At 36.6% G+C, this 64,429-nt stretch overlaps 4 protein-coding genes and 2 long non-coding RNA genes across 12 annotated transcripts; 3 read left to right on the top strand and 3 right to left on the bottom strand.

Moving 5' to 3' along the window:
• Positions 1–4,881: 4,881 nt before the first annotated feature.
• Positions 4,882–8,651, top strand: LOC113337907. The gene is made up of 6 exons (XR_003354500.1): positions 4,882–5,015; positions 5,454–5,669; positions 6,089–6,239; positions 6,607–6,727; positions 7,192–7,274; positions 8,510–8,651. It is a non-coding gene; the product is annotated as an uncharacterized LOC113337907 (long non-coding RNA).
• An 11,103-nt stretch (positions 8,652–19,754) lies between these two features.
• On the top strand, positions 19,755–22,468 carry LOC113337751. 5 transcript variants are annotated; one of them, XR_003354416.1, is made up of 7 exons: positions 19,755–20,177; positions 20,422–20,510; positions 20,626–20,713; positions 20,833–20,916; positions 21,029–21,198; positions 21,291–21,337; positions 22,053–22,468. It is a non-coding gene; the product is annotated as an uncharacterized LOC113337751 (long non-coding RNA). The 5 variants fall into 5 exon arrangements; XR_003354415.1 differs by having other exon boundaries at positions 20,827–20,916; XR_003354412.1 differs by having other exon boundaries at positions 20,626–20,916.
• Positions 22,469–34,815: 12,347 nt separating this feature from the next.
• LOC113337792 lies at positions 34,816–36,281 on the top strand. Its single transcript, XM_026583378.1, has 4 exons — positions 34,816–35,073; positions 35,280–35,319; positions 35,424–35,584; positions 35,673–36,281. Exons 1-4 carry the CDS (start codon positions 34,816–34,818, stop codon positions 36,030–36,032), a joined length of 819 nt encoding a protein of 272 aa, XP_026439163.1. The 3' UTR covers positions 36,033–36,281.
• A 13,984-nt stretch (positions 36,282–50,265) lies between these two features.
• LOC113337791 (F-box/kelch-repeat protein At3g06240-like) lies at positions 50,266–51,024 on the bottom strand. Its single transcript, XM_026583377.1, has one exon. It carries the CDS (start codon positions 51,022–51,024, stop codon positions 50,266–50,268), a length of 759 nt encoding a protein of 252 aa, XP_026439162.1.
• Positions 51,025–56,794: 5,770 nt separating this feature from the next.
• Positions 56,795–57,778, bottom strand: LOC113337789 (F-box/kelch-repeat protein At3g06240-like). The gene has a single exon (XM_026583375.1). It carries the CDS (start codon positions 57,776–57,778, stop codon positions 56,795–56,797), a length of 984 nt encoding a protein of 327 aa, XP_026439160.1.
• Positions 57,779–57,958: 180 nt separating this feature from the next.
• On the bottom strand, positions 57,959–63,114 carry LOC113337753 (F-box/kelch-repeat protein At3g06240-like). 3 transcript variants are annotated; one of them, XM_026583348.1, is made up of 4 exons: positions 62,490–63,114; positions 61,463–62,258; positions 59,754–59,855; positions 58,559–58,772 (listed from the first exon to the last, which is right to left on the bottom strand). In XM_026583348.1, the coding sequence occupies exons 1-2, from the start codon at positions 62,713–62,715 to the stop codon at positions 61,477–61,479; spliced, it is 1,008 nt and encodes a 335-aa protein (XP_026439133.1). In that variant the 5' UTR covers positions 62,716–63,114; the 3' UTR covers positions 58,559–58,772; positions 59,754–59,855; positions 61,463–61,476. The 3 variants fall into 3 exon arrangements, with proteins under 3 accessions (XP_026439132.1, XP_026439133.1, XP_026439131.1); XM_026583347.1 differs by lacking the exon at positions 58,559–58,772 and adding an exon at positions 57,959–58,543 and having other exon boundaries at positions 61,463–63,114; XM_026583346.1 differs by having other exon boundaries at positions 61,463–63,114.
• Positions 63,115–64,429: the final 1,315 nt, after the last annotated feature.

The raw sequence follows: 64,429 nt of genomic DNA, 5'->3' as shown, positions 1-64,429 counted from the left end.
AATTATGACAAGCTGTGTAGCGGGTCTAAAAAAAATGATCAGCTGTGTAGCGGGTCTTAAAAAAATAATATTATTATCGTTATGGTTTTCAGGGTCATGACCAGCTGTGTAGCGGGTCTTTTGTATGTTATTTTCTATGACCAGCTGTGTAGCGGGTCTCTCTCTCTCTCTTTATCTTATTATTTGACCAGCTGTGTAGCGGGTCTAAAAAAAAAAGAAAAAAAATGATATGACCAGCTGTGTAGCGGGTCTCTATTTTCATATGACCAGTTGTGTAGCGGGTCAATTCTTTGTTTTGCTCGAGGACTAGGAAAATATAAGTGTGGGGGTGTTGATAAGCACGAAAGTGCTACATTTTATACCCATATTTATATTAGCTAGGACTCAATATTTTGACTAATGACACTATTTTAGTGCTTTTGCAGAAAGTACAACTGAATTCGATCATCCAGCGAATAAACTTCAAAATGTGAGACTTAATGGTGAAGCGAGTTGATGTCAGCACACTAATGCCACCTAAGATTGGTCAAGAGTGACTTTATTATTGGTAGCATAAGAATGGAAGAATATCACCTCCATGACCACGTGCAAATGAAGAAAAAGGAAACATTAATATATCTTGTCCTTACATAAGTTCTCTTGACATATTTATAAAAAGAATCTGAAGGAATATTTGAAGCCAACTGACGTCATTTTGCAAATACAGTTAAGGTGGGACCCAGCACATGCAAGAAAATATCATGCTTTCTAAATGAAATTCATATACTATGGAAAGTGGAGATTCGGTGATACTTTACAATGTCTCGTCATATTATGACACGCGACACAAGATCATTGGGCGAATTTATATTCTCATGACATGTGGCAGACTTCTATTGTGAGGTGATGTGGCGACGAAGAAGAAAAACGTGAATTCATTTGTGAGCTATATTTATGTGTTGTTTCAAAATATACTGGGGGGGCGCTCGGCCACCGAACTGGAAGAGAAACAGGAGAAGGATTTTGGAGTTTTGTTTCCGATTCTTCGTTTTTCTTTAGCTAAAGTTTGATTTTAATATGTTTGGGTAGAAACTAATTGTGTAAACTCTACATTTATATGCTCAATAATGATTTAAATGACTAGTAGTTTTTCTTCATATAGCTTGGTATTTTATTGTTCATGTGATTTTCTTGATTATTTATGCTTTTGAATTGATATTTCGTGCTTCGGTTAAATCCCTAGACGTGGTATGCAAGGATAGATAGGTAATGCTTTAGAATCACTACTCATGAAGCGAAGAAAACTAGAGCGGAGAAACAATATTTGAAAATGCATGGAATAGATTTTTAAAGATTAGTAGAGTTTGCATAATTAATTGGTGGAAACCGAAAATCCTAACAACCTTCTATCATTCTGTTTTTCGTTAAAATTATTTATTGTTTCATTTTGTTTCAAATTTCTGAAAACTCATTAAACATTATCTATTTGATTATTTGGTCTTGGTATTAGTTAGAAGTAGTATTTTCACACTCCTCGTGGGAACGACCTGTACTTGTCATTGTTCTACTAGTGAGACATTGTGCACTTGCAGTATTTTATTGTAGGTTTCCAACCCTACCAAAACCATTCACTCATAGAGAAACCTCTAAAGTTGAGAACAAGAAAATTACGAGATATAGATTAATCTACTACGAATATAGGATCTCATAACAAGAATTGGAGACGTAAAAGACCCAACATGTAATTACAACATAATTATATCTAAGTAAACGTTTGAGAGACATTGTTTTTTTGTTGTACACTTAAAACACATAAAAAAAAGTTAGATTGTTACATTTGCGGGAGAAAATTGGTCTCAATTTCCAAAAATTGAACTGAAGCGCTAGAGAGTAGTGTTAAACAATAGTGTGATATAAGATGAAAGAGGAAATGAATAAATAATAATTCTATGTGGTTATTTAGCCAGTCGAATCGCATTGTAAATCAGTGACAATGGAGAAGACGAGGATATGATAATTGCAACATCAACATAGGTTGTTCAAATGAATTGCATTTCATTTCAAGAAAGATGAGCTAAGCAATTTATCCATTACGAAGACATAGTGTTTGGTTCATTCCAAGAATAACACACCATATTTCAACTGAAGCAACAAGGACGTACAAAGAAAAAAATTGTACATATTGAACGTCTATGCAACAAAAACGTGCATAACTCCGAAGAACTCGAAATAATACAGGAGCAGTGCACATATACATCAAAAGCGGAAAAGAATGCATACACCATCATAACTTGAAACATACATTGATTTCACCACTTAAACTTGACAAAGGAGATCACAATAAACAACAAAATGAAGACAATAATGCAATGACTATATTCAAACTAATTAATTATTAAGGATTTTTTTAACGAGTTTATGATAACTTTGTGATCATTATCAAACTGTACTCATTGATATGCTTTTCAAGATATTTTTCGATTATAAACTTTCATTTGTAATAACCATAACATATTATTCAGATAACAATTGTTTATTTATGGAATGGACAACATCAATTAATTAATAAAACTTCAAGCTCATGCATTTTTGAGTATTTCAATGCAATGTTCTTTGCCGTCTAAACATCAAATCATGGGTAGTGCTGGACTAGATAAGCACCGTGAACTGTAGCTTCATCGTATTTGAATTTTATACTTTAGAAAATCAGGTTTCTAAATTTTGCAATTTTATTTCATAGATATAATATAACACCTCTCATTTGAGCACCATGTTTGTCCAATTGAGTCAAACTAGCTTGGTTAAGCATCTTTTGAGTCATGCAAATGATTTTCATTGAAAGCCAAAAACATATCACACATTGACTATTATTGAGCGTGAAATATCATTACATCTTGATTATCAGTTCACTTGACCATAATCAAATATTTTACTTACCCCATGTACCGACTATTTACCTAGGATTGAATAAAGTAAACTTTAAAATCAACTAAACATCCGAAATATATTAAATTAAGAACCCTTATATGGGATAACCAAAAACATGTAACAAAATACCAAAACCAGAGGTTGAGAATGTAAGAAGTAATAACATATTAATATTTCTTCCAAATTAAATAGGCTTATTATTAAATTAGGTTATTCATATTGAATTAATATACCGTATATGGAATAACCATGGATAAAACAATATATATAGTGATGAAATATTGAGATATGAATATAGGAAGAGTAATGCCTATGGACATAAGAAAAGAAAATCATTGCTTGAAAATAAGGTAATTAAACTTTGTGAAGGATCAAGAGCTCTGATAGTGATGCTGGGAAAGAACAAGAACGCATCAGACAACAAAAAAAAGATTAATCAAATCTTACGGGATTCTTATGGGTCCTTAATCAAGAACCAAAATATTCTGATAACAAAGATAAATTGGAGAACTTATTGGAGTATTTAGATCAAAAAACGATATCCATTTAAACCTTTTGAGTGACTAAAATCTAAAAAAGAAACGAAAAAACATGAATTTGAAACGAAAAATCATATGAAAGATTATGCAAAAAATCAAAACAAGAGTATGAGCTACAAAAATTTAAACAATGTAAAAAATGGAAAAAGTTTAGGATAGTATTACATTTTTTGAGTTTTTGATGTTGCATGATTTTGATCCGATAAAGAGCGATGAGAAGTATCATCTCAACATTGGCATCTTACTATCACTTGCCATTAAGATGCTCGAGGTCTATTTGAAGAATGGAGATTCCATTGAATATGGGGAAGATAACCGAGATTTAACAATCAAAGAAATCGACAAGGACATGATTACATTTTAGGAGATCGGGTCATAGCAACATTGTTTAAATAACGAGCATGCATCGATCTTTTTCTACTAGGTGGATTTGAATAGAAAATTTACAAATACATGACATAAATCCATGAAAATTTGGAGAATTTAAGATGAAACAAAAACATATATAGGGTACATCGATTCAAACAAATGTTTAGAAAGATATACATTTCTCGACGTAGAAAAATTTGGACTCGAAAAAGAATGCAACTGTGCCAGAATAATGGAATTCCCAAAGAGAGAAGCTTGGACGGGTCAAAGACATACTCATTCACTTTTCAGAGTATTTTCTATTGAATCTAAGTTAGGGATGCTATACCTCCAGTTTTTATCGCCGATCAAAAAAAACAAACTCCAGTTTATATCGTTCACTTTATCTTATGCATGGTTCACCGGGTTTTTGGCTGCATCAAAGGCATTAACAAATGCTTGAACAACTTTAAATCTTTCGCATTATTCACCTAATTATTTACCTTATTATTGTTTTGGTATTTTAAATTCTTATCTATATCAGACTATCTTTCTCTTCGGAATATATTTTCTAGATTACTTTATTAAATTTTATACTTACTATTTTGAAATTCTTAGATTTTTTTTTCTTCTGAGTAATTTATTAAAGAAAATACTGAAATTGTTCATTTATTTGTTCCAAGTAAATGATTCAGTTTTGGTTATAACCACACATAAGCTTAAATCATAGTTATAAAAAGGTATGAGGTTTATGTCCATGATGACAAAAGCTATCAGACGGACAATGTTTAATACAGACCCGATCAGAAGGTAGGGAAGCTCGGATGCAGTAGTCATCGGACGGCCAGGAAACTTCAGGTATTACGTGGTCTATTGAATAGGGGATGGATGCGTCCTATGTAACCCTAATTATCGCTACAAACACTCTCTTTTCTCTCTTCGTCGCCTCTCTGAGAAACCTAAGTTACCGGTACAATGAAACGTAAGGGTTTCATATTCAACAAGCAAGAGAAGAAAAACTCAATTCACATCACCATCAATTATATCTCCATTGTATTTTTCTACCCGGCCTCTTGGGTCTCACCTCAATTACCTCAGAAACCCAAGCTTTTTACTTTATCTCTTTTTACGTTTCTTCCTTCTGTGTAATGTAGGTTTTTAAAGTAGATTTATATGTCGCAGTTGAATCAGAAAGATGATTTAGAGGAGTAGAAGAAGAAGGTAAACATACAGATTCACGGAAACCTTAGAATTGTACTTTTGAGGTCTCTAATTAACTTAAAAGAACAATTTAGTGAATCGGCAATTATAAGTCTGAGACTGGAGATATTAGAGTTGTCAAAGATCTGTAATTTCTTGGGCCTCCGGTGTTTTTTTCTTCATTATGTGCCATAATTATTATTGTTTTTTTTTTTTTTGGCAAATAGAGTGATACCACAAAACAATTCGTTCTTCTTCATTCTTGGTACTTAGGATGTAAGCTTTCACTGTTTTACATCTTTGTCTTTGTTAGTCCAGGTTGCAAGTAGAAAAGTACTTCATTAATTCGTTTTTGAAAGAGTTGTAACAAACATAATTTCAGTGTCCACTTTGTAATTAACAAACATAATTCGTTTTTTCGTTGGCTATAATTTCTCATTCCGATTTTCTTTTCTGTAGGTTTTTAGGGCTTTCGTGTATTTTATGGCAGATAAGTTAACATCAACAAGACCTAAGGGCAGAAAATTAGGAAGTAGTTAATCAAAATTGAAATAAGATCAGTTTTTATATAAAGTGAAAAAAGTGCAAAAGATGACAGTGGTTTGACTGTATGGCTTGGAAGGTTTGCAGTGGACATGCAATTGCTCTCCAGCTGACAAGGGACTTTTAAAGGTGGTAAGGAACTTTGTAAGTTTTTGATAAGTTTTCAATGTGCAATGTTTTGTTCTCTTTTTGATTATCTGTATGTGTGTCAGAGTCCTTGATCGGATTTTTTTTGACAAGAGTGTATCCAACTTTGAGGGATGAAGAATACTGTTTGACTATAACTGATTGTGCAGAACTTTGTATTACCGAACAATAGTATCAAGGATTACAACTTCGTTGGGATTCAACACAATCAAAATGATATTCTCCATCTAAAGAAGAGAGATGGCTGAAAGTTATATTGACTGAGAGTCAACAGCTGTGAGACAAATGAATTAGGTGCAACTTCAGAACATGCTTTACGGGCTTATAGTGTAATTAGCTTAGAAAACTTTCTTATTTTGTTTCACTTTCATCCTACAATCCTGACCTCAATTATTTGTTTACAGGTTTCTAGATTGGATTCTGGATGTTGAGGACTATGGGATATATTACACTACCTTTATCTCATGAATTTGGATTGTAATAATTAGAGATGGTTAAGGTAGAGGAATTAATCTTTACGGAGATGATTGCGACAATGAGATCATGGTTGGGAAGGTAATTTTATTTTCGTTTATATAATCTTAAAACACATGTACAAAAAAGAGGAGGAAAAAGTTCATTTTAATTTCCTCATGATATTTTGCTAAACTTTTTTGATCATGCCTACAATTTTTTCAAAGAGATCTGTAGGTGATATGTATACGTATCAAATCAGGCATTATTCGCAAGTACTTTTAAGCAAATGTCTTTTTTGTTTTCTAGGTTTGAGACAAAGTGCTAAATCATGTTTCAAGTCCCACGAGAACAAAATTTGATTCATAACAAGAAAATTATTGGAGTTTGTTCAGCCGAGACTACGTTAATGGTGGTAGTCCAGCCAGCCATACCAAGTAATTTGACATCTCTTTCCTCAATTGTGCAGACGTGGAAATTTCAAAGGTGTGTTCATATACATAACCAAGTTCAATATTGATAAATCAAAGCACAGATGGGAAGAGATGATTGAATGGAGGAAGGGATTTGATGCTGACACTGTTAGTGAGGTATGTATATGCAAAAACAACATATGCTAGATTAGAAATCCCTTTCAATGATCTCATGATAATTTTAATTCGCAGGAAAGTCTAATTCTTACTTTTGAATGTCAAACTAGAGTTTGTATGGCTATATTCAATATTTAATCCTCACCATTATGAGTGTGCTCTGAATTAAAGTTAAAGAAGAAAGGATGTGTAATCCACGCTTCACTCTTGATCAGGGTTATATAAACTGCTCATTTTCTCAGAAGAGATTATAGAATTATAAATTTAGTGTCATGCTTGCCCTTCATATTGGAAATTCTTAGGATTATTTTGCTTGCTTACTCCCGTTGCTCAACATTCTGCATTACTCTAGAAAGGGTCATTGGTCTCACTGCCCGATAAATTTGGTGTATCTTCTTTTTTGATATCATGATTTCCTGTGTGAAGGATGTCAACAGTTAAAGACATTTTTCCATTTCCCCCAGGAGAAATACTCTAAGATAAGAGGGTCAATGGAGGAGCATTCACGGGTACTGACGGTTTCTAGTTCCTATTCAATCTGATACCTGTAAGTTTCGAGGGGGACAAACGGGATAATTTTTTCCCCATCAATTTACAATTTTGGCGCAGGCATATCACTCTTTTATCTTGAATAACAAACCGGGCACTCTTTAGTCTTCAATTATTTTAACTTATTGGTTGTTATGTATTTATATGACTGTGGGTATGGCCGGTATGAAATATCCTATAATCATATTACCAGATGTATTTTCCTAGAGTACTTTTTTTGTTCAGTTCTCCATTATTTTTGATTCTTATTGTTAATTAAACAATATAATGACAACTACAGGTTCCGAGAAGACTGATCTAGGACCAAAAAAGTCACTCCTGGGTGAAAAACTCCATCTTTGTATACTCTTAGGTTTAGAAAGTCTACCTATGAACTGGGTTTTGTTTTTAATCCAACCAAAGTAGGATTAGACATTCTTGACAATGTTGTGGTTTTGTTGATTCAGTTCGTCAAGTGTATAAAACTACTTTTTGCACAACTTGGAATATCAACCCTCCGTGCTGAAGATAATGTGTTATCTCAATTTTTGAATGTCGTTAAAATTTTATGTTGGTTTAGTACACGGGATTGTGTCTTAAGTATTTGCAGGAAAATCTGTCACATTGGGAAAATTGCTAGACTAAAGTTTCTGATGACACTGAAACATATCTCCAACATTTCCTGAAAGTTAGTATAAGATTTATTTCTCATGTATTTACTTAATCACATAGTTACATCTTTTTTTTTTGTGCTCCCCTCAGACTTCCGAGAGATTCAGTATTTAATAAAAGTGTAGATGTTACATATGGTTAGTACTGATCAAATGAAGCATGCCTCATTCTCCCATCTCAAGGAAAATACGTTTCTTCTATTGAGATTTATGTACTCAGTATATCCTTGAGATAGTTGCTGACATATCTTATTAGGAACATGATGTTATTATTATGCAAATCCTTTGGATAATTGAGCCTGAGTGGAATATATAATGTCACTAACAGATTGTGCAATTCTAGGGTTTTGTTGTAATTGATGTTAATCCTTTCTTTCAGCCAAGGGAGTTTGGTCCCACTATTGAATCAAAAGTTGAGAAAATTTGTGGCCATCTTTACAAGTGTATAGTTCAGTACGTAAATAGCTTCCACAAATTTAAACTGCAACCATTGCGCTCACTGGAGTTTTAGACAGTATCATCTCTATGCAATGTTTGCATCCAATATTTCCTTTATTTTTTAATATCCAATTGTTTATTGCAGATATCAGGCATCACTCTCGGTTATGACTCACAAGCTATCACCACCACTTTGAAAAGCGAAAGATAAATAAAGATAATATACTGTATGGGACTGGCCCGCCAATTTCTGACTCACAAGCTATCACCACCAATTTGAAAAGTGAAAGAAAAACGAAGTATACATGGGGTTGGCCTGCCAGGTAAATGGACTTTATATTACTGTACTGTGGACTTCATGTTGCTCAGGTTAGGAACAAAATCCTTGCCTTATATGCTTGAGCTGTTAGATTGACAATTTTGTGGATATCTCTCATAATTATCGCTGGAGTCAAAATTAGATATTTTAGAACTTTCAGGATTATTAGAACTTTCAGGATTATAATAGCGTAAGCTGGAAATTTGTACGATTTTATTCTACATTAGTTCATTATAATCCATGTGTCTAAGATTTTTGTTTTGTTTGCTAGATTGGCCATTCAAATTTTGAATTTTGACATGTTTAATTTCTTTTAGGACAAAGTTTCATTGACCAAAATGGTCCATTAATGAATGAGTCTGTGGCACAACGGTAGTGCGTCTGAAATCAAGTTAGAAGGTTGTGTGTTCGATTCACACCAGATTCAGTCCTCTATATTACACTAACTTACAAGTAGTTATATAAATTACACAAAATTGATATGAATGATAGAAGTACAGTAGTTCTTTTATAGATGATGGGGAAACATATTTTGGCTTTGTGATTATTGGGTCACAAATCATAAGGTATCATAAATTATGTGATATTGGCTACTTCCATACTTCCTAATTTTCCCATTATATGATTTTGAATTTGATCCACTCATCCCCTAGCTACTGTGTGTGCATGTGCATATTTTTAGCACTTGAGACTGCTTTTTGTACTGTTTGGAGTTGGATGTTTGACAAGTGGAGGGAGAAAGGAAAGTTGTGAAGAAGGAAATTAGAGAAGATGCTAAGATAATTGGTAATATCTCAGCGAAGGTAACAATATTATCATTCTTAATATTAATGTTAGTTATGTAGAGTGCAGAACAATAGAGACTGGAGAGTAAACACGGGTTTGCGGATCATTTTGGTAAGTTGTACTGCCTACTGCCTAGCATTTATTTTCGTAGTTAATTTGTTTGTAACTGAATACATCGTGACTTGGCAGTAGCTAATTTCAAAATCCAGGATAAATATAGGTTATTTCTACTTTGTTAAATAGGTTGAGTTTACAGTATAATGAAAAATGTATCGAAGTGGTATTTATGTCTCTCCGGTAAAAAGAATAGTGGTTGATGGTATGATAACGTAGTTTTTTGACGCATCTTCGTTCGGATTTAAGACAATTGCAAATAAGTTAGTCACATAGTTTTACTTATTCATGAAATTATCAATGCAATTAAGATGCTCTATTATTTTTATAAATGGTCGTACAACTATCTCACTGCTTTACATGATACCATTTGTAATTTTTGCTGGTGTAAGGCTTGCTTTTAATATCATTATATGATGTTGAATTTGATTCACTAATACCTAGCTATTGTCTCTGTGTGTGTACATGTGTGTATTTTTGGCACTAGAGTTACAAACGATCAGGTGCTGGGAAACCGCGAGATGCATGTTTAACAGTCTTCACTATTTTGATTATTGCAGGAACTGAGATGGTTATATATATATTATTGCAGGAACTGAGATGGTCATATAAAGTAAGTTCGACAGTTTGTGCATGTTGCCACATTGCGGGATATGCTCACAGGACTATGAATAATCTGGCTAACATAATTTTTTATGTGAATTTGTTGCTCTATTTTTTTCTAGGGGCATTAGGATCCTTTATATGCAGTTTTTATATTGGTTACTACTAAAGAAAATTAAGTGAACACCGTAATGAATTTTCCCATCTATTAGTGGATTGTGAATCCATAATCCGCAGGTTCAATCCCCGTCATTGATTCGCCCATCAAGAAAAGGGACAGGAAGATCCCAACTAAAGATTTATCTGCAAGAGTCAACTCCTTGGATGGATCTTCTGGATCACAGTTCCCTATTTTCTATTCTTAAGTGAACACCTCTGGAACCCAAAATGCATGTTGTAGTAAGTCAGAAAAGTAAAATACAGATCTGAAAATACTACTAATTCTGTCTTCTTATTTTTAGGTTTCCTTCAAATGTAGGTTCTAAAGATTTATCTGCAAGAGTCAACTCCTTGGATGGATCTTCTGGATCACAGTTCCCTATTTTCTATTCTTAAGTGAACACCTCTGGAACCCAAAATGCATGTTGTAGTAAGTCAGAAAAGTAAAATACAGATCTGAAAATACTACTAATTCTGTCTTCTTATTTTTAGGTTTCCTTCAAATGTAGGTTCTATATGCTACTGAATCTCAACGTCATGCTCGACTGTTTTCATGAGGCATTAGGCTCTTATCCGTACAAACATTGAGGAGGTTACTCATACAAACATTGAGGAGGTTATCATGGACATAACACATACGAGAGAGATTCCTTGATCAACAATCCATTTTTTGTTTTGCTGATGAGGTAGGAGTTCCCTTTTCCTTGATTTTTTTTCCATGCATGTGGTTGAAATATATTTTGGACATTTTTGGCAGGAGTTACCCCTTGCACTTGGTCTATACTATGTGTACGTAGCACTTGGTTCCAGATACCTAGATTTTAAAAAGGTGGATACTATAAGGAAAAACTAGGCGACTTTCAGCAATCTCAAACCTTGCGTTTTAGTAATATTTGTCATTTCATGTGTTACGTTGTGCTAAGTATGGAATTTCCTATATCAATAGATGCGTACCGAATTGGGAAATCTACCATGGAAATAATAATTCAAAAACTGGAAAAAAGAAGCTGGGAAGAGGCAAGTATTACGCAACCTAACATACGTTGGACTAGTAATTTTCATTCTCCCATTGGAGATTTTATTGTATCAGGAGTTCTGATCACATTATCAGTGGAGATAATTGGGGTTTCAATGGAGAGGAGAGACACTGCCATGGGATAAAGGTTTTATTCATTGTAAGCACAGTGCATACCTGCATTTTTTTTTTTCATTTTTCTTCTCATAGTGTCATCTTTAATTTATGTGTAGCTGATGTTAATTTAGTACGATCCATTAATGACTCAGTCAAAATCTCTAGGATAATATTCGATAATGCCATGGGTGGAGAACTTTCTCTCACAAATTTTATTCTTACTCATTTGGAGCAATAGTTGTGGCAGAGGCAAGACAAGGGGTTTCCATAGGTATCCTCGTTGTTAAAGACGCCTGAGGCTAGATTCATGTGAAAATTAGTGTTGAAATATGTTATCAGGACATTTATGTGCTAATTGCGGAATCGATTGTCTATCTCTATATGGGTTATGTTGCCGAATAAGCAAAAAGGATCCCATCAACTCTGGATTCAGAAGGATGGATAAATACGGGGAGATCTATGATATGTCAACGATAAGGGTTGTCTTTACGTTTTAGATATGCATAGGCTTAAAGAATTGGCCAAGCATGAGGAATACGATCTACATAGTTACGGAACTGAATCAATTAACATATCGGTTCAGGTTTCCATTCGATTAATCCTGCAATTAAGTGTATCTTTCGGTTTTCCTTATAATTAGTCTCACACATAGCAAGTTCCTTCAGCGGAAGAATTCTGATTATACAATGTTTGAAAATCAAATGTTATTTTTTAAATATGCAGATCATTATATCTCCATTCATTACCGAGTTTCTTTATTTAGGGTATTGTTGGAAGGTCTTAATGTAACTAATATGAAGATTTTAGAGAATGGCGTATATTGTACGGCTGTCCATGTACTTCTGTATATTGGTGTTCAGATCCCATGAAATCAACTTTTTCAATACGTACTAACTTTCACATATGCGTTGCTCTTAATATATCTTTTAAACTGATCATAAAAAAATTGATTTAAGATTTGCTTATATTTTTAGAAGTGAATTAGTCTGATGTAGCTATGTTTTTAATATCTTCAAATCATAAAGAGATCTTGGAAGGAAGGTAATTTACAATCGGCTTTCATATGTCATTTGTTTTGTTCTCTTAATTTATCAGGGTCTGTTTTGATTTTCTTGGTAGGAAAGCTTCTACATGTTTGACGAGAGTTCTTTTGTTGGTGATAAAGGAGGTGGCATGTTTGTATTGCAGGTTGGCATACCTCTTGGGAAAGAGCCATCGTAAACTGGTTTGAGCTGAAAACTGGCGTTATAGTGGTTTCCATCCCTTGGTAATATCTAGAATTGCATAACTTTTGCTAAGGAAGTAGAGGCAAGTCTCGAATGATGGAGATACAACAGTGAGTGGTATCTCCTCACTTGCAATAACAGCCCGAATTGTGAGTCTACAGATCTGGGCTTTGAATGGAATTCTCTTGACCACAGATGTTTCTGGCTTATTTTATGTGTCATTTTGTCCCAAGTGCAGGTAATTTTGAAAACTGTTTCTTCCGCAGTAAGAAGAAGTGATAAAAAAAATAATGCATGGACTATATGGTACAAGCATTAACACCAGCTTTTTAGCATGACTACATTGCCCTTGGAATTTCTATTGTTCCTAAACAATTTGTGTTACTTTTATAATAACCCGAGCATTGAATATTGCGAATTGTCTTTGTACTTCATCATGATATTAGAGATTATGTATATATTGATATTTTTTGGTAGTCTACTATTTATTTCAGTAGTTCAGTCATTTGTGTTCTAGAAGGAGAGTCTCTACTTGCTATGGAAACTACACGTCCCTAGGTGTAACATATATAATAAGAGGCTTGACATAACAATTTGAATATTTATACCCATTGTTTCTAGAAAAGGGTTACTATCACTTTCTCCATTTGGCCTATTCTTGCCTCAAATATCATTGCACTGCTTTGGATAATATGAAACCCTGTCATGGATAAACATTTTGTCATGGATAAACATTTCCAAGAACAATTCTAAACTCATCAAAGAATTTGACGGAGATATCTCCAAAGAGGGATGGCCAGCTGCTCTATCATTGTGATAGGTGGCTAAATGTTGGCAGTCTACTGGGATAAATCTCGAGAGATTTCTTTGGTACATTAATCATTTCCGCTTTCCGAACCTGTTTTTCCATTCCTTATCTCTAACTAAAGTAATATTGTCAGACCATCTGCAAGCTGGAAAAGATGGAAGTTAGGCTAGCCATGAGATCATTATTAAATATGTAGAATATGACAAGAGCAATTTGATTTTACGATTTGTAAGGGGATACCATTTCATGCAGGAGAAAAAATATTCTGAGCAATATTAACTGTCAGGTTGTCCACATGGTAATAGTATTTGTAATGCTAATGTCGATATCATCCCATATACATCATTGAATCTAAAGAAGGTAAAATGCTTGAAGCTGATTTAATTGAAAATAAGTTCATAGAAGATGTAGAGATTGAGAATGGTGTCATAAAAAAAAACAACTAAAGAACATCTTGCCTACACTAAAAAGGTAAACAATTCCTGTGTTTCCAAATATTGTTTTCAAAAAAAATAACATAAAGAAAAAAACAAAGACAAAGAAGTGGTTTCATTGGTATGAAAACAAGTACCTGAGCAAATATACAAATAATATATATTAAGGAGTGTTTTCACAAACCATGGATATGAAGAGCAAAGAAAAAATGGACGAAAACTAAGAACACGGCAAAACAGAAGATGTTAAAATTAAAAGAACATTTACAGCGAAAATACAGTGTCAACTTGGATGGAATCTGGGTCAAAAAAAAGTTGAAATCCCACACATCAAACAGTTAAAATGGAATAATTCAAGTACAATATGTATGAACAAAATACGAACAATGCCTCACATAGTGAAATGTATATGCCAAGGTCATCTGTGCAAGAAGATGGACTTAGATACATGTAAAAAAAACAAGCTTCAAAAAATGTAATTTTTAAAATTTTGTTGTATGATTCACATACAAGATTCCCATAATATGTCGTAAAAAAGAGTTGATCTAATTTATGAACTTCTGTTCTGAATCATTCATGTTGTATAGAGAAAATTGTCACTTTATTTGTTGTTCTCTCATCGTTATCACCATCACATACTAAACTAAACTAAACTAATTTAGAGTTTCTAACATGAATCCATTTGTTCTTTTGATTTATTTATTTCGGTATTCAGTAAACGATGATTGGTTTAAAACTAACTCAAAGATAAATACGAAATATAATTGACTAAGTTGTATTTGGGTACTCAGTCCAGTTGTGATCCTTTTTAATGTATTTATACGCTTAAGACTATAAGGAGAGGTTGAGCCGGAGCCGTAAGGCCTCGGTGATACCTAGTTAATATTATAAAGAAATATGAGAATTTTCAGCAAATTGGAATGGAGCCGAGCAATAAGTTGTGCTCCATTTCCTTTTTGAATGACAACCCCTAATCTATGGAAAAGGAAGTCGCCTACACTGACACACGCATCATGACTAGCCATATAGGTCCGCAGTCTTTTTAGAAAATCTATAATACTTCTACCAAGTTCGCCCAGAGTATTGAAAGCAAAAACACCGAATCCAAGCCCTTGAGAAGCACACTTCTCCAGATACTTGTTGCGTTTACGTGTTACAACATTGCTGATATCTTGTCCAGGGACAAAAGTGCGTACACCACCACCAGTAAAAGGAGACACACCCGTAACATCCATGCACATGTCATGCCCAATATCCCAATTATAAACCATAATATCAGCAGGTCTCAAGGCAGTACCATCGTTAGCAAGTAGATCCACGTATACCTCTTTCCTAGTAGGCACACCTGCACGATAACACATATCTGCAAGAGTGTCACGCACCAGATCATGTCTGAACTTGAGACCAACTTCATGTCAACAATGCATGGAATGATCACCGTATACGTCTATTTCTCTATCGCAACAGGAACATATCCCCCCTTCCTCAAAAAGTGGAATCCCAAGCCTATATCGAGCACAACACAAAACTTCCTAGGCCCAATCCTCTGATAAAGTCCTTTTATAGGTATTGCTAACAAAAAAACCTTGTGCTTGTTTTGACTTGCAACATTGCCAAAGTGCATTATCAAGCTCAGACATGTTAAAACGGGTAGGTAACTCTTTCTTCACTGCATCAAAGTATTTAATCGCCAACGAACTCATGGAATGGGGAGAAATGTCATTAATGCAAAGTGGAGAGATATCAGTACCACGTACCTGATTATAGATGTTCAGTTCGTGTTCAAAACTTGGGCTCAGACCAACCAAACCAGATTTACGCAAAATAGTTTTCTGTTGGGCCTGGGTCTGCATAATAGAAGCAGTATTTTATCGTGTCCTCCATAGTGTATACTCCTACCACCGTGTTTGATGGGAAGAGTGACCAATCTCTGTTGGAGAAAACCATAACTTGGTCTATCCTCTGTAATGAGGTGTCGTAGGAAAAGGTTCAAGTGATTATCAAATAACTGTTGCGACTCACTTAAGTGCTCAGGCTTGGTGGTTCTCATGGAGAAATAGAGTCGAGATACACCAGTACAATTCCTCAGAAGAAGTAACTCACACTGGGGGTCCTTCAGCTTAGATATAGCGTCCATCAAAGCCATTGTTTTAAGCACCCTGCTAACGACGATATCACTACAAAAACGAGGATTCAAGCTGACAAGTCCACCATACAGCTGCACACCATTAACTGGCCTACAAATGTCTGAAGGAAAAACCCCTGCTTCTAAGCCTCTACAATCAACAACCGACCAAAAAAGTTCAGTTTTAGAAACATTTAAGTGCAACCTTAAAGACGCACCTTCTTGCTGAATGATGCGTAAGGCTTTTGCGACCATCAACGAATCTGCATTGTTTTTTTTTTTTTAATTTTTTTATGTTCTTTTATGTATTTATTTTTCAATTTTCTGCTTTTATTTTTAAGAAAAAAAATGATTTTTTTCTCCCTTCTCTCTTCGTTATACTAACGGAGATGTACGACAGAAGTATTTCTCACAAACCCATGTCTTATTTGATAATTTTGATTGATAAATTAAGTTTTTTAAAAAAGGGGTATTTATGGTAGTTGCAGAATTAAGTTCGGCTGATAATTGAAACGAATTATTAACCGAACTGCTCAATATTTTTTCATCCTGAAGGTGCTGACGAACTGTTCAGCTGATAATTAAACACAAAAATGATAGCCGAACTTTGCTTTATGAAGAACAACACTAAGTTCGGCTATCCTATTTTTTGTTTGAATTACACGAACCTAAGTTCGGAAATTACAGAGTAAGGTTCGACTGATAACTTGTATATTTTTATAACACCTTGGTTCGACCAATAAATTTTCGGCCAAACTTCTCATTGTTCTTCAAGTTCGGCTGATAATTTCTCAGCCGAACCTAGTGTGTTGTAAATAAAAAAAAATTAAAAAAATTTAGTAAAAAAGTATTTTTAAAAATTTTTAAAACATTAAATTTTAAGTTTTTTTGAAAATAAAAAACGTCAGTAAGGGCAGTTTTGGCATTAAGCAAAATATATGGATAAGGGGCTCTTAAGATTACTAGGAAATAACCCGTTTTTGTCTTTACATGGTATGCCCTAATTTTTTTTAGGTATGCCCTAAAACATGGTTTTATTTAAAGGGAACATTATGTATATACCCCGACTATGAGGCCCATTGCAAAAATGCTTTTATGAACTTTGTTAGAGCATAGCTCGGTTGAACCCACCAACCGTTGGTATGTCAAGTTTGGTTATCATATTTTAGTGAATCAAAACTCATTTAAAGAGTCGCTTGATTATTTACTATAGTCAACTTCGTATAGGTTAGCTAGAAAGTGACTAGGATATGAGACTTACAAGTATTACGTGAAGACTTGAAGAATGTGAAGAAGTAAAGAGCTACAACGACGACATCATCCTTCCTCTTGAGGTTAGTAATATTTTGCTTGAACTGTTTCATTCCTAACATATCTTTCAAGTCGTGCATATTGAAAAACTGCGAAGCTTTGTATGATTGTACTCTAGTTAGACAAAGTATTAAGGAATTATAATACGAAGTATAACGTCCATCTTTTGAACTTCGTATATAAGACATCGACATAATCGCATGAATGATATTGTGATTATGTATGTGTATGATAGAAGATTTCATCCTAGAAAACAATGTTTTACATTCGTTTAAAGGAAGTACAATTCATAAACTTGTTTTATGAATCGAAAGGGAAATCGCTAGGCTTATTGGTAGTGTTATTCATTGCAAATATTTGGATTACCAATATGTGTGTTTAGTATAAACGCTCATAACTTGTTTATGTATCTTGGTAAAACTATTCACAAGGCCTGATTTTTGTATTGGTATGACTTTTATTAGTGAAACCGATCTAAGTAATCACCTGAGATGGTATGATCGATATGTTGTAATTGGTATGACCAACTCTAGTCATTGGGGAACCAATCCTAGTAAGAGGTGAACCGATCACAAGTATGTGGAATCGATCCTTGTAATAGGTACAACAAGTCTTAGTTATTGGTAACTGATCCTATGACTTGTGCAACCGAATACAAGTTAAATACCATAAATATGTGGTAACCGATCCTAGTACCTAGTCAACCAATTTTTGGAAAGCTAGTTTGACCGATCCTAATACCCACATGGAGGTAGAACCAAAGCTTGTGTTTTGGTAGAACCGTGAGCCCATTAATGGTGATTTGATAGGATAATCAATCACATAGTTCTTGGAAGTCAGATGAACCAATTCTAAACTCGAAGTGTGGCAAATCAGTTCCAAGATGGTAAATATGAAATAAGATTTACCAAGTAAAGATGTCGACATACTTTGAACACGTGCAATAATTCTTACCTTTTATTATTCAAAGATATTCCTTAATAGCTAAAGGAGAATCCCGGATCGAAATAAATTGAGAATCTTTTAATTTAGGTTTTTAGTTTTATATATTTTTAATTTCCATCAATTAAAATGCATATCTTTAGAAAATAAAAATTGGTAATGTGCATTTACTAATTGGAGATTTTCTACTGAGATTTCAGCCAATATCTGGACAGAGCATTTCCAGGAATTATTAGTTTTCGATTGATTTGATTGACTAACGGTTGTTAAACTTTGATTGCACCTTGTTTGTTTATGCTTGAGAATCTTCTCTTCTGATATACGATTCACTCAAACTAGATCGAAGTATCGACGGGAATATTTGGACTGTTTGTAGATCTAAACATGTCTTGTGATAATTCATTATTAACAGACTCCTTTTTGTGTGTGATTGATCACAAGAGATTCAAGTTGATTGCGTGCAGGTGTTTATTGAAGATCTAAGAAGATTTTAAGACAAAGAAGATTGCTTGTTTGAGTTCATAATCTTTGGTGTGCACAAAACTTGATCGGCTGGGGATCCAACTATAATCGGTTTATCTTTGTGATAACCTTGATTGATTAGTTGAGTAGATCGACATCAATACGTTTCTTTGTGATTAAGAGTATTGATTGAATAGTCTAGACAATTACTTTGGTAGTTGTTAATAGATAGATCTAAGAACCTGACAAAGGAGTTTATTGGGATAAACGGATGAGCCTTTTATCAAACTCAAAACACGTTGTTAGAAAAGAGTTATTACCGAACATATTTGTTGTTCCTTTATTGTTTGGAATACAAACCAAAGGAATTGTTCCAAGTGCGTGACTTGTTGCAAGTTGGAGGCGCAGGGATACAGACGGAACTAGGTGAACTATATGTTTAGTTGCTTGGTCTCAACTATACGAAGTTGGTTTAGATTTTCTATAGCGGCTTAATCCTGAGAGTATTCAATTATGGACAAGGTCCCGGGGTTTTTATGCATTTGCGGTTTCCTCGTTAACAAAATATTGTTGCACTAGTCCAGAAAGGGTTATAAATAACGTTTTTAAATGACGGATTAGTTAGTGAATACAGATTCACAAACAAATTCCGTCATATAACATAGAAATAGTTGGGTCCACCACTTAACGTGAAAAACCGTCATTCTCAAGTGTGATAATTTACTAGGTGTGTGATTTAATGATGAACCATTAAATTACGGAATAAATCTGTCAAATATTTATAGATTTTATACGCCCATCACTAGTTTTCTACTGTGTGCCCAAAAGGGGCTAGCCACATGTCCAGGAAGTTATGAAAATGGTTATCCATGGGTCTACCACATAGTGCAATATTGGTCCCACTAGTAATTGGGCCGGTATAATTAGGCCTAGGCTTAATTTACCCCCACAATCCAATGGGAGGTACGAGTATGTTTCCATCTAGTTCTTGTTCTTATCGAGCTAAACGGACAAATCTGCACTCTCTTTCCCTGTTACCCATCTCGTTCTTCTTCTCTTTGGACAAAAAAGTTTTTCTCCCCTAATTATTTATCACCAATGGAGCTTAATCACCACCCTCATATCAATATCAAAACCTTATATCAATAGAAATCAAAAGCAAACCCTTTTTCTGTAACCCTGAATCTAGTTTTTTTGATGCCTGAAATCCTAGGGTTTGAGTAATCGAAAGATGAAAATATGACTTAAGTCAACTCAATGTCAACTATGATTTAGTTTTTACTTGAGATTATTGTTATTTGATTAGATTATATTTGATTGGTATTGTTTAAATCGATCTCAAGATATAGATTCATCACCAACGACATCAGTAGCATTCCTTGCAGATCTTTGGTATAATTTCCTTTCATATTAAGTTGATTTGATTTTTGTTAGCTAGGATTATTATTGGTATCGGTTAGGACTTCTGAGTTTCCAGTTTTTTATTTTTTATTTTGTGAGAAAATGTTGATTTAGGTTATGTCAATGATTCTGGTGTTGATGCTGGGTTTTTGATATCATGATCAAAGTTAGTAAGAGCTCTTACTGCACATGAAGGGTATGCTAAAATCGAATTAAATCCATCTCTTGTGTCCAGGACATCTATGAGAATTATAATCTTTTTAAAAAAACAAGAGAGTATGTGATCTGCATTTCTCGGAAATGGTGGAAAATTTCATTTCTAAGGTAAAGAAGCTTGAAAGTGATTTATATAGGTATAACTTGTGGTATCAACTGTAATAGTGTTGCAAAATGCTAGATGGATTTTTTAAAATCTTTTCTGGATCTTTTTCTATTTCAGGTGGTGTATATTGTGTTTTGCAGGGATAAAAGGGCGCCGATTTTGCACTCGAGTTTGACTCTTCTCAAGTTCATTCAATCTTTTAGCTGTAATATAACTTATACAATTAATATTACCAGGTTTAGTTAATTTTTTGTGTTTAAACCTGTGAGAGGTGACCGTAACAAACTGCTATGCACGTCCCAATATCTTTTGTGTTAGTTGTAGGTTGAACTTCGAACTGTAGATAGGTTGGTGAAGGGTAGTACAACGTGCTCTGAATGGTTATAATTCATTTCAATTGAAGTCAAGGTAAGCTCTCATTTTCATTCTCGTTTGCTAGAACTTTTTTTATCATACATTTTGTTGTTAACGTTTTTGATCGGGGAGTTTTACATGTGCCGATTGGTTAATTTTTGGCTAGGCACATCTTTTCTGGAGAAGTTAATGGAGTTGTTGGCAGGGACAATTATAAAGTGAAAGATGACAGACCTTCGAGAATAAAAGTATAATGTTCATCATATACAGATGATCTTGTATCTTCAACTTACACAAGTGCAGCAAGCAGCTGCCTGCTCACAAATATTCTTCCAGGTCCTGCAGCCTCATTTTCTATCATTTTAGATTGGTTCCTACTTGTACATTTCTACATCCAGATGGTGATTCTGTAATTTGTTTTCTTACAGGTTCAAAAGAGTCTGTCTTTAACAACAAATATTGGAGTAGTATAAAGGTTTGTTTCTTCATTAGTTTTTGATGCATCTTAGTTTTAGTACATCACTTCTCTTCTTTCTCTATCTTTTTCCATTTCTTATAATATAACAATTATAGTTGGCTAATTAAAGATAGTCTGCGCTCCATTTGTTGCCACAAGCAGCAAGGAAAGAATTTGTAAGTAATATATACCTTTACCCTGTAATGCAGAGACCTCAACTCCTTTCCTCTAGCTCTATTATCTTAGAATCTCATACGCGTGTATTATTGTTTGATATATGCTTACTTAATGCACAATCTCCTGAGCTATCGTTTTTAATTTTCACCACTTCTTGTAGAGGCTTAAATATGTCGGTTGTTTATGCTGCACCATATCTATTTATTGCAAACATCTCCCCTGATAATTATAGTGAATGAATGCAGAATTTATTAATTAGAGTTCGTTAGGCTCCTTGAACTCTTCACAAGTTTTAGGGGTTTGGAATATCGCCAGTCATTTATTAATGAATGAAAAACTTGTCGTATTTTGTCTCTTGAATTTGAATTTTACCTGAAATTGTGTCCTTTTTTAGATATTAAATCACCTTCTTGTTGTGGTTCCTGATACCACCCCTGCTTCAATATTACTCATGGGGGGTCACAATTAGTCTTGTCTCCTTACTTTGGGATTAGTTGATTTTCGAATTGGTTCACATCAGGAAGTATTTATACTAACTTGGTATCTTGTTATACAGGAGAGTGGGTTCCCCGCAAATTCCTGTTACTATTGGTTTTTGAGGAACTTCAGGAAAAGAGCACTTGCAAATGCATATGTTGATAGCGCAAAGCCTCCAACCGCTGACGATTTTGACTGCCAAACTGATGAAATTGTGGATGCAAGTGCGATGTTACGCAATAGAGATGGCGTACTTGGATATGTTTCAGTAGGTTAGGTGGCCAAAAACTAGTGTAAATCTTATAGAAGAGCTACCAAATTAGAGTGGTGAAGCTAGGTAACAGTTTAGTAAATCGCATTCAGTTAAAAAATATCAGTTTCAATATTTGGATGTAATTTCAAATTGCTTATGTTGTTTGATGAATATACATTTAATCTGCAATCTGTATTCAGGCATTGATGTAATTTTCAGTAATTAATATAAAGTTAAACTCATTTTGAAAATGCAATTGTATATTCAGTGTCAAAAGACTCAAAACATAGTAAGTTCTCAAATTTAGCTGAATCAAAATATGCTTCTGATTCACCAAATCTGAATACCAAAATCTGAATCAGTTTTCTAGGAAATCACAGATCCCAACCGTTATTATATTTAACAAACAAAAAACGTGATTCTAAATCACAGACTTCATTGGTCACCAGAAATGATAAATTTTGGTCGTCATACTTAATGACATTTTCTGTTTGTTATTTAGAAAAAGTCACACCAAATAAATAACGGTTCGAATAACAGATGAAATCTGTGATAAATCACGTTTTATAACAGACTCCTTTCGTCATTTATAAGCCATTCTGGACTAGTGTTGTTCCACTTACTTTTAATTTTCGCATTATAATTGTTTTATTATAATAAAGTAAATTGCACTTTGTACGTTAACAGGGAACTTGATATTGATCCCATTGGTTTCGGTTATTATCATACCTTTTATCAAGTGATCACTTTGTTGTTGTATTGCCTCGATTCCATATCCATAGACAATCACATAAAGTGTATTGGTTTTCTCCACTTGCTTTGATATTTAATTCACGAGTTAGGCCAGTTTGGACTAACCTTATATCAAGTGGACGCTGTGTTGAAATATTCTTTGAGTAATTGTTGCTCCAAGAGGTTTATACACAGTGAGTCTTGTATAGGCTGTGATCAAAACAAAATATTGTGGTATATTTGGGTACCCTCGTCTTTTCAAACTTTACAAATACCCCTAAGCTTAATATATTACTAAAATACTCTCTTTTATATACTGTATACAAACCACTACCACTAACCACTATTAAAAAAAAATCCTCTACTGCCCACCACCACCACTATCCACCACCGCCAATAACCACCACCTATGTCCACCGCCGCCACCGCCCACCACCACGAACCACCACCGACGACCACCACCACCAACGACGACGACCACCACTAGCCACCACCACCGTCAACCACCATCACTGTCCACCACCGCCAACCGCCACCACTGTCGACCACCGCCAACTACCACTACTGCCGCTAACCAGCACCACCATTTCCCTTCACCACCGCCACCAATCATCAGCGCCGTTGTCGACCACCACCTCCACCCATCACCACCACCAACCACCATCACTGACAACCAGCGCCATTGTCCACCACCACCTACAACCACCACCACTACCTATCTCCACCACCGAACACCACCATATTCATTCACCGCCGCTGCCAATTACCACCAGCAACCACCAATTCCTCCACCACCATGTGGAGTCTTGTTGAAGTTGTCACCAAATCTGAAGGAAACTTGTTGAAGTTGTTTCCAAATTAAAGTGGAGCAACTAGCTCGAGTTGTCTATAATAAATAGTATGTAGGAACAAGTTGCAAAACAAAAATGGAGCCAACTAGCTCAAGTTGTCTCCGAATCTGAGCCAACTAGTTCAAGTTGTCTTCAAAAGTGAAGGTAACTAGCACAAAGTTGTCTTTGAATCTCGAGCCAACTAGATCGAGTTGTTTCCATATTTGAAAGTAACTTGTTCAAGTTGTCTACAAATATGCATATCTCAATTTGTCTCCACATATGGAATCAACTAGGACAAGTTGTCTACAAAGGAAAAGTATACACAAAAAAGTGAACCTGGTGTGAGTTGAACACACATCATCTGACATGGAGTCAGTTGTGCTTCCGTTGCACCACATGTTCGTTAATGAAAAATGACATATCAAAATCACTTCCAAATAGATATACTACACCTACTAATATATAAAACTACACAAATGTTCATGGTATGTAACACATACATATTGTCTCCCGCAACTACCCCCACTGCAAATGCAACATCCACTACCATCACCACTATGGCTAACACCACAAACCACCTCCACTGCGACATCCACTACCTCCAGCATTGCTGCAATTAAATAAAATTGGAATATCAACAGCCCTATATATTCACGTAATGTCTACCAGTTCAACTGGCTATAACAACAAATCAACACAACCTAATCTCCACCAGTTCAACTGGCTATAACAACAACTCAACACAACCCTGCGTTATCGTTGCACCAAATATTCGTCGCAACTACTATCAAATATGTATATGTATAAGATAATTTCAGATGCATGAATGGACCCAAAAACATAACCAAGTTGCCTCCGAACTGGAATCAACTAGCCTTCAAATATGGAATCAACTATCTCAAGTTTCCTACAAAAGTGAAACCAAGTTTTCCATTTGTCCTCAACATCTAGAGTCCAAGAATGCAATTGAGAAAACTAGATAAAGTTAAACTATTGTTAATACCAAGCCAAAACTGATCTATGTATGTATGTTCTTGGCCAGATAGACTCAAGGATCAAAAAATGCATCAAGATAGAGAATGCCTGAAAGAATATGGAAGAGAATCAAAATATAAACTGGTTATCCATCCTTCTCAACTCCATGATGCTCTTGAGAATAGTGTTTGAGCACTTCATAGTGGTGTCAAGGAATAAATGATTCCCCAACCATCGACTCCTGAATCAGTTCCCACCACAATGACTAGAGGGGACATCAATGTAGCTATATATATATACACCTGTCAAGACAAAAGAAATATTGCAGTATTGAGTATTTTTCATGCATAAAAAACGAAATTATCATTACAGATACAGATACCGTTCAGTGAGATTTTTGCGTGCATAAAACAATAAATATTCATTACAGATAGCAGTTCTACAACTATGTCAGCATTTCTAGTTCCTGGCATTAATGAATGTGTAAGAGTGGCTAAAGTTAGTATGGTCACACATGTACACAGAGTAATAATATTCTTTACATAGGAAAATGTAAACATCATTTTATTCTTACATCATGAGATAATGCACCAAATGATACTAAATTATGCTACCTACGATTAATTCTTGTGGTAATGAAGTTAACATAAGCACTCAAAAAAAACTCTTGAGTGTTGCTATTAAAATTACACAATACTCTGATTCCAAATGTGCAACAAACTAAGTGTGGTGCCGAAGCTTGAATGTAGCTTTAAACATGCTGTGTGCAAACTGCAAACATAAAATAAACCGGTGATATAAGAAGTTATAACCGCTCCACCCTAACCATGTATATGAAAGCATGCGGACTATATATAGTTACTGCAAATAGCATATCTTGAATGCGCTCAAAACAATTGTTGCGACATCCAATAAAATGGCACATACTTTATTGATTATTCACAAATGTGTAAATTAAATAGTTAAAAAAACTATGCATTTACCAGGAAATGGCACTGGCCTGATACCAGATCAAAACGATCCAACTAGCAACATCCAAAAGTAAAAAACATCTCTTCCACGAACTAAAATGTTGAAACTAACTTGAATGAAGCATTTTGAGACAGTAAACAGAACAAGAGGTCAGCTTAGGTAGTTACCTTGTAAGGAGCAGCATATCCACCACATATGTTTGCAAAGGTATCACCCATTGTTTAGTAAAACATCGATACGTTGACCACCTCTTCCTCCACCATAAAAACCACCACTTCCATGATCTCCACCTTGGTATCTGTCACACCTTCAAACACCGCAGAAATTTTCTGCGAAAGTGTAACCCGGCAACACAGTGGTTCTGTGAATAAAACTTCACCCACCTGCACTTCAACCGTATAAGTTTGCACCTATGCAAACAACCAACACGTCAGGTCAACATCAGAAATCTTTATAGCCTTCTTTCACTTCTCCAAACTCATCAAATACACCCCATAACACATTCAATCATCGCCATTCTTTACCAACCACAATCACCAACCATGAACACTTAGAACATGACACAATCAACTCTTTTTATTGCATCAAAGGGAAGAAATACAAAACTTGCCCCCTTGGGGACTTACACAGACTTGTTCTTCTTGAACCAAGCCTTAGCCTTACAATAACTCTCCTATTTTGAGTATGCCGTAGGACTATTTATACAACAGCTTTACTTGGCCAAACCGTGCACAACCGTTGCACACGCATGGGACAGTCATATGTCCCATAAAGCAGTTTTGTAACCGCCAATAACTATGCTAACTGGCCAGTTCTTCTCTAACTCGCGCCAATCATCCAACACCTGTTCTCTAGCAGTGAGAACTCTTCTCCCACGTTCATAAACTCATTTATAACCGTTTTACTTATTTTAAGCGTCACTGGCATGCGCTCTCAACCAACTCGTAACCGTCGCTTGAGCCGTATTGCACCACTGTTGTGCTTTACTAGATTCTGCTTCGCGCTAACGTTAAACCCTCTTGGTCCTGCATGGTTATCACTCTAAGATGATGCACGGACAGTCCTTAGGCTTCAATCATCGAGGTCAGCTCCTTAAGATCACTCTAGTTACTCATGCGTCATATATGCCTCACTTTGCCAATTAGCTTGACAATATCAATGCAACTCTTGCATTACCAACTTGTTTGCATTGTTCAAGCTTTGGCCAACCTTCAACTAATAACATAGACCAACTCTTGATCTATTATACCTTCTTGCATCATCCTTGAGTTTGTGCCAACTCAATTCCATGGATATGCATCAATGCCAACATCGCATGTTGCATATGTCACTTTGGCCTCGTCTTGCCTTTCCCTCAATGAAGCCTCATTGTGTCTCCCAATAAGCTTCATTCCTTAGCCAAATGTGTTTACAATGTAGCGCCACTCTTGCGCTTCACTGGCCTAGCAGGGTGCCACTATCTTAGTGCTTGACAGTCTATACATTATACCACTATTATGGCTTGCGTTGCGCTATCATGGATTTGCATTGCGCCATTACGGCGGAGTGATGACTTGGCCTGCAACTCTATGACGTGCAATCATTACGCTCACTTGCGGGCATGTCATAGACCTCCCCACCTAATCCGTTCAATGACCTCATTGAACGCGACCCAGTATGAACACCATACTTGTCTTATCTTTGCTTCACTTGCTTTCAGAACCTTTTCTGAAAATCGATAGTACTCTTTTGGCTAAACCCTAAGCCAGTGGTCCTCATTCGATTGCATCCACATCACTTCGCTTTACTTCTTTGCCATTTATCTCATATACTTGAGCCACTTCTCAGTGTCGTGCACTACGCTTACGCTTCTACTCAAATCATGGATCAATACCCAAATGCAAACCTGAAATTTTTCTTAGCCAACTCTCTTTAACTTGAATTTCTCCTTGAATCATTTATGCTTAAGTGTACTCACAAAATGATTCTTCTTAATTTGATTACCACGATCATTGCCATAGTCTTTCTCCTCCCAACTTTTCCCTTTTCATGTAACTCAACATGACAAGGACTTATAAACGACTTGGCTTCATTTTCAATCAGTTTTGCCGGCACATGCCTTGAACTGTTGTTTTCCTGCTCTTGTTAAGCATGTCACAAAGTGCATAGGGGTTCTCCTCACATAAGACACCTGAATTCAACACTTCATGACTCGCCAAACTCTGATTAAGCAAGCATCATTCAAGAACTCGTTTCTCCGAATTTGGCCACCAAGTATAAACTTTTCATACTTATACCATGTTGCATATCCGAACTGAAATGACAAGTTTTCTCTGCTTAATTGGTTTATCCAAAACTATTGAGTTGCACAACCCATCTGCGCAACTATGACTAACTATCTTTTGGACATAACATAGCTAACCCGTTAGTTGTCCATGCGCCATGCCTTCAAAGCCAATATGTCTCCAAATACTTCTTTGAACTACATTGCTTGTTGCCTGGAAAATGTGTCTTTCTCCAAGGCTATGAGTTCTACCCAACTCATGTTTGCTGATGAAATGATTTCTAACTTGTTGTATTGCTTGCACTGTTGCCGCCCATCTGCTGTCGTGCCATTTTGCAATCCCCAAACAGCAACATCACTTCTACATCAACTAGGACCCTTGTCCTATGCTTTGCTTGTTAATTTTCGACTTGTCTTGCTATTGCATACGTTAGGCTAAGTATGCTACTTGCAACATCTCCCCATGAACTAGCTTTACATTGTAAATAAAGAGGCAAGACTTTATAAACGAAAACACCTTCATTCATTACTGCTCTTACATAACAAGACCATTTACCATTACATGATTGATCCACTGATCACTTTTGGAAATGTAAAACTTCATTAACAAAGAAACTTGCTTACACCAAAGCAAAGTATATATAAACTTGAATACTTAAATAAAAGTCTGTACAACCAAACTCTACACACAGAGTTTGCAACAACCAACAACTAAAGTTACATAAAACAAGGCCAGAAACACTCTTGTTTTGGCGTCAAAGTGTTGCCAATGGAGACATCAACACTTATTCTTGTTCTTAGCTTAGTTTCTTTTGTCGAAATAAGTGACCACCTCGCTTCGAGGCCTCTTCCTCGAACTTTCACTTCGGCCTTCACGAGTCTAGCTAGAATGATTCCCATAATCATCCCCAACCTTTGAAAATGAAATATCCCCTATACTTCCGGGCTGAAGGGAATAATTCATCTTTCTTTGGCTCATGCTTGCGCTTACTGCCTACAGATTTTTCCTTCCTTTTGGCTTCACCTTCATAGTTTTACACATCTTCAGTTTTTGTGCAACTAGTAAGCCCTCTTACCACTTGAATAACCATCTGGATACTCTGGATTTTGCGCTTCTTGAGTTCAGCCATCACACTCGAACCCGCGCCGGCCAGAAACCGGAACATATGATCTTCTTCACTCATGCCACGTACTTCTTGCACCAATGCAAGGAAGTTTTCAGCACAGTCCTGTGGTGTACTCGTCATTTTTAGCCTACGGAAACTCTCTCTTGCGTACCAAGCACCATTGCTTGGCCAGAAGTGACATCTCAGTCCATCTTTCATGTCATTCCATGGCATAGGATTGGCATAACCAGCAGTTTCATCTTCTTACAGCATAGTTCTCCACCAAACCTTTGCATCACCACCAAGGTAATTGCATGCGAGAGTTACTTTTTGTCCTTCACCAGTTCCACTCGCCTCAAAGTATGCCTCAACGTCATACAATAAATTCTCAATTTCTCTAGAATTTCTGGAACCTGCGTAAACTCTTGGCTCAGAGACTCGATTTGTGCTTTCTCCATGCACATTCTCCCATGCAAACATGCCGTTACTGATTAACCCGCAAATGCCTTCCACTTCCTATGACATTTGCTTCTCATGGCTTGTTAGTATGGTCTTTATGTCACTGAATTGCACCTTCAATTCAGTCACTTCAGTATTGGTTTCGCAATTCAAAAGGGTTGCATCAGACACCTTGTCTTCTTCAACACTTACTCTTCCACCGAATTCTTTAAACGAATCTGATGTTCTTCCTTCAAGAGGATTTTCAAGGCCATCGCATCCCATGTCTATGGTCAGATCACCAACATCGTCATATTCCTCAAGCTGATCAAACGTACCCGGTAGTTCTTCGTCGATCATCATGCCATTAGAACTCATTTCCAATGCAAAAACTCTGAAAACAATGCGCCACTGACTTTCTCACAGGAAAATAGCTTTAGAGGGAAAGAAGCACCAATGTATTATCCAACAAATACACTCGAACTGTGTACCAAACACAACTCTGATACCCGAACTGTCACACCTTCAAATACCCCAGAAATTTTCTGCGAAAGTGTAACCCGACAGCACAGTGGTTCTGTGAATAAAACTTCACCCACCTGCACTTCAGCCTTATAAGTTTGCACCTATGCAAACAATCAACACTTCAGGTCAACAACGGAAGTCTTTACATCCTTCTTTCACTTCTCTAAACTCATCAAATACACCCCATAATGCATCCAATCATTGCCACACTTTACCAACAACAATAATCCAACCAAGAACACTTATAGCATGACACAATCAACTCTTTTTGTTGCAGCAAAGGGAAGAAATACAAAACTTTCCCGCCTGGGGACTTACACAGACTTGTTCTTCTTGAACCAAGCCTTAGCCTTACAAAAACTCTCCTATTTTGAGTCTCTCACTCACATATGCAAATCTGCCGAATTTTCCATGCCTTAGGATTATTTATACAACATCTTTACTTGGAAAAACCGTGCACAACCGTTGCACACGCATGTGACAGCCATCTGTCCCATAAAGCAGTTCTGTAGCCGCCAATAACTGTGCTAACTGGCCAGTTCTTCTCTAACTCGGGCCAATCATCCAACACCTTTTCTCTAGTAGTTAGAACTCTTCTCCCACGCTTATAAACTACCATATAACCGTTCTACTTCATCACGCGTCACTGGCATGCTTTTGAATATCTCAACCAACTCGTAACCGTCACTTGAGCCGTAATGCACCACTGTTGTGCTTTATTGGATTCTGCCTCGCTCCAATGTTCATACCTCTTGGCCCTGCATGCTTATCACTCTAAGCTGATGCACAGACAATCCTTAGGCTTCAATCATTGAGGCCAACTCCTTAAGCTCACTCTAGTTACTCATGCGTCATATATGCTTCACTTTGCCAATTAGCTTGACAATAAAAATGCAACTCTTGCATTACCAATTGTTTGCATTGTTCATGATTTGGCCAGCCTTGAACTAATGCCACAGACCAACTATTAATCTATTATACCTTCTTGCATCATTCTTGAGTTTGGGCCAACTCAATTCCATGGATATGCATCAATGCCAACATCGCATGTTGCATCTGTCACTTTGGTCTCGTCTTTCCTTTTCCTCAATGGAGCCTCATTGTGTCGGCCAATAAGCTTCATTCCTTAACCAAATGTCTTTACAGTGTAGTGCCATTCTTGCGCTTCACTGGCCCTGCAGGGTGCCACTATCTTAGTGCTTGACAGTCTATACAACATACCTCTATTATGGCTTGCGTTGCGCTATTATGATTTTGCATTGCGTCATTACGGCGGAGTACTGACTTGGCCCGCAACTCTATGACGTGCAATCATTATGCTCACTTGTAGCCATGTCATAGTATCCACTGCTCCTACATATCCACCACCACTCTCAATTCTGTTATAACCACCTCCACCAGTGTTACGTGTAAACATATCATTTCAACAAGCAGAATCATTACCAAAACCAAATCGGGGAGTAGAAGCTCGAGTTGGGGTTCCAATGTGGCAGCATCTCCAATGAGTATATTTCAACACCAGGTACATTTAGTAAACCTAATTTTGTGTCTACACCAAACAAAACCCCAGTTAATACTTTTGGAGGTCGATGTCATAAGTGTGGAGAATCTGGACATTTGGGAAGTGACTATCACAAAAAAAAGAAAGAACGGGTGAATAAGGTGTTGTTCGCTGAAGAAAACAATGGTGATGATGGAATTTTTGATGACCCTACTGATGAAGTTTTTATGGAGATCAAGGAGTCAACTTAGACAATATGGAAGTTTCAAGTGAAATTGTTTCTGAAGATGATTTCGTAGAAGTAGACAATAAGAAAATGAAAATCACAGTCACGTTGAAGACTAAACATCAAATGAAAGGGTCACCCAAAAAGCGAAGTAAATCAGGTATTTAATGATTTGATTATCTTTTTAAGGACATAATATAGGAAAATTGCATTTTTCACATTTCGGTATGGTGATTTTTTTTTTAACTTTGTTTTAGAAGTTTGTAATTTTTCTGTGGTTCTGTTGTTGGGTCAATTAATTTGTAATATTTTTTGTCTCTTTTCTGGAACCTGCCAAAATCTTAGAGAAAATTTCAGACCTTTATATGAGCTCGTCCGTGACCTAGACGAGAGCGAGACCGAGCCAAATGTGGAAGAACTGGCAGCTCTTGCTTCGACACCACTTGGTAATATGTTACAAGTGTTCCTGAAGAAACAAATCGATAAAAAGAGTCATAGCAATGTTGCTTAGGATTATGGTTAAAATTAATCTTTTGCTTTAATACTGAAGATACTTGAATACACCTTTTTAATTGTTGGAGTTTGAAGCACTCTTTAGTATAAATATTCGTCATCGTTTAATGAAAAACATACTTAATATTGTTGAATGAACAAAATATTCCCTTTACATTGAAACAGAAAAACTAGTGAAATGTTTGATAATTGACCGAATTATTACTGTATGTGGTAGTTGGAATTATCATAGATCAATGTCTTGATAGTTGTAATTATCATCTTATCTGATAACCAGAATTATCACTGTATTTGATAGTAGGAATTATTGCATATCAATGGTTGTGATAGTTGAAATTATCATCTTATTCAATAACCGGAATCATCACTGTATGTGATAGTTGGAATTATCACAGTTTGCGGTAACTGAAAGTTGGCAACTAAGTCCACTACGAAGCTAAATTGAAAGGTCGTTCTGCAATTTTGAACTGTTACTTTACATAATAGTGTTGCATAACTAATTAAACTTATTGATGATATATTAAATTCATAAGAGAATTTTTTGAAGTCATCAAACAGAAATGCTTGCCGAATTCTGCATGTTTAAACTGTTACTGTACACAGCTAACACAATAAACCTAAAGAATCCACTTGCTCAATTCAAGGGGAAAGCTAAAGAAAGCGAAAATGAGAAACTAACGCCCTGAAAAAACGCCATGACTAATGACCGATTATTAATGGATATTTTTGTTTGTTAATAATACACGGTACAATAAAACTTCTATATATTAATAACGGATTCATAAATTTATTAATTTGTAGAGGTTATTAACAATAAGAGATATACCTAAAAAATGCGAAAAAATTTCTGGCTCAATATATGTGTATATAAATGGTATAAGATAATATAATATATATTTATAGTTACAAATATATACCATTTTAATGATGGGTTTTTGAAAGAAAGAGGTTTTAAATTTGGGTTTCTCAGATATTTCCACAATAAAGCAAAATACTTCAACAATGTTTATATAAGTGGTCATTTCTTTTCAAAAAAATGCATTTTAAGTTAATTTTTTTCCTTCTTCCTGAACAAAAATGCATCCCATCCTTAATTTTTTGTAATGCATGCACAAACTATGAAACATTTTGCTCGTATTGTACCAAGATATTTTTCATGGTGATTACTGCTTGAAATACCTCTTTTGACGACACATTTGGTATGACGCTACTATCAAAATTTTTTTGGTCGAACCCAACTGTAACACAATTACGGTTGTTTTTTTTTTTTTGAGGAAAACCCAACCGTAACTGGTTCTTAAACCTAGTTTTCTCCTGTTTCAATCAATCTAACCATTTGAGATGCAATTGGTTTGTTGATTACCATCACTTCTATCAATATACTTCTTCTGCACTTTTAATAGAGAATTCAATTGACGATTATACGTTTTTTGAACCGTCGATTGATCGAAAATGGTGAAATGATTTTGGTTGAAAAAAAAAAGAGGGAATGATTTATGGTTGATGAAGGAGAGGAAGACAAGAAGAAGAAGAAGAGGAGCAGATCTTTGAATGAGATTTAGGTTTTGATTTTAGTTTTAGTTTTTAGGTTTTGATTTTAATTGAAGGTTATTTTAGACATTTAGTATTAAATCAAGAATATCCCATAACCAATTTTTTGGTCACTAGAAATCCAAGTGAAGCCCCTCTATTGAAATGTGACACCCCAATAATAGCTTCCTTTATTAGATTCATTTATCACATCGAGGACGTTACCAATGTCTTTATAAATGTGGGTCCGTAGTTCATTCTGTGCAATATTTCTTCAAACTCAGTTGATCATTGTTTGATGTTGGAGGCATAAAAATCAGATAAATCAACGACAGAAAGGAGAAGAGAAATCGTAGGGGGAGGTGAAGAAGAGAAAACTATAGAATCATCAAAAAGTGGAAGAAAAAACACCCTACTATGAGAGAAAAAACCACTAATAGCGCATTTGAATACACATCTAGATGTAGTATTTTCACTTCTAAAAGTCAAAAAGCAAGAAGTCAGTTTGAGTGTGGAATTTCCGAACAACTTCTAAAAGCGGAAAAGTCGATTTTTTGTGAAGCAAAATATGTGGGCTTCTGACTTCTACTTCTGGAAAAGCAGAAGTTAGAAACAAAATTATATCCAAACGCGCCACAAGTGATGAAGAGAGAACCTTGACCAAGTAAAATGAACGAGGGCCAGAATTGACTGGATTTACACAACTAATTTCACCAAGTCATAACCGTATTAAATCTTAAATCTAAAAAATAGAGTGAAAGGGTTATCAAACAAAGTAAACGAATAAATCCCAAGCATATAGAACTAAATTATAGCAGACTAGACTATACTATTTATGCAGGAGAACGAATCCATTCTGTATTTCTGTTACTCGATAATGTGCTTGAGCGGGTCTTCTGGTTATGACTCTTTATGTGTAACACCCCCTCTCTACTCTTTTTATATCTAAAATTATCATTCTTAGATAGCTTGATAATGGAAACCCTGATGAGTTCTTCTTCTTCACTCCTTTTTCAGAGTAGTAAGAACAGATCATTTTCATCTCCAAGATCAGCTTTTCCTCACTCGACTAGTATTAAACCTGAGTTTGTTAGTTTGTTTCCTGCTTCTTCTCATCAGAAACGAAGTAATCACAATAACTTATCTCTGGCGATTTCATTATCACGATTTAAAGCTATTATGGGATCAGTTATTAGCAGATCTTGTTCCTCTAAGTCATCTTTTAATCCTCAGGTAATTTTCTCATTACCTTTGCTATTTAATTAGTGATTCTTTGGTTCTTTCTTATTTTTTGGTTATACTTAGTTTGATTTGTCATTCGATTTCTTTGGTTTTTTTTTTTAAATTTCGGGTTATTCTTGAACCTCGGTAAGAAAATAACTAATCAATAAATCGGATCTGTTGAAGTTATAACTGATTAACCTTCATGTAAACTGAAGGGCAATGCTGCAGACATTGAATTTCCATCTCAAGAAACGCGTAAGTTTGTAGTCATATTGCATTTTTCTGGTTCTGTAATTGATTACTATTCTTTACATTGATTATCTAATATATGTGTTCTTTTTTTTCTCTCGATATTTTAGTTCAATCGAAGACGGTCAAAGTGAGATTTCAACTGATGCAAGAGTGTTCGTATGGTCAAGAATTTCTAGTCGTTGGCGATGATCCGATCTTGGGTGCTTGGGACCCTTCTAGTGCAGTACCATTAAAATGGTCGGAAGGAAACCTCTGGAAAGCTGAACTTGTAAGAATGGATTCAATCAACTAACGACACCAACATGGTTTGCTAGCTAGTACATTTTGATATGATTGTTTTTATGTTCTTTTTGTAGGATGTTCCGGTTGATAAAACAATCGAGTTTAAATTCGTACTCAAAGATCCAAATACAGGAGAGGTTATATGGCATCCTCGCCCAAACAGGGTTTTTCAAACATGGGAAACTAAATTGATTGTTGTTTATGAAGACTGGGACATTATTTTTGGAGACTGGCACATTTTATTCGAAGACTGGGACACCGTAGGGTTTCTTCAAACATGGGTAGACTTGCCCAATTCGAACGAGAAGACACTCGTCGTCGTTAAGCCGCTCAGTAGTTCTCTGCTCAGTAGTGCTGATGTTTCTTCAATCCGGCTCGACCTCCTTTTCGAAAGTCTAGCTTTTCAACTAAAAAATATGGATGAACTTCAGTAGGGTACTAAAAGAATAAAGTAGACGAAACAATATAAGGTCCTTTTTTGTAGGCCGTCGACATTCAATTTCATCACTTGTTTTGCTGGTCATCATGGACACAGATACTGGCAAGTACTGTTGTCTTGTGTCTATGCATAAACTCCTTTGTCCCCGGAGCCACTATTTATTTTCATCCCTTTTTCTTAGATACCACCGATGGCAACTTTGTGAGACGCATTAGTAATCAATCACGGGATTATTGTTTTTTTTTCCGCTTGCAGATATTTTGTTTATTACTCGTATCACCAAAATGCAATCTTTGGTTTTTATTGGTATAATAATTAATACAGCGTTAGACACTGTGGTAATTGTTGGTAATGTGTAATTAACTTTTGAACCGAAAACGTTCACTTGATTCTGCAAACTGGCAAAAGCCAAACGACCAAAACGAAAACCACCACATAGTATGTCGATCACTTACTTATAGCTAGATTAGATGCGAGATTTGATTTCAAGTCTTTCGATCATAATGGAAACCACGGAGAAATTAATCCTCGTACTTCTTCCACTGATGCTAGTGGATTTGTAAGTTTTCCAACCAAGTGTCGGACGTACAAGAAAAAATTCTCAAGGTGATAAAGATAAGTAATGTACGTACACACTAATTGGATATATACACCATTTTGGGGGGATCTAAATCCTATTGATCTCTTACGACCTAGATTACAAGAGACTCCAGTCTTTGTTTCTTTCTCAAAAAATGATTCTCTCACTGAAAAACAAAATAAAAAGAGAACTTGCGTGAGAAGTTTTGATAATGGAAACCCTGATGAGTTCTTCTTCTCAACTCGTTCTTCCTAGTTGTAAGAACATAGCATTTTCATCTCCAAGATCAGCTCCTCTTCTCTCGACAGTATAAGTTCATACTCAAAGATCGAATTATAGGAGAGGTTATATGGTAACCTGGGCCAAACATGGTTTTTGAAACATGGGAAACTATTAATGAAATTATTCTTGTTCCCGGAAACTGGGACATTGTTTACTGGGAACGCGGGGCCAATTCAAACATGAAGGAACTCGTTAATGAACGTGAAGCAGAGGCTGTTGATGTACCTTGATCTGAGGTTTTTAATATTTTGCGTTTTTTTCGTGTATCATATTGGCCATAACCCAGAATCACAAGAAGGAAGAACAAGTTGGTGCTGCTGATGAAAAAGACTGCCAATCAACTGATGCAGAGTCGACTGATTTTCCTTCAGTTCCGTCCACCTTCTTAAAGATCTGGTTTTTGATTTTTTTGATCCTAGACAATTTGGATGAACTTCAGATAAAAAGAAACATAATAAGTCTTTTATATAGGCAAGCGCAGTCTTTTGTCTGTGCTTGAACTTCTTTGTCCATGGAGCTACTATTTCTTTCATCCTTCTTTCTTTTTCCTTGGACACTATCGTTGGCAACTTTGTGAGTTATAGTATTAATCAGCCATAGGGCAATTGGATTTTTGTACTTACAGATACTTTTTAATGATTACTTTTTTTTTTTTGGAATTTATTTATTTGACTACCTCATTCAAATTGAGGTTTTTGAAGGATTACATAGAAGAGGTGTTACGTAAATAGACTCTCTTGTTTCATCATCATACATTGCATAATTGACACAATAAGAATGCAATGTGAATTACATTTGTTGAGACCACATAAAACCAAATAATATGGAAGAGACTAACATAGGTCTTGATCATACAAGGGAGAAAGAAGATGCTCCAAAGAATAACTTGATTTTTAATGATTACTCGTATCACTGAAATGTAACCTTTGGTTTTCACTGGTATCATACAGAAATAGTTTGAACCAAAAAAATTCACTTGATTTTGCAAACTGTCAAAATCCAACCAACGAAAACGAAAACCGCCACCTAGTGAAACGCAAGAATTGATTTGGAGTCTTTCAATCACTATGGCAACAACGAGCAACACTAGGGAATGAGTCACAACCAAATGTCCTCCATCATGTACGTAGTTCGAAACTAGTATACAAAGCTCTTTGGTTGTAAAAGTTGTTATCGTACATTTAGGATTTCCTACTTCAGAAGCTAGTTCCATGATTTGGATTTTCCATTGTCAACTGGAACTTCTACCAAATTTGCATGAAAGCATCTTCACATGTAAAATAAAAGTTGAAACAATATTAACACAAGAAAAGAGAACCGAACAAAAAACAAATATTAATTATCTGAGATTAATAAATTTGGCAACATAGCTCCTAAACAGAGCTCGTCCTATCCTCCACAAGGACAAATCATCGGTAGCACATGGAACGCACTCCATCCAAGGACAAATTATCATATATCATAAGTAGACAAGATGATTCTCTCAACCTTCTGTGGATGTGAAACAAGTTAGTTGACGTTACTTATCTATACTGCAGAAGACAAGATGATTCTCTCAACCTTCTACAATGGTTTCAAAATTTGATTAAACTAGCGCATCCATTATTACCCCAACTTAATGTTCGTGCATGATATATTAGCAAAAGATCAATGCTCAATTCAACTACCGTAAATAAATAAAATGGTTCAAGCATAGATTTGTATCAATATCAAAGCAGGTTTGTGATTTTAGCAGATTTAAACCAATAAATGGTACAAATCTAATGTTAAAAGTAACAATAGAAACATAATATAAACTTAATTGTCAAACTAATACTACGAAACATAGGAATGTTATAACGAAATATTGTAAAAGAAAAACAGGTGCATGAGATTTGATTCCTCATTTTCCTTCTTAGTCTACATAAGTACCTGATTTAACTGAAACTAGGCTCTCCACATAAAACTCTCGATGGCTGATATAAGCATCACTAATCGCAATTCTAACTTTTTTACTTCTCGGGTCATATACAATTAAATTGTTGGCAGTATCTATTAGAATCTCACCACTTTCGAAAGACCAACTTTTTTTTTTGATCGATCAAAAAGAATCTTATTAAGAAGCACACAAGTTGTGCGCGAGCGAATACACCAAAAAGAGGGGATTTTCATCAATCTCTTCCACAAATAAACACAATTAAACAAAAAGCAACGAAGGCCTTTTGATAACCCTTAAAAACTAAACTGCCATTGTTACTTGCGAACTAAAACAAAAGCGCAAGCTACATATAAGTAGGATCTCCATCAACCTCTTCCACATTTAAACCCTTGTGATTTTTCGTCACATCACTAAACATTTCTTGACGACTTGCCTTTGAAGATGGAAAACTTAACCCCATTATACAACCAAACTCCATAAGATTACCTGCTGAAATCTTACTAGAGATGGTAAGAGATTTCGATGAACAAACGTCTTATTTAGTAGGAGCCCCATTACTTTAGACTTCCTGCACACCTTGGTGTTAGCTCCTTGAACTGGCCCAGATACTGCTGAATTGGTAATGTTGATGTCGGCAATTTTTGAAGCAACCTCCCGATCTTCAATCCCTTGGAATCGGTTATATGTTTCGAATCCAGGGGGAATAGACGGATCCGAAGAAGAGGAATTTGCCTCTTCTTCCATTTGATCCAATCCATGAGACTCATGCACGAGACTAGGAGAAACTCTTGATGGAATAGAAACTCCACTAGAATCTGCCTCTTCCCCTTCACAAATTTGATATTTTAAAGCATCGACGTGAAGTTGAATTCCATGGACAATCATCTCCATAAACTCTTCTTTAGAATCAGGAAAAGTAAATCCCGTAGCAGTAGGACTTAAAACTCCTTTTGCCATATCAAATAGAGTACCAAATTTGTGTTCCAAATATCTTTGAGCCTTGCTTAATTTAACCGGATCACATTGTCTGCCCAAAAAACAAGATTCGGGAGGGGTTTCAACGCTGCTAACCGGTTTTGAAACCACAGTTTGATTTAAACCTTGAGAACCCAACGAAGAACACTGTGGAATAACCCTCTCCTGAGAATGGACTGAATTTAACGAACTTTGTAATTGATTTACTTTTGAATGCTCAATATTCTCCCTAGAGCTTGAAATTGGGATTTCTCCTTCTTCTAAGTTGGAACCGCAGATTGTACCCTGATTCATCGGAGTAATCATCTCTTGAGAATTGATTGAGCTATACGATGGGTTAGGCTGAATTCCATTCACTGTCTGCTCAATATCCTCCATGCAACTAGAAATTGAGATTTTCCCTTCTTCTAAATTAGAATGAGTTCCCTTAATTAGTTCGTCCCGATTTGACATCTCGATATCTGATTCGACAACCATATTCTCAGCATCAGACATATCATCACCCACCGATCCACTAGATAAATCACCCATGGGGTTGATAAGTTCCCGATTCAAAGAATTAATGGGTATCGAAGAATCTGGGCTCCCTATTATCATGGGCATTTTACAATTGTCAAAAGTGCCTTTAGGAAGAAATCCTGAATGAGTTTTCGAAGGACCATCCTTGTGTGAAGTATACCTTGGTTTTTGAACAGCAGCAACAAAATTCAAATTTGAATTTAGTCCGTGAGATGGCTCTGACAAACAGTCCTGTGCGTCATTAAATAGAGGTATTTGAGCCTTAAAGAGAGTAGACGTACTATCCAACGGCTTGATGACAGCTGGATGTCCTTGTTTCAGTCTTGAGAGGCGCAAAGAGTCGTCTTCCATTGAACCGATATTCATCCTTGAGGATTCAGGTTCAAAAACCAGGCTCCGATGTTAATCCATCTTTTTTGAGATCATCCATAAACCCCCATCGATGGAGAAAGAGTTAATCCATCTTTTCCCTTTACATGTTTCCTTAATAGTAATGATCTTCCCATTACCCCACATCTCATAAGCTTTCGCCTGAATGGTGCATCTCAGTGGGATCTCGTCATCTTGAAGGATGGAGCCCCGACCTCCTCCCTTGATATTCCGATTACGTTTTCCGGTGACCAAAGACCAGGGAACGTCTGACATTTCGCTCTTTCTCTCTCCTAAAGTTCGAAAGACCAAATTGGCTTACAGTAGAAATATGAGTCCATGGGTTTGGGCATTCGAGTAATTGAAAACCGCTTAGTCCATGAGTTTTCCACTCCATAATCCTGCATGACCCATATATTTTCCCGGCAAAATTTTAAACCAATACTTAAACAAATGCAGTCTCCCAACATTCCCACAGCTTCAGTTGCATTTTCGTCTTCTTCTTCTTCCCAACCTTTTGTGGTTTTCTCCGGAAGCAGCAAACGCACGAGTCTCTCATTGCTAATATTGAAAGCAAATATAACTTCAGAAGATGAAGTGTTGGTAACGCCTAGCCAGTGAAGAGCTCCATTAAAAAGCAGACTAAAAAAAGTGCCGTCGGAGGAAAACGAGCAAGGGATGGTTAGAACATGATGCCATGAATCTGACCCCACTGTATAAACTTGAATATCTAAACATCCATCATTTTCACCATCTGAAATACATACCACCTTGTAATCATCGATGTTGTTATCATAACCGAAGCCGTATTTTACTACCAACCTTTTACTCGAAAACTTACGTTATGGAATTTCTTTATATTCCTTCGTCGATGGATTCCAAATATAAATTTTTCTAAAATCGCTAGAGCCCGTAAAAACACCTAAGCAGATCAAGCCATTACAAGAACCGAGTATTATTAGGGCCTTAACATGCTTCTCTTGTGTAAACGGGTAAAGAGGGTAATCTATACGACCTGTTAAATAGTACCACATCGCCTAGGGCAATCTAGGTCCCATGCTTAATAAGCCTTGGGCAATCCTAACCTTGTAAGCCGGTTTTCGAGGTTAGTTAGGTCCATGGATTTCTAAGATGGTATCAGAGCCAGGCCCCTCTCAACGTTGCCCGTGTGTCCGTGGTTTCCGTAACCACTCAAGTGTCCCCGCCAGAGTTCGTTCGTGGCTTCCGTGCCACTCCGTCAGTGTAGCCCTAGTCGTTGAGGGGGGTGTTAAATAGTACCACATCGCCTAGGGCAACCTAGGTCCCATGCTTAATAAGTCTTGGACAATCCTAACCTTGTAAGTCGGTTTTCGAGGTTAGTTAGGCCCATGGATTTCTAAGACGAACAACTCCCTCACGTTCATATTCACCTCCTCCTAATGATAATGTCAATACTGAAGCATAATCTATCGAACTTAATCTTATTAATGCAGGGTTAGTATCTGACCATGAGTCGAAATCATTATGACCAAGCATGACTCTAAGATTATCGTTTCTTTGTTTTGCTAGATTAAGGTGATTGCTAACAAAGTTAGGGTTAGAAAGTTGAGTAACCAAAGTTTGCATGCACACTTACATGCTAAGATTGAATTGACCGATAGTTTCATGAAGATCTCATCTTGGATATCTTCTGGAAGATTTGACAAAGACATAGCTTGCTACCAAAGAGAGAACTCTAAAAAACGTAAGAAAATATTGTGATCTCAAAAGAAAAAACCTATCGTCAGAAGTTAGGACTTCCCCGTGGAGATAAAGATGTTTTAAATAGATGAATTCATGCGAGTGGAGACTGCCGGGGACTAATTCTACCCGAATGGAATTCAATTAAAGGCCCAAATGATAATATTCTAGAAAAATGTGACTCGGAAGGGCCGGTGGCCCACGCTTCTTAATGTGGGTAAGTAGCTGGTAAATTCTTACATGGTTCAACTGAGACTTCTACCACGCACAAAAAGATGATTCTCTCAACCTTGTATGGTGGGTTTGAAATTTGACTAAACTTAGCACATTATGAACTAACTAGATGGTCGTGCGCGAGAAATAAGCAAAATATCTATACATGCTCAATTCAACTAGCATAAATACAATGGTTCTCGCATTAATTTCAGTACCAATGTTACGGTAACAAAAGAAACAAAATTAACTACCAATCTTTAAACTATGCACTGAAAACAACATCCAACGTTGTTTTGTCAAAGTAAGAGCCTCTCTAATGGAACATTGTATTAAAGTCAGATTACATGAGCACTTAAATAAACCCATTTTTTGATGTGTTATGTAGGAATCATATTTTAAATGTGTATCTAGTAAACCGATTGTGTACCTAGAATTCATAACTATGCCACTACAAGAAAATCTACCTATTGCTACGCTATATATTGCCACACCTTTAATATAGGTGTTGCAAAAATAAATTTCTAGTCACAACACTTTTCAGCTGCAGCTAAAAGCTATAATTTACTGCTGCAAAATGAGACTTTTGTCACACAACTATAGCAACAATATGAAAAGAGTGTGGCAAAAAAGTATAATCTCTTGCTGCAGCAATAAAGATTAGGTGCTGCAATAGACTTCTTGCTACATAGGTTATCGCGACACCGGTAGGGGTTTATGCCATAACAATTGGGTTCTGCAATAATTTAAGTTTCTTGTAGTGTGCATTGAGTTCCATTTTTGTTTGTCACTTATATCTGTATTCTACAGGCCAAACAAGGGCAAGAAACAACGGCAAGCCGAAAAGAAAAATAAGAGGAAAAATGAATTTGATTCTCCTCTGAGTTTGGGGCCTCGTAGAGAGGGTGGTACAAATTTCACTTCTTCCCACCGAAGGGGATCGGGGGGCAAAGCCAAAGGGATATGCATCAATGACCCACCACCTCAAGGGAAGCAACCAACACAAGAAGAATCTGATTCTGCTACACCTACTGGTGGTGATAGAGAATTTGCTGAAGAACAAAGTGATGAGGAAGTTAATTAAGAAGAAAGTGTTGGCAAGGAGGTCAATGACGAAGAAATTGGTGGCAATGAAGTTGGTGAAGAAGAAATTGGTGGCAAGGAAATTGGTGAAGAAATAAGTGAGAATGAAACTGGTGATTAAGAAAGTGAGAATGAGAATGAAATTGGTGGAAATGAAGTTGGTGAAGAAGAAATTGGTGGCAAGGAAATTACTTTTAGAGGGTAACCGTGATGGACCTAACCATACATGATGGAAAGGCAAGTAGGTCAGGGAAATGCCAGAAAGACAAAGCAACCTCACAATGTAGTCTTAGTTACTGGATTGCGACTCTCTCTCAGTAGAAACTTATCATCATCAACAAGCGGAGCGACATCAAATTCTATGAAGAAAGTTGAAGACGTTTTAGGTTTAGAAGCAACAATATAAGAGAATAATTAAAAAATCAAAGTTGAAGTTATAAGAGCAAATGATATAAGTTGTTAGAATCCATGATACCAAGACATCACATTGCGAAGATCCAAGTTTTGAAAGTCCTTCTCTCATGGCCATGTAAATTTTTGTCTTGTAATTTTTTGTTTTCAAAAAAAAAAAATGAAAAAAAAAATGAAAAATAAAATAAAAATGAAACATCATTACGTTCTTTTTGTTCAATAAGGCCATAGGGAAGAAGAAATTTATAAAGAAAGAAATCGAAGAGAAGAGTTAATTGTCAAGGTTCTATGAGGTTCGAGAGTTTATCATCAACAGTTGAAGACCGAAGAAGGCGTTGTTTCTACTGAGCACTGTGAGAGAGTCGAAGAAAGATGCATTTTGGTTGCTTTGTTAGTCTGCTTTCAATCTGGCACAAGATCTTTCTATCACTGGTTTAACTCATCACACGTAATTAGTCCAGCTGTGTAGCAGATGTCCCTCTCATTTTTATCTCTCTTCTAATCTTATCCAGCTGTAAAGCAGCGGACGCATCTTAAAATGTTTATCTAGTTGTGTAGCGGATATCTCTTTATCTAGCAGTGGTGCGGATGTGTCTCCCCTTTTCTTGAGTCAGCTTTAGAGCTGACACCTTTAATTTCTCTGGCATTCTACTTACTTGGAGATAGGTTGAGAATATGTATGTCCTCATAGCTCTTTGGATACTTGTGACCAATTAGGAGTAAAGGTTTTGTGGGTACACCTCTGGTAAATCCTCCGGAGACAACACTCCGCCGCTAGGGCCACCTAGCGGTTTAACGGCCTGCTGCACATGCTAAGTGTAGTCTTTTTATCTTTTCAAAAATAAATTTTGCTCGAGGACTAGCAAATAATAAGTTTGGGGGTATTTCATAAACACATTTTTGTGTTTAATTTGATCTCAATACTATATATTGTTGGCACTCGAGTTTGTACTAATTTTGGTGTTTTATGTGTTTGTAAGCACCTTTGGAAAATAAACATTTTTTTGGAAAATTCGGCTCGAAAAGTTGGTAAAAGCCCCAGAGGACACGTGTTATTCGGACTCTCACCGTTGGATAAGGGGCACCTCAATTACTAAGGGGCACCCCGGGTCACCCCAAAAGGCATCTGCTATTCGCACCCCAGTACAAGATTAGGGGGAGGTCATCTTCTCCATTTGAATTTTGTTTTTGGCGGGAAAATGGAGAACACTTCTGCAGATTTTTGATCGAATTGTTGAACGTGTTCTAGGGAGATTCAATGGATGATTTTTGGTAGATAGTTGTGATATGGCCTATTAAACACACTGTGGGCATTTGGTTCGACCAGAATTGGCTAGAATCAGCTAAACAATTCACGGGTTGAAAACAGGGCAGTTCGTGTATATCACGGGTTTCATGTGATTTGGAGAAGATTCAACGTGTTTTGTGCGTGCATGGAAGACCCTCACATCCTGTTGGAGCGTGAAGGAGTTAAATATGGTAATTTGGAGGCTTGAAAACGCGTGAGAAGATGAAACAGGAAAGAAAATATTTCCAGAAATATTTTCTTTACTGTCGAGTTAAAGAGAATTATATGGAGTGAATGAGCGAGATTCGATGGGTCTGTTGGCTATAAATAGGTTGCTGGGGTTGAGTAGAAAGAGTGTGGAGAGTCTGGGGGTGCTGAGGAGAGCCAGAGAAGAAGAAATTCGAGTTTTCCCAAACTCGTTTTCTGCTGCTGCTGCTGCTGAAGAACATGAAGAACACGAAGAACGGACCTGCATCAGCAGTCGTTTTTCTACAGTAGTAACGACTCATACATGTGGGTCGTACATCAGGAAGACTTATTTGCTACAGCGTTTGCGACACAGCTGCAACAGTCTTATTTTGTCACTGAGGGTCGTAGTTCTCTGGTTTGTAACAAATATAATTGTTACAAACCCGTTTTTATTGTATTTCTCATATTCTCATCATTTGTAAACCATTTTTGATCATCAATGAAATATTTTGAGAGGTTTTCCAACATGATGAGAGGCTAATTCCCTCGTAACCAAGGCAATGGAGGAAGCTATTCACGCAACATAAATGGGTAACTATTTCATTTAATTATATAATTCACCTAATCGCTGCTTTTGCAGAGTTTTAAATTATTTGAATGATTGTCCTAATAATTATTTGAATTATTTGTTATTTAGTTTGATAGGTTATGCTTGGTTTAATCTCTTGATAATCTATGCTTAAGGTTTACAAATAATGTTTGAGAATCTGTATGATTGATAGTGAATTAAAGATAAAAGAGGACTTAAGAATTGAATAGAGTTTTGAAATATTTATCATTCAATTTTGCATAATAGTGGAATCTAGTGTCTTGGTTACCTCTCGCACCCATTGTTGATATTTTTGTATATATATATTTTTATTAAATCTAAAAATTTCATTTCCTTCACAAGTCTGAAAAGAATCTTTTTACCACTATCACTACAACAATTTTGAAAATTACATCAAATTTTTAGTTGGGAGTATGGGAGAAACTTTTTAGTTGCAATTAGTAAACTCCAGAGCCTAGAAATTTATGCCTATTAAGGTTTGCACTAACCAATCTAAGTGGATGGGAACATCTTGGTTATAGGAGTTGAGGAACCAATCTGATTAGATGGAAACATCGAAAGAGTCTATTCATAAAAGCACAGAGCTCAGGTGTTAGTAATAACATGATAGTTTCACCATATCTCGTTGAGTCCTTTTCACTTCTATTCTTATTTTATTTTTTCATTTTAAACTATGTTTCTCTAAGTGATTAGGTAGGGCACACGATTCATGTTGTTACCACTGCTAGGGTGAATTAGAGTGACTGAGTTACTAAAAAAAAAAAAAAGACCGGACCAGTTAGACCAATCGGAATAAGTATTAACACTTGGATAGAAATATGCGCGTGTTCTCCCTGTTTCCGTCACCTAAGCAAGCGTGGAATACAGGACCCGTGGGAACTATCATGTAATCTGCTGACAAGAACCATGTGCTTGGATCAAAAAGATCTATTCATGCCGTTAAGTTAAAAAAAATAAAAAATGGTTATTGTTCTGTGTAGTCAACTGCTGGTTCCCTTGTATTTGCCAGTTTGTTGATCTAGATTTAAGTTATTGACCACTGGTTCCCTTGTATATGCCAGTTGTGTTGATACTAGTCAGACTGGTATCTCAGTCCATTAGGATAGGTTCATTTTGGCAGTGGCCTTCAGACAGATATGTGAAACATCGATCATTTGGTTAACATCAAAACCATCTACATTTTTCTATTTCCATCTCCTTTTTCTATCCATATGATTAGTTTGACTCCGAATATGATGTCCATAGTGCAACTATCGAGTAGAGCTCTGTCACTTTATATGAATTTTAGTATGCTTGAGTGCAAACTCGTGTACAACACTTGGAATTTCGCATCAGGGTATTTCCTCCTATAGTCAATGATTGTATGCCAACCAAGGAGATTCTTTAGTGCCTTCCAAGGTTCTGCGTAGATAGCTAGGGTATGGAGTATTGGTTTTGTGGGTACACCTCTGGAAAACCCTCCCGAGATTAACTCGGTCACTAGGGACACCTAGTGAGTTAGGATTTTATTTTCCATATTAGTTTTGCTCGAGGACTAGCAAATAATAAGTTTGGGGGTGTTGATAGACACATTTATGTGTCTAATATGTCTCAATTGTATGTATTGTTAGTGCTCGATTTTGTATTTATTGTGTTATTTTATGTTTTTGTAGGAAATTTTAGAGAAATAAGCCCTTGCGGCGAAATGGGCTTAAAAAAGTAGTGTTTTACACCCCAGGATAATGTACCGGAGGCACCTCAAAAATGCACCGGAGGCACCTCAGAAATGCACCGGAAGCGTCCCAAAAATGTACCGGAGGAACCTAGAAAAATTACTATTTCCACCCCAAAATTACTATTTCCACCCCAATTGCTAAAGGGACACCCGTACAGGATTAGGGGGAGGACACTTTTCTTCTCATAATTCAAATTTTAGAAAAAGGCGGGAAAATATTTCTTCTCACTGGCAGTTGGGTCGATCGATTTTTGGAGGGGTTAGAGTTCGATTAAACCTCTGATTTTCAATAGGTATTTGTGATATGGATAGAGGAAGACATTTTGGGTGTTAGGATCGATCATAATTGGATGGAATCATCGCAATCAAGAAATCAGGAAGCACGTTCAAGAAATGAATATCACACGATCACATCAAATTTAGACATGTACTCATGTGTTTGGAGAGTGTTGAATCAATTCTACAGCGTGTAAGATCATGTTTGGAGTGTTTATACATCATTTCAGCGCGTGGAGAGCTAATTAAAGGAAGAAAATATCCAAAAAATATTTTCTCTTTAAGCCGAGTAAAGAGAGAATTATCTTGAGTTATGGCGTGATTAAATGAGGCTGAGGAGTATAAATAGATTTCTGGTATCACAGAGAATGGGTGTCGAGATTTTCTGGGGTCGAGAGAAGGTCCAGAGAAGCAGAAATCAAGAGTTGATGAAACTCTGTTTCTGCTGCTGCTGATGATGAAGAACACCAAGAACACGAAGAACAGACTCGCAAGGACAGTGGTTTATCAACAGTGTCTAAGACGCACAGCCGTGGGTCGCAGTGCAGTCTAAACAGCAGCAGCACTTGCTTTTTATCGTTCATTCTGTGACGCTTTTTGTGCGTCGCAGATTACAGTTTTACACCATTTTCTCTTCTTCTCTTCATTGTAAACACCATTTGAGCAATAAATAAATATTTTGAGCGTGTTTTTATCATGATGAGCTAAACCCAACACTGGGACGATGGAGGAGGGTGAATTTCATACATGGGTAAATTTATTTTATTCTTTTTTATGACTTTTGCAATAATTTAAAATTGAAATATGATTTGAATTAATTAGTTGTTATTTAATTTGATGATGTATGCTTAGCTTAGGTGTTTTGATACATCATGCTTAGGACTTACAATCGATGTTTTGAGAATCTATCTTGGCAAAATCAGAGTCCATGTTAATTTTATTGAGTTTTAAATTGTCAAAGAATTTATGAATGAACCCTGTGTAGTGAATTCGGCCAAATCCTTAGTCCCAGTACCTCTCGCCTATTGTTAATATTTTTGTATATATTTTTTTTTAAAATCTAAAAATTCCATTTCCTTCACAAGTCTTAAATCAACCCTTTTATCACTATCTACAACAACTTTAAAAACACATCAGTCACCTAATCACGAGTAAAGTGTGAACATCTGTGCGGCAGTATAGAAACCATGCGGCAATGGTAAATCCCTATGCGACAGTGACGCACGCCAGATCCGAAATAAGGGGTTTTATTAGTTGTCCTCCACTATGTAAACTCCTATATAAGGAGCCGAGCACCTTTATAAAAGGGAGAGATCTTTTTAGAGAGCTTAGACAAGAAATTTAGGAGAGATAAAGATTATTTGCTTCCCAATTTAGGATTTTCTCATATCTTTGTACTTGTTCTAAGATTTTAATAAAAATTCTTGAGATTCTTATGATGGTTTCTTAGATTGTTTTATAGATTTTACTAAGGGTGTAGTTGTGAGATTTCTTGCAACTACAATTTTCGTGCACGAGATATAAGCAAAAAAATCTATGGTCAATTCAACTAGCCTAAATACAATGGTTCTAGCATAAATAGTAGCATCAATTTCAAAAAAATGTTTGTGATTTTACACGGATTCAAACCAATAAATGGTACAAATCAATGTTAATAATTTTAAAGCAACAAAAGAAACACAATACAAACTTAATTGTCAAACTAATACTAAGAAACATAGGAATGTTCCCCGACAAATAATTGTAAAAGATAACCAGGTGCATAAGATTTTATTCTCTCTGCTCTAATAAAAATTCTCTCCTTCGATCAAAAAAAATATATTTATTAACCTGTCGCCGTTTAGCTACTTCGTAATTTCCTTATATACCTGATTTAACTGAAACGAGGCTCTCCACATAAAACTCTCGACCAACACTACCAAAGTAAGGATCATGCATGGCCGTTCTAACTTTTTTGCTTTTCGGATCATATAAACTATTAAATAGCTGGCAGTGTCTAGTAGAACCTCACCACTTTCAAAAGACCAAATTGGCTTAAGGAAGAAAGATGTGTCTATGGGTACTTGAGTAATGGAAAATCGTTTAGTCCATGAATTTTGTCCTCCATAATCCTGCATGACCCATATATTGGCCCGGCCAAATACTAAAACAAATGCAGTCTCCCAACACTCCCACAACTTTAATTGCATTTTCGTCTTCTTCTTCCCAACCTTCTGTAGTTTTTTCTGGAAGCATCAAATGCACAAGTCTCTCCTTGCAAATTTCAAAAGCAAATATAACTTCAGAAGATGTAACGCCCAACCAGTGAAGAGATCCATTAAAAAGCACACTAAAAAAAGTGCTGTCAGAGGAAAACGAGCAAGAGATGGTTAAAACATGATGCCATGAATCTGACCCCAATGTATAAACTTGAATATCTAAACATCCATGATTTTCACCATCTGAAATACGTACCATCTTGTAATCATCGATGTCGTTATCATAACCAAAGCCGTATTTTACTTTGAACTTGTTACTTGAAAACTTACATTCTGGAATTTCTTTATATTCTTTCGTCGAAGGATTCCAAATATAAATTGGATGATTTTTTCTTAAATCACATGAAGAACCCTTAAAAACACCTAAGCAGATCAAGCCATTACAAGAACCCAGTATTATAAGGGCCTTACCATACTTCTCTTGTCGAAACGGGTAATTACGGTAATCTACACGAGCAACTCCTTCACGTTCATATTCACCTCCTCCGAACGATAATTTCAATACTGAAGCATAATCAATGGAACTTAAGCTTGTTGCAGGGTTAGTATCTGACCATGAGCTGACAATAATATTACTAAGCATGAGTCTAATTATTTTTTCTTTGCTTCGATAGATTAAGGTGATTTTTGACAAAGTTAGGGTTAGAAAGTAGAGTAAACCAAAGTTTGCATACACACTTACATGCTAAGATGGCACTGACCGATAGTTCCACGAAGATCTCAACTTGAATATCTTCTGGAAGACTTGATAAAGACATGGCTTGTTTCGAAAGAGAGAACTCCAATAAAAAACCTAAAAACCTATCGTTAGAATATAGGGCTTGCCCTTGACTCCATGGAGTGCTTAAATAGATGACTCATGCGGGTGGAGACTAGAGACTAATTCTACCCGGATTGAATTCAATACGAATACATCCATTAACAGCCCTAATGATATTCCCATCTAACATTATTGGTTTGTCAAAAAATAACCAGGTGCGGAAGATTTGATACAATTGTCTCTGCTTAGTTTCTTGGTATTTTCCTTCTTAGTCATTTTTATCTACAACTCAGCCTGTGTAACTTTTCTGCACATCATGTCGTAAGCCAGGATAAATAACGTTCGTGATGGGTTTGACAAGCCAACGGTGAAACCCCAACCATTCCCCTACTGAAAATAGGTTCGCAATCAGCTTGGCGAGCCAGCGGTTGGCAAATAGAGAGCGAGAGCAGTACCAAGATGGATGACCGTTTGCGAAGTCCTCTTTGTACATTTGTTTGGTCGATAACAGCCATTTCCTTACGGGAGGCTGAGTGCTTAGGAAGTCCTAGTATACCTTTTCTAGCCTTCCTATTGGGTATTAAATGTATATTCTTGTATATATTGCAAAATATTCACTTACCTAGATATAGAGATATTTACTTTTGTTAGGAGATCACAAAATATCCTTTGTATCAAAGCTCTTCTATATATGAGCCTCTTTTGTAACAAGAACCGGCAAGAGAAATAAAACTTTTCTTCTTCATAATATCTTGTCTCGTCTTGATTCCAACATGGTATCGGATAAACCTACTTCTTCTTCACCTCAAAATCCTAATTCGCTCTATGCTCTAGCTTCAAACGATGGACCAGGAACTATAATAACTCATGTGGTTCTCAAAGGATCAAACTATGAAGAATGGGCTAAAGGGTTTCGTATTTCGCTGGGTGCAAAACGGAAGCTTGGATTCATTGGTGGTAAAGTTCCTAAACCTTCTTCTGATTCTCCTGACGTGGACGATTGGTGGACTGTTAATTTTATGATTGTTGCTTGGATATTTAACACCATTGATCCAGTTCTTCGCTCTTCTATTTCTTATCGTGATACTGCATTTGATCTGTGGGAAGATATTAGGCTTCGTTTTTCTTTAGGGAATGGAATCAAAATCTATCAACTAAAATCCGATGTTGCTGACTGCAAACAAAAGGATGGAGAATCCATTCAAAAATTTTACGGGCGGTTGAAGAAACTTTGGGATGACATCAATGATTTTGATGCTCTACCTTCTTGTTCGTGTTCTGGTTGTACCTGTGATTTGAACGTGACTCTTCGTAATCGACGCAATAATGATCAGATACAAAGGATATTTTGTGATCTCCTAACAAAAGTAAATATCTCTATATCTAGGTAAGTGAATATTTTGCAATATATACAAGAATATACATTTAATACCCAATATATTAAAGTATGCGGGCATCCAACTCAAAACCAATTGGCAATGAGTGGAGAGGCCCAAAGAATTATAAATCGCAGGATCTTAGAAATCCAGACAATGTGGGACTAATAATCTCAACACGCCCCCTCACGTGTAGCCTCGTTGGGTCTAACACGTGGAACAATAAATCGGGTAACGCGGAGTAAAGGTGCGGTCATTTGACTCGACACAAATAGCCTGCTCTGATACCATATTAAAGTATGCGGGCATCCAACTCAAAACCAATTGGCAATGAGTGGAGAGGCCCAAAGAATTATAAATCGCAGGATCTTAGAAATCCAGACAATGTGGGACTAATAATCTCAACATATATATTCTTGTATATATTGCAAAATATTCACTTACCTAGATATAGAGATATTTACTTTTGTTAGGAGATCACAAAATATCCTTTGTATCAAAGCTCTTCTATATATGAGCCTCTAATCATGTCTGTTGCGATGACACTTTGTTTGAATCTTGTCGTGTTCTTCCATTCCCTATTCAAGTTGGTTTGCCTAATGGTGTAAGTATAGAGGCGACAAAAATTGGGACTGTGAAGTTGAATAACTCTCTTGTCTTGCATAATGTGTTGTTTGTTCCACAGTTTACCTGTAATCTTATATCTGTCTCTCACCTCTTGTCTTCATCGCATGATAAGCATGCAACGCAACACATTATCAGTTTACAATTCACTAATTCTGAATGTGTTATACAGGACCATACCTTGAGGACGAAGATTGGTCTGGGTAAGCTCACTGATGGGCTTTATTGCTTGATAATGGGGGAACCATCTCGTGTTAACGTCGTGTTAGAAAAGGCTTCTACAGAATTATGGCATAAACGGCTTGGGCATCCTTCTTTACAAGCGCTGCAGTTTCTACCGCAAGTCAGTAGTAGTAGTCAGTTTGATTTTCATGCTTGTGAAGTCTGTCATAGATCCAAGCAAACTCGTAATTTGTTTCCGCTGAGTGATAATAAAGCAGCTAATTTGTTTGAGTTGATCCATTGTGATGTTTGGGGTCCTTATCGTGCAAATCGTGCCTGTAACTCAAGATATTTTTTAACTATTGTGGATGATTTTTCTAGATGTGTTTGGGTATATTTGATGAAAAACAAAGACGAGGTACCTCGTTTGATTACAACTTTTTTTGCGTTGATTGAACGACAGTTTACAAAGAAAGTTAAGTTTTTTTCGTAGTGACAACGGGACTGAGTTTAAAGGTCTGTCTTCTTATTTTCGGGATAACGGTATTGTTCATCAAACTTCTGTTGTTAAGACACCACAGCAAAATGCCAGAGTAGAAAGGAAGCATCGTCATATCCTCAATGTGGCTCGTGCTTTACGTTTTCAGGCTTGTTTGCCAATTGATTTTTGGGGTGAGTGTGTGCTAACCGCTGCATATTTGATCAATAGAACTCCTTCTCGAGTGCTTAATTTCAAGACACCGTATGAACTTCTCTATGGTTCAGCTCCGACGCTTCATTCTATTCGAGTGTTTGGATGTCTTTGTTATGCGAAAAATCTTAATCCTTGTGATAAATTTGATAGTCGAAGTCGTCGTTGTATTTTTCTTGGCTATCCCTTTGGGAAGAAAGCATGGCACTTATTTTATCTAGATACTGGACAGTACTTTCAGTCACGCGACGTAACATTTCTTGAAGACCAATTTCCTTTAGCCAACAGCAAGGAGCGTCTGCAACTGCACTCTTTGTATCCTGATGAGGATGTTGGTTTAGCATGCCGGGACATGTCTGCTGTTCACTTTGAGGCTGATCACAGTGACTTATTGCATTCTACTAGTTCTTCCTCCACTGCTGCTCCAACTTCTGACACTACTGCACTTCAACAGGCGCATTCAGGAAGTACATCTGCACCCCAGGAAACAATTCAGGTTACAGTTGACAGCACAGAAGAAGCAGACGTACAGGTGCTTCCTCATTCTGAGCCTGTTGTACATGATGAGCGCCCTGCTGAAGACGTTCGTGACATAGCAGTGAGTTCTACTGAGGGGTCTCGTAACTCAGCTGAAAGTTCTATGAGTTCTGATAGTTCTGATGCTCATGAGAGTTCTGCAGCATCTTCTACCTCTATTACTTCTCCAGAGACCGTAACTCTGTCTAATGAAGAATTGGGAAGAGGTAAACGCACCAAAATTGATAATATTCGAAACAAAGATTTTGTTCGATGGGAGGGTATTCCTAAGAAGACTAACACGACATTGGTTTCCCCCGAGTCTTCACCTATACCAATCAAGTCCTCAGGTACTCCCTATCCTATAACACATTATGTGAATTGTAATGCCTTTTCTGTTGCACATCGCAATTTTGTTGCAGCTATTTCCAATGATGTTGAACCAACTTCATTCAAAGAGGCTATGCGTGATCCGAGATGGCGCAAAGCAATGAAGGAAGAAATTGATGCACTGATTGCCAATGGCACATGGACAATTGAAGATCTTCCTCCTGACAAATCTGCTATTGGTTGTATGTGGGTTTTCCGGATTAAGCGGAAATCTGATGGCTCTGTTGAGCGCTACAAAGCTAGATTGGTTGTCTTTGGTAATCATCAAAAGGAAGGAATCGATTTCACTGAGACTTTTGCTCCCACAGTAAAGATGGTTACTGTACGAACTCTTCTTGCTGTTGCTGCCATCAATAACTGGGAGCTAGTTCAAATGGATGTTCACAATGCGTTTCTTCATGGTGATTTAAATGAAGAGGTATTTATGCGACTTCCCCCTGGTTTTAATAATGGTTTATCAGGCAAAGTTTGTAGACTTCACAAGTCTTTGTATGGTCTACGACAGGCTCCACGGTGTTGGTATGCAAAGTTAGCAACTTCTTTGCGTACATATGGTTTCTCTACAAGTGCTTTAGATCACTCATTATTTATCTATCGCAAAGAAAATATTCTTATGTATATTCTTGTATATGTGGATGATCTTGTTATTGCTGGAAACAATAGGGTTGCCATTCGAGATTTTCAAGAGTATCTCAGCAAATGTTTTCATATGAAGGACTTGGGAAAATTAAAATATTTTATTGGTATTGAGGTAGCTAGAAGCTCCAAAGGGATCTTTCTTTGCCCACGAAAATATGCTCTATATATTTTGACAGAAACCGGTCTACTTGGATCTAAGCCATCTAGTGTTCCTATGGAGGAAAACCATCGTCTAGCTCTTGCATCAGACACGCTCATGAATGATCCTGCTCGTTATAGAAGGTTGGTGGGGCGACTGATTTATCTAAATATTACACGACCAGATTTGTGCTACTCAGTTCATATTTTGTCTCAGTTCATGCAACGTCCAACTCAATCCCAGTGGGATGCTGCACTTCGAGTTGTTCGCTATTTGAAATCTAGCCCTGGCCAAGGTATTTTACTACGGGCCGATTCAAACTTCGTTCTTAACGCTTATTGTGATGCAGATTGGGCTAGTTGTCCACTTAGTCGTCGTTCACTTACTGCACACTTTGTGTTTCTTGGCGGTTCTCCTATCTCTTGGAAAACGAAGAAACAAACAACAGTTTCTCGCTCCTCAGCCGAAGCAGAATATCGTGCCTTAGCTTCAACAACTTGTGAGATTATCTGGTTAAAAGGATTACTTCGAGGTCTGGGTATAGGACATCCACAACCAGTCTCGCTTCACTGTGATAGTCAAGCTGCCTTGCATATTGCTAACAATTCGGTCTTTCATGAACGTACAAAACATATTGAGATTGATTGTCATTTTGTGCGTGATGAAATACTACGAGGTACCATTATTCCATCTTATGTTCACACTACTTCTCAGTTAGCTGACATTTTGACAAAAGCTTTGGGACGTCAGCAATTCCAAAATCTTCTTCTCAAGTTAGGCATTTCGACTCTTCATGCTCCAACTTGAGGAGGGGTATTGGGTATTAAATGTATATTCTTGTATATATTGCAAAATATTCACTTACCTAGATATAGAGATATTTACTTTTGTTAGGAGATCACAAAATATCCTTTGTATCAAAGCTCTTCTATATATGAGCCTCTTTTGTAACAAGAACCGGCAAGAGAAATAAAACTTTTCTTCTTCATAATATCTTGTCAATATCTTGTCTCGTCTTGATTCCAACACTTCCCCAACTTGTTTGGGACCAAAGGCTTACACGATGAAGAAGTCAGTTTTCTCTACATAAGTACCTGATTTAACTGAAATTAGGCTCCCCACATAACACTCCCGATTAACACTGAGATCAGTATCACGCATCGCGGTTCTAATATTTCCACTTTTCGGGTCATATACAATTAAATCCTTGACAGTTTCCAGTAGAATCTCACCATTTTCGAAAGTCCAAATTGGCTTACAGGAGAAATATTTGTGCATCTGTAGTTGAGTAATGGTAAATTGCTTAGTCCAAGAATCTTGCACTCCATAATCTTGCATAATCCATATATCCGTCCGGCCATGTACCAAGAAGCTAATACTTAAGCAAATGCAGTCTCCCAGCACTCCCAAGCGTTTTTTGTCGTTTCCGACTTCTCTCCAACCTTTTATAGTTTCTTTGGGAAGCAGCAAATGCAGGTGTCTCTCTTTGCTAATTTCGAAAGCAACTATAACTTCCCAAGACTTTCCTTGGCCTTGGGAAGCAACGTTATAGGCTAACCAATGGAGAGCTCCATTAAAAAGCAAACTAGAAAATCTCTTTTCACAAGCAAACGAGTAAGGGACGGTTTGAACACGATGCCATGGGTCTGACCCCAACGTATAAACTTGAATATCTAGACATTCATGATATTCACAAGAATCACGACCCAAAATACGTACCACTTTGTAATCATCGATGCTGTTATCATAACCAAAGCCATATTTGGCGCGGAAGCAGTAATCACGATCATCAAAAGTTGAACAACTAATCTGCTTATATTCATTCGTTGATGGATTCCAAATGTAAATTCTTCTGAGGTTGCTAACATTCTTAGAATCAGATATACCTAAGCAAATCAAGCCATTGGAAGAACCCAATATTTTGAGGGTCTTAACATCCTCTTGTAGAAACGGGTAAACATGGTGATGTACAAGAACAACCTGTTTACCTGCTAATGAAGCATAATCTACAGAACTTATTGAGCGGGTGTGACTAAGCATGAGTCTAAGATTACCGTTTCTTTGTTTTGTTATATTAAGGTGATTGTTAATAAATTCAGGGTTAGAAAGTAGAGTAAACCAAAATTTGCATACACACTTGCATGCTAAGATAGAATCGACTGATAGTTTCGTAAAAATCTCAACTTGGATTTCTTCTGGAAGACTTGACAATAACATAGCTTCTTATGAAAAGAGAACTCTCAAATATTGGAATAAGGATTATTGTAGTCTGAACAATAGAAAAAACTATTTTCCCTTGCGAGTTGTGACTATTCCCTGGAGAATTGCAACACGCTTAAATAGATTGCTGTTGTAAGTTGTAACCGAATTCAAAAGAATGGTGATAAAATGGGCCATAGATGGGCCAGTTAACTGGAAAGCGAAGTCCGTGATAAGAAGGTTACTTTGGGTATTCAATGATTATACCCCGTAATGATGCTGAACTACTGCCGTGTAGACTGCCTGTTGGTGAAGTTAATAAATCAGCCTTGTTCTTCTTAGTGAATGTTCCTTCACTTTTCTCAGCAGCCGCATTTCAATCAGCCTTGGTTACGCCGTGAACAGCGTTCTATCCCAACCTCAACTCACCACATGATAGCAAGAATGTGCACAAGCAAGAAAACCAGAAACAAGCTTACATCAGAATCCCCTAGTAGTCAGGCAATTGAAATTTGGCTAATCTTGTGAAGACACGTCAAAAGCTCAAGAAAGAGTAATTCCAGCCGTAATGCATACTGCTGGAACGGATACAAGCATCAGCCGAACCTGTAAAGAACGCAGAACAATCAGGAAATGAAGAGAAAGACGAACCCCCGGGAAATAAACTAGAGAACATTAAAGCAAACACGAGAAATAAAAGGCGAAATCAGGTGAGTGGATATTGCCTTGCCATGACTCCTGATGTTCCTATGTCAAGGACAGATAAGGAACTGGCATCTGATATCGTGGAAGAAAATATGGTAGTTTGTTAACCATAGTCCTCCCATGATGCAACCTACAGGAATACTTCATCAGTATTAAAACCATCATAATGTTTCTTTTGGTTAGCAACACCGGCCTATCTAGTCTTAAGCAACAAAGATAGTCGAACAAACCACATTCTCAGGATCAAAGCAACTGATATAAAGATACAAGCCGATAAGTATAACAGTAAGAGGTAGACTGACCAAGCATGAGCGTCCCTAAAATCTACGAACCATGAAGGTCCTCATGTGAATGAGAAGTTAGAACGATAACAGGAGCCGAGTAAGCCTCAGACGCCGCCCAGACACATTGATCTACACAGAATTTATTAGCACTAAAAGATGATGTATACACCACACCAGACAATCGTTACATAATGCTGAGAAGGTTCTTAGTTAGATCATTTATCAGAGAGTGACTCTGGTTATTAAATGTTCGAACAACCGGGATCAATTTACTTACAGTACTTGGTTGAGATTCATAAAAAATATCTAACGAATCACGAGTTCAGCAGATGTTTAGCAGAAAGTCGGATATTTCCTTGCTCAATATCAGACGATCACTTATTCAAAAACCTCTTGTGGGGCTAATAGTTTTCATTTCCCAGCTCATGCTAAACCGACTTGGTTTTACTAAAGAAACATCATGATATGAGCACTCCCGAACTAAGCTTAGTCTACGCAATACCCATGCACAGGAAGGCTTTTTCGCCATGTTGTTACTGGCATAATGGCACTTGGACTATCAAAAGATCGAAAATCAAGTTCGCCATCAATCGTATTTCAGTTATTATTCTCCTCAATTGACTATCTTCACAGATATCTCAGTGCGAAATATATCATACCCGACATAACCAAAGTTAATTGCCGCATAAAAATTACTAACACTTTAATCCAAAAAACTTACCGGTAAAAATGTCTTTCCAACACAAAACAAAACACTGCAATTTTAGTTTTCCGTGCACTAGAACACATTAAAGAAGAAACAAATTCAAGATTTAAAGAAATTATACCTCTTGGAACGCTTCGGATCAACAAGTGCAACTTTAGAAAGCTTAGCAGCAGAAAGAGCTTTCTTAGCTTCATTTGAAAGAGGACCACCACTTTCAATGCCACTACACATTAACAAATCAGTTTTAATAAAAAGTAGAAACCATCCGTTGGAACACTATGTTGATGTCTACCTCTCGTTGGTCTCTCACTGGAACCGCCACCGAATACTAAACTCTCAGATATCAGCAAACTCATTGACTGCTGTTCAACATCTCTAACAGTAGTAGTATTCTCATTTGATGTTGCTGAAGTAAATTAATACATATCAGTCTCAGAAGGACAACCATCATTATCAGAACCACCAACAGCACCTAATTCACTATCAAAACTTATATCATCAGGTAAACTTAGAATCTCTGACTGTGCTATGCCCTAGACATTTTCTTGGTAAATCAAACACACCACTTACCTTGACTAAAATTACAACATGCCCTAATATTCTAATGGGCTGAAACTGATGATGGTGGTGTGCAGTGGCACGATTCAATGATGGAGGTGGCATATAGGTAACATCACTACAGTGACCAGAGGTACCAGAGGCTATAGACGCAGGTCATAACGGCCTATGGTTTTAAAATAGTGAAAGGCTAGTATTGTTTATTTCCTCCAACAGCTTCAATAGCTTTTTCACCTGGAAAATGACCGTAGATATAAACAAGCAAAATATGGCCAGCTGATAACAGGGAGAGTTAGGATACTTCACTAGATGTACCACAGGCTTTATATGAAGGCCAGTAACGACCTAAGGTTTTTAAGTAGTGAGAAGCAATCGTTCTGTATCTCCTCAGAGAGCTCGAAAACTGCTTTTTCACATGAGAGCTGACCATCAAATAAAAACCGAGCAAAGCATAGCCAGCTGATAACATCGAGCATTCTTCACTCGGATATCTCAAGATGCCAACAATAGGGAAAATAAACATGTCACTGACAGATAAGGAATGGCACATGAATAATAGTTTTAGTTGTAGTGACTGTTTACAGAGCTAATTCAACTGAGCTAGTGTTGGCTACTGAATAAAGCTTACACATATGACGATGCCATTGCTAACATCAGACTGAAATGACACAACTTGAGATCTAACTGAACAGAGTTAAGCAAATGGAAAATTGATACAGCTGTGGAAGTAAGCATGAAGTGTGTGAATAACAACAGTTTTAAGTGCAAATTCAAGATGTCAAAATTCTAGCGGCATGGTAACTGGCTCACTGCCTTCCCACGAAGGTGGAAAAGAGGTTGGTTGTAGTTAATGACAGAACAGAGACATAAATCATGTTAATAAATATAGTGAACTGTGCCTGACTGACTAGCTGTTTCTTGGGAAATTCATTGACGGATTAAGACAAACTTCAGTGCAGTTTCCTATTCAAATTTATGATTTTTCCTGCACATGCTTATTCAACCCCCATGTATCAACGAAATAACCCAGTAGTAGGTTGAGTCACTAACAAAATGGACAGTTTAGAAAGCAGTATTGTCTAACCCAAAACAGAAAATACTCTCATAAAGTTGGATCGATGATATAAAGATGGAATAAAAGAAAATCTATGTGTTACTCACTAACACGATGTCAACAACATTGAGGTTTACACCAAGGTTACTTGCTAATGGAACTCATAAGTCAGTCTACAGAATGGTATGAATATACTGCCAAAACTCAATGAAGATTACCCGTTTATAAGTATCTAGTCAGGGTTCGCATCCTCCTGCAGCTGCTTGAAAGTGATCAAAGATTCCTGCTTCCTTTTAACTGGCTTCATCTTTTGTGTATCTTCTTCCTTCAATTCTTTCAACGATACGAAGGTGTTCTTGTGAGGGAATACTTGAAGAAACTCGTCTTCAAACTCCACAAGCTCTTTCGAGGTTGAAGCTTCTGTGTCGTAAAGATAGACATAGCCCTCATCATCATTGTAAGTTAGAACACCACCATTCTTGGTAACGGCTAATAATTCGTTGTCAACCCTATACTCTTTACTCCATTCAAATGACTGATGTCTCTCTCCCTCTTTCTTGACGCCATTATCATTCTTCTTTTTCAATAGCCGTATGTCAAAATATTTGTCTTCTGTATCAATTGCAATATACAAAAGCCCATCCAAAACCCCTAGTTTTTGATGAAGCTTTTTCTGCCTTCGTGACAAAGGAGGGAGCGCAAGATGTTGGCAGAACTTTTCCTCAATCAAATCGAAGGTCACGATCTTGTTGACATTCCTGCCAATCCAATATATAGCTCCGTTTGCAAAGCTGCCATGTACAAGATCACATGGGGCGAATTTGTTAAGACTAAACTTTCCAAGGTTTCTCCATCCATTGCCACTGTCCAAAGTGTATATGTGGACTTTCAACATACTGGACTTGGACACAAATGTAACTACAACTTTGTACTCATTTGTTGCAGCAACGTAACCAAATCCGATAGACCAAACATTAAACTCATGGTAATCATCAAATCGACCCATCCTGATGTCTGGAAGCAAAACATATTCTTGGATGAAAGGGTTACATATACAAACAAGTCCTTTAGGTTGATGTGGTGAAAGACAGATTAAACCATTGCAGGAGCCAATATGGCGACCCCCAAAATCAATTGTTGAACTAATCTCTCTAGTTCTTCCAAGGGGTATTGTTAATTCTAGATTCTGATCGTATTCAAAAAATTGAAATCCACTAGAAGTATAAGCAAGAAAACTCAACATACCAGAATCTTCAGCAGCAGCAGATGGATGATTGACATGATACAAGTGCTTCTGAAAGAAAGAGAATAATGGATCATTCATAACAGTATCAACAATCTTTCTCCAATTTCTGCAGACTGATTTACATTCAAGCACCGATTTTGCTGGTGCACGAGCTAATATCTCTGATGCAAACTCGAGTGGTAGACTGTTGAAATGATCCATGTCGAGATCCTTAATAATCTTCATATTGAGAAAACAGCAACTTGTTTGAGAAATGGTGATCGAAACAAAATGGGGATTTTGTCTGTACAAAAATAGAGTTAGGGTTCAAGAAAAAGAACTTTCAGAAGTCTCGGATGGGAGATTGTTGAAATTCTTGAAATCTTTCTACAGAGAAACAGCAATTTGGTTCAAGAAATTTTGTTAGGGTTTTGAAAATTGGAAAATGGGGGTTCAAGAAAAAAGAATTTTCAGAAGAGGGTAATTTGATTCAAGAAATTCCTTAATCTTTGTACAGAGAAACACCCAATTTGATTCAAGAAATTCCTTAATCTTTGTACAGAGAAACATCCAATTTGATTCAAGAAATTTGTTAGAGCTAGCAATATGGTGCACCATATCCCTTCCCTGTCCCTCAAATGCAGGGAAGGGATGGCACACTCTTGCTATGGTGCCCTCTCATCCCTTCTCTACATGAGACGCGTATTCAGTACCCGTATGAATAGTGTCATACGCGTATTGAGTACGCGTATGAGTCAACTGGTTGACTTGACCAAAATACGAGTATTCAGTACGCTTTTATAGGTTTAAGAACACAGAAACAAGGTTCAGTCGACCATTTCTTCTTCTTCTCTTCCTTTCATCCTCTCAAAACCCCTCTTACCCCCTTTCGATTTGATCTTCCATTTGATAAATCGGTGGTTGAGTATACCCCCAAAGAGTTTGGTATTGGGATTCTTGTTCCATTTTCATTTTTTCCTTCCTTGATCGTGAGTCCTTAAGATACTCCAAAATACTACAACTTTGTTGATAGATCTTATCTTCTTTCATCTTAATTGAAGATGGTCCTTCATCATCTTCTCCATATATACCTTGCTCACGATCCTTCTTCTGTCTGGCTAGTTTTTTGGCTTTCTTTGTTCCTATAGGACGTGCATTTTCCTTGTATTTCCAATGAATATCTCCATTGAGAAGAACTTCAGTACCATCTTCGACTGCGACAAAGTTATGATGATTATCCCACAACTCACTGTTTTGGCTCACAGTTAGTTCATAATTATATCCAGGGACCTTTTCTCTAAACAATTCATAGCATGCATCATACTTGAATGGTTGATTATGTTGATCCTGAAATTGAAGGCGAGCATCTTTTGTCTGAAAAATTAAATAACAAACATTAGGTTTATTATTATTATCACCAACTATTCGGAAGAACTTAAAAAAATAACAAAACTTACCAAATCTTCGTGGTTCGCACCGCTTTTGGTTTGCCGATATATAGCGTTAAGAATGGAAATTTTTTGACATCTTTTTTAATATTTCTCATCTTGGTTTTTAAAGCTTCCCAATCTCTTCCATATGGATTGCCATTGCGTTGCTCAAAAATTTCAAGAATACGTTTCCAAAACAAAGCGGTTTTTTGCGTCGAACCAACAATTTCGTCCATACTCACATAAATAAAATCAATAGTAATATCAACCTCTTCTTGTGCGACAAAATTAAGTACCATTTTGAAAGCTACTAGGATAAAAAAAAATTTGGGTGGTTTTATAAATCTAAATACCAAATACGTATAGTAAGATGAAGAGAAACAAGAAATCAATTGATATAAAAAGGAGAAAATAAGAAATCAATTGATTTAGTGTGTCTTGAGTAGAGAATTAGGGTGGTATTTATAGGGATTTTGAAAAAATGACCGTTGGGATCCGACGGTGTAGAAAATAGAGCCGTTATTAACGAT

The sequence above is a fragment of the Papaver somniferum genome, unplaced genomic scaffold, assembly GCF_003573695.1.
Source record: "Papaver somniferum cultivar HN1 unplaced genomic scaffold, ASM357369v1 unplaced-scaffold_18, whole genome shotgun sequence".
NCBI classification, from domain to species: domain Eukaryota; kingdom Viridiplantae; phylum Streptophyta; class Magnoliopsida; order Ranunculales; family Papaveraceae; genus Papaver; species Papaver somniferum.
This window is presented reverse-complemented; position numbering and strand designations above follow the sequence as displayed.

Bases quoted from the DNA above. Each gene is read 5' to 3' on its own strand.
- LOC113337792 (XM_026583378.1), top strand. From the start codon at position 34,816: ATGGAAACCCTGATGAGTTCTTCTTCTTCACTCCTTTTTCAGAGTAGT. The intron at 35,074-35,279 runs GTAATTTTCTCA...TGTAAACTGAAG, and splicing joins AGTCATCTTTTAATCCTCAG to GGCAATGCTGCAGACATTGA. The intron at 35,585-35,672 runs GTAAGAATGGAT...TTCTTTTTGTAG, and splicing joins ACCTCTGGAAAGCTGAACTT to GATGTTCCGGTTGATAAAAC.
- LOC113337791 (XM_026583377.1), bottom strand. From the start codon at position 51,024: ATGCTTAGTAATATTATTGTCAGCTCATGGTCAGATACTAACCCTGCA.
- LOC113337789 (XM_026583375.1), bottom strand. From the start codon at position 57,778: ATGCTTAGTCACACCCGCTCAATAAGTTCTGTAGATTATGCTTCATTA.
- LOC113337753 (XM_026583347.1), bottom strand. From the start codon at position 62,715: ATGAAGATTATTAAGGATCTCGACATGGATCATTTCAACAGTCTACCA.